Raw genomic sequence first — 72,089 nt, 5'->3', positions numbered from 1 at the left:
TGTCTGACAGGGACAGGGGTCCGAGCTGCCACCTGCGTAGCTGGGGTCTCAGCTGCTGCCCTGCCCACCACAGGGCTCAGGTGACTGGCCTCGCGCGAGGATCTGGGCTGCCGGCTCCGCACTCCGTGCGGCTCCTGCTGCTGGACACTGTTGACCGCCCCGGTCAACGGAGCTCCACTGAGCTCGGGCTGTAGGTCCTGCTGACTGGCGGGGCTCAGGCTGCCAGCCCCAACTTCCCACCCCCGCTCTCCCTGGGGCTCGGGCTGCCTGCCCTGCCACCGGGTCCCACCTGCTGCCTCCAATGCCCGGGGTCCTCTGGCCGCCATGAGTGAAATTTTTCTGGCGACCCCCCTGTTCGGGAACCCCAGTTTGGGAACCACTGCTCAAGAGATTGCATTTTTGATACCGTGTTCCAGCCCCTACAGTAAAAAAAAAAATAAAAATGCAGCCCGAATCATCTCTGTACTACCCCCAGTTCTCAGTCATTGCAGATTTCCTATGAGCCCCTAAAACTATTAGCAGCAGCAAGGCAGCCAGGTCTAGGGTTCACAATACTGGTGCAGCTCAAGAATGGCCCACTGCACCCCACACAGCCAGGATTGCTCCCCTTCCTGATTAGGGGTGGGGCATTTTGTATGGAAGGCTTTTGCATCTTGTCCTGGGGATTCTCGTGCTAGCACCTAGCTTTGGGCACTGTATCCCAAAATGGTGGCTCTGGAGGCCCAGTGCGGGAAGAGTTGTGAGGGCTTGTGTTCCTTGGTCCCTCTGGAAACAGGCACGGAAGACAGGTGGGTGGAAGTCAGTGGTTTGGCACAAATCAGTGTAGTCATAGGATTTTATGTTTGTATTTTATGTAATTTAGAATAAAAAATAATGTAGCATGTATGAATATAATTTAAAATACAAAATAAAGAATAATAATGTAGCATGAATTATATGTATTGGTGTACGATTTGATCATATCCTGCCAGCCGCCTTTTTTGAATAACAGAAAGGAATGGCCTAATGGGCCAGTGGGTAGAAACATCAGTCAGAATCTGTGTCTGGACTGATTTCAGAGCAGTAACAGACCTTTGAGGGTCACCGATTTGTTGTAGGTTTAGCATTTTAAAATAAGTAAAAGAATGCCATGATTGTTTTCTTTTGCATTGCAATTTGATGTTCCTGTTCAAAATGTTCTGTGTAAATTAATTCTGTTCTGTGTCTGAATTTGGAATGTATGTGTTAAGAGAAAAGCGTGAAGGCGATTGCTGAATCAGATGTATGAGGAACCGGAAACAGATGCAATGGTGCCAGGAGGCTGCAACACACCTGTAGCGAGGAGAGACTCACCTCCGTGGCACCTCCTGCTGGTCATTCAGGGAATTAGCTCACCAGCCTCCAGAGCGCCCCCTGCCCGCCGATGTCTCGCCTGTCGCTGGCCCCCGTGTCCCTTCCGGACCCAGGTGCCCCTTTATCTGGAGGTTCTGCCCCATCAGTATCCCCCCCAGTCTCTGGGACTCCCCTCCACGGGGAACCCCCAAACCTCCTAATCCCACCTTGCCTCAGCCTATGGGCTACTGACAGAATATGGACCCTGGACTTCAGAAAAGCAGACTTTGACTCCCTCAGGGAACTGATGGGCAGGATCCCGTGGGAGAATAACATGAGGGGAAAAGGAGTCCAGGAGAGCTGGCCGTATTTTAAAGAATCCTTATTGAGGTTACCGCGACAAACCATCCCGATGTGTAGAAATAATAGTAAATATGGCAGGCGACCAGCTTGGCTTAACAGTGAAATCCTTGCTGATCTTAAACACAAAAAAGAAGCTTACAAGAAGTGGAAGATTGGACAAATGATCAGGGAAGAGTATAAAAATATTGCTCAGGCATGCAGGAGTGAAATCAGGAAGGCCAAATCACACCTGGAGTTGCAGCTAGCCAGAGATGTTAAGAGTAACAAGAAGGGTTTCTTCAGGTATGTTATCAACAAGAAGAAAGTCAAGGAAAGTGTGAGCCCCTTACTGAATGAGGGAGGCAGCCTAGTGACAGAGGATGTGGAAAAAGCTAATGTACTCAGTGCTTTTTTTGCCTCTGTCTTCACGAACAAGGTCAGCTCCCAGACTACTGCACTGGGCAGCACAGCATGGGGAGGAGGTGACCAGCCCTCTGTGGAGAAAGAAGTGGTTCAGAACTATTTAGAAAAGCTGGACGAGCACAAGTTCATGGGGCTGGATGCACTGCCTCCGAGAGTGCTAAAGGAGTTGGCAGATGTGATTGCAGAGCCATTGGCCATTATCTTTGAAAACTCATGGCGATCGGGGGAAGTCCTGGACGACTGGAAAAAGGCTAATGTAGTGCCCATCTTTTAAAAAGGGAAGAAGGAGGATCCGGGGAACCACAGGCCAGTCAGCCTGACCTCAGTCCCTGGAAAACTCATGGAGCAGGTCCTCAAGGAATCCATTCTGAAGCGCTTAGAGGAGAGGAAAGTGATCAGGAAGAGTCAGCATGGATTCACCAAGGGCAAGTCATGCCTGACTAATCTAATTGCCTTCTATGACAAGATAACTGGCTCTGTGGATGAGGGGAAAGCAGTGGACTTGTTATTCCTTGACTTTAGCAAAGCTTTTGACATGGTCTCCCACAGTATTCTTGTCAGCAAGTTAAAGAAGTATGGGCTGGATGAATGGACTATAAGGTGGATAGAAAGCTGGCTAGATTGTCGTGCTCAACGGCTCCAAGTCTAGTTGGCAGCAGGTATCAAGTGGAGTGCCCCAAGGGTCAGTCCTGGGGCCAGTTTTGTTCAATATCTTCATTAATGATCTGGAGGATGGTGTGGATTGCACCCTCAGCAAGTTTGCAGATGACACTAAACTGGGAGGAGAGGTAGATACGCTAGAGAGTAGGGATAGGATACAGAGGGACCTAGACAAATTAGAGGATTGGACCAAAAGAAATCTGATGAGGTTCAACAAGGACAAGTGCAGAGTCCTGCACTTAGGACAGAAGAATCCCATGCACTGCTACAGAGGAGGGCAGCAGTTCTGCAGAAAAAGACCTAGGGGTTACAGTGGAAGAGAAGCTGGATATGAGTCAGCAGTGTGCCCTTGTTGCCAAGAAAGCTAACAGCATTTTGGGCTGTATAAGTAAGGGCATTGCCAGCAGATCAAGGGACGTGATCATTCCCCTCTATTCAACATTGGTGAGGCCTCATCTGGAGTACTGTGTCCAGTTTTGGGCCCCACGCTACAAGAACGATGTGGAAAAATTGGAAAACGTCCAGCGGAGGGCAACAAAAATGATTAAGGGACTGGAACACACAACTTATGAGGAGAGGCTGAGGGAACTGGGATTGTTTAGTCTGCAGAAGAGAAGAATGAGGGGGGATTTGATAGCTGCTTTCAACTACCTGAAAGGGGGTTCCAAAGAGGATGGATCTAGACTGTTCTCAGTGGTAGCAGATGACAGAACAAGGAGTAATGGTCTCAAGTTGCAGTGGGGGGGGGGGGGGGGCGCTCAGGTTGGATATTAGGAAAAACTTTTTCACTAGGAGGGTGGTGAAGCACTGGAATGTGTTACCTAGGGAGGTGGTGGAATCTCCTTCCTTTGAGGTTTTTAAGGTCAGACTTGACAAAGCCCTGGCTGGGATGATTTAGTTGGGGATTGGTCCTGCTTTGAGCAGGGGGTTGGACTAGATGATCTCCAGAGGTCCCTTCCAATCCTGATATTCTATGATTCAGTCACCATCTAGCCCCCTTTCACTGCAGCCGACTGCAGTCTGTCTAAGCCAGTCATCATAGGCAAGGGGAGGTAGGACCTACTGCCTCTTCCCAGCCTCGGGCTGTCCTTTTGCAGCCCCAGAACAAAGCCCTGCAGCCTGGGAGGTTTCCAGGCGGGAACTCCCCAGCTCCTCTCGCCTTCCCCCAGTGCTGCTCCACCTCAGGTTCCTGTTTCGCTCCCAGGCAGCCAAGTCCTTTCCTCTCTGCAGTCAGAGAGAGACTGCCTACTCCTGGCCCACTGCCTTCTTATAAGGGCCAGCTGAGCCCTGATTGAGCTGGCCACAGCTGCGGCTGCTCTCTTAATCAGCTTGGGCTTTTCTCCCAGCCCCTAGCCCTCTCCCAGGGCTGGCTTTAACCCTGTCAGGGCTTGAGCGGGTGACCACCCCGCTACAATGCCCCTGTTGAAATGTCAGAGGAGGGCAGATTGAGGACTCTAAAAAGAGACAGGAACCTATCAATGGGGACAAAATAGCTGTGATCAAAACCAGCATGGGCTAATTCCCTGAGGAACTTAATAAAAGAACAAGATAAAAGATGAGAAGTACAATTTAAGAAAACAAGCACTCATCAAACAACAATTAATTACAGCACAACAGTGCAAAACTCATTGGTCCCAATGAAGAAAAATCACTATATAAACAGTGTGCCTTGCCATGAAACTTTGGGTTCGTCCTGCCAAGACCCCAGGAGCATCATGTCGCAACAGATGGAACCCGGCTCCTCCCTACCTGTGATCAACCTAGCTGGTCACTAGATTGATCCGGACTCTGAACTGGTAACTATAACATTGACTGGCGGGACAGTGTGTGTGTGTGTGTGTGTGTGTGTGTGTGGTGTAAGTGAATGGATATGCTAATTGTTGTATCTTCAATAAATGCAGCATATTGCTTTTTACCCTGAAAAAGACCCCATGTGCTTCTTATAAGCATAACATCAGAACTGACCTGCATAATCTCACAACCACTTGTTTTGGCCTGTAAACTCAAGAGTTTGGGTGTTACCTGAGAAGATCCCAGTTTTGGGCTCATACTATTAAATGTAATATCATTGGTAAATAATGTTCCAGTTGCCCATGATTTATTTAAGGGCAAGGCCCTGGACCTTGCATATAAAACCTGATGGGATGATTTCACCGGGTCAGTTTTGGCACAGTTGATACCGACAGGGTATTCAGTGCAACATGACCCCCAGAGAGCGTGGTGGGGTAGAGGGGAGGTAATGTGGCTGTTTCCATCTAACCTGAAATGTGGGAGGTTGTCCCCACCCCAGCTAGACTGAACACAGTGCATCCATTTACTGTCACAGTTATAAATGAAAAGGAGTACTTGTGGCACCTTAGAGACTAACCAATTTATTTGAGCATGAGCTTTCGTGAGCTACAGCTCAAGTGAGCTGTAGCTCACGAAAGCTCATGCTCAAATAAATTGGTTAGTCTCTAAGGTGCCACAAGTACTCCTTTTCTTTTTGCGAATACAGACTAACACGGCTGTTCCTCTGAAACCAGTTATAAATGAGTGGAGGTAACGTCAGTGATCAGGATGTGGACAGTCTTTCTTAGTGGTCAGAGCAGAAGTTAGCAGCCAGGAACTGGAACGCACAGTCAGAGGCTGGCTGCCAGAGCCAGGCTACCTAGAGTGAGGTAAAGCAGGAGCAGGGCTGGGAACACACAGACAGGAGTTATCACAGCCATGGGCATGTGTTTTGAGCAGCCACTGAACTGCTGCTGGGCCTAAGAGCCCGTCTGCTGATTCTTCCAACCAACCAGGCAGCCTATTACAGGCCAAGTGTTCTCATTAGGGTACCTGGAGACTGGCTCTGCTGCCAGCCCTGCTTTCTGACAAGCTGGAGATCCTTTGATTAAACAGGTTTCAGAGGAACAGCCGTGTTAGTCTGTATTCGCAAAAAGAAAAGGAGTACTTGTGGCAGCTTAGAGACTAACCAATTTATTTGAGCATGAGCTTTCGTGAGCTACAGCTCACTTCATCAGCAGCAGGAGAGTGAGTTTGTGTGTGTATGGGGGTGGGGGGGATGTGAGAAAACCTGGATCTATGCAGGAAATAGCCCGACTTGATTATGTAAAGAGTTGTCACTTTGGATGGGCTAGCACCAGCAGGAGAGTGAATTTGTGTGGGGGGGGGGGGCGTGGAGGGTGAGAAAACCTGGATTTGTGCTGGAAATGGCCCACCTGTTGATCACTTTAGATAAGCTATTACCAGCAGGACAGTGGGGTGGGAGGAGGTATTGTTTCATATTCTCTGTGTGTGTATATAAAGTCTGCTGCAGTTTCCACGGTATACATCTGATGAAGTGAGCTGTAGCTCACGAAAGCTCATGCTCAAATAAATTGGTTAGTCTCTAAGGTGCCACAAGTACTCCTTTTCTTTTTGATTAAACAGAGAGTCATCTCTCAGCAGGCCATTCTTTGTGAGGCGCTTTGGAATCTCCTCCTTTCCCCCCAGGTCCAAGATAACCCTAATGTATTTCCCCTTGAGATGCACTGCAATGCCTCTCTGTCTACCAGGACTGCTGAGGAGGGAGGGCCCTGACGAGTGTTCTTTGTGAGGGGAGGTGGGGTTCAGGGTCTCTCATGCCTGGTTATATTTCGGGAGGGGTATGTGGAAGCTGCTGGGCTTTACTTTTGTTCTGATTATACTGTTAACTTTTGGCAAAGACTACAAGAGTCCTGGAGAGGCACTTTTTATTCATACTGGATTGATTTTTTTATTTATTTTTAAATACAATAAGCATGTTCTAGTTGACCAATCCATTATGGACAAACGCACTCCAGGTAATTTCTTCTGTTAGCCTCTGTACAGTGATAGAAACGGAGAAGAAGCCTGTGTTCAAAACAAGGGCGGCCCCAGTACCAGAAGATGGACATTGAAACCTCCTGGGCAGCCTCACTTTATTTGTACCCTAAGTCAAGAATTGTGTCATTTCCTGGTGCCTGCATCAGCCACCAGACGGCAGCAGAGCACAATTTTATTGGATAACCGGGACTGATTTTATGCTCAGCGTGGAACTGCAATTCCCCCCCCCCCCCCCCCCCCCCGACTAGAAAGATTTGATTAGGTTTGGGAAGCAGTAGTCTAATGGTTAAAGCCTGGCACTGGGAGTCATGGCTGCTGCTGCTATTTTAGTGTTACCAACTGACTGTGAAAGAGCATCATGCTAGGTAGAACCTGCCTCCAGATCAGGCCCGGATGACAATAATAAAAGGACATAGAGGATAAGTCCCCAACCAAGCACCCCATAAAGCCTATCCTGGGCAGATTGTATCTATCGTTGACATACACCTAAGCATTCCCCCTGTCTTTTCACGTTTGCTTACCATGCCAATAACATAGTCCAAGCTCACAATTCAGTACAAGTCACCACATCCTGGAGCCTCAGCTGAGGGATAATATAACTTCTCTGTCTCACAGGGGTGTTGTGAGGCTTCATTCATTACTGTTTGTAAAGCACTTGGAGATCCTTAGAGCAAAAGCACTTATGTAAGTGCAAGGTATTATTAAAGATTGTTGTTCTAGTCCAGAGAATGGTGTACCAGCTCTGGCTGTAGCCTGTAAGAAGAAACCAGCCACCCACCCCCGGCCTTCCCCACAGCAGTCACTGAAGGAAGTGGGCTGTGCACTGTGGTGGGGTGGAGGGCAGAGGTCATTGCTGTCTATCCTCCTGCAGCAGGAGCCTCTGTGGAGAATGATGAAGGAACACTCGCTCTCCAGTCTTTCCATACTAATCACATCAGAAGTCAGTCTTCTGAGGTGTAGGAGCAATAGCAGTCCCAGCAGTCCCAGACAGTCATCTAGCCAGGCTGGCTATGGGAGCTTCTCAGCTATTGGACTCTGATAGACCTTAACTAAGGCACACTATTTATTTTTCCCACCCCAGCCATGACAGCAGCTTACAATGTGTATCCATAAAGAATCACAAGGCATTGTTTCCTTGCATTCAGCTTTTTGCAGACACCACAACTTCCCCCAGTGTCAGATGACAGCCTGGGGGAAGCAGCAGGGCTAGCCAAAGAGTAAATGGATCCTAAAGAAGTAGGTCTCCAGTAGTGGAGTCACTAGCCTGGAGATAGGAATAAGAGTGCTGACGTGTGGAAGGACAATGTAATGAGTAAGGGGAGCGGTCCCCAGTGATCAGCATACAAGTGTAACCCTTCTGCCCGTCAGAGTTGGCAGCAACAAGGGCCGGGTTCAATATCTAGGGGATCCATTCCAATAACACAATGCAAACCGGCTCGAGCCCCCACCCAGTGACCTGGGACAAATATATACCACCCCCGCTGGGCGCCTCCAAGAGGCAATACTTCCCCTCTCGCAAGCACATAGTCTGAGTGTAGCAAAAGCCTTTTAATAACAGAGAGAAACAATGTGGCATTATGTTGGGGAAACACCACCAACAGGATTCATAACACAACCCATGAGCAAAAAAAAACCAACCCCAAGCAAATTGGGGCATGCCCTTTTCCCTTTGGTTCTTGAGTCCAGCAACCCCAAATCACCCAAAGTCCCAAAAGTCCAATGCCCCAAAAGCCTCTGTCCCTGGTCAGGGCAGCCCCAGAGTTCGAAAGTTTATCTGCGGAGCTTTACCTCCCAACCTGGGTGGAAATGGGACGGGGGTAAGAGGCACCTTACATGATCTGAAGCTGACCGCCCCATAGCTCCATAGCGGCGCTCCGCTCCGCCAGCCACCCCATGAACTCCTTCGCTCAGCTGCACTCCGCTCCGCCAGCCGCCCCACGAACTCCTTCGCTCAGCTGCGCTCCGCTCCGCCAGCCGCCCCACGAACTCCTTCGCTCAGCTGCGCTCCGCTCCGCCAGCCGCCCCACGAACTCCTTCGCTCAGCTCCACGGCCCACAAGCAGCTCCTGCCATTCACAAACTTCTCCGCGTCGAACTGCTTCACCAGCCAGTCCACAAGGCACTCCAGCTGTCCTGCAAAATGCTCCACAATATATCTTCAGGCTCCCCCACTACTTAACACAACGCTCAGTGATTTCAGCTCTTAGGTGAATTCAGCTTGTAGTAGGGGAGCCCCAATGCTGGTGCACTGTCAGCCCAAAGTGAGCTCAGCAGCCTATAACTAGACTTCTAATGAAATCAAAATTAGCTCTGATATTCCACAGTGGAGAGAGGAGAAAGTGCAATTAGCACATAAGGCCCTCACCAAGGGGCCCATGCCACCAAGTATTAATACTTGTCCCCAGCCTCTCTCCATTCACACAGTTTTGGAACCCATGACCCTTGCCTAGCGAGTGCTACTTAGTTGATGGTGAATCCCTCCATCATAACAAAAGGCCACGTACAGTTCCAAGCACAGTTCCCATAATCAGGGTAATAACAATTTATTCTTCCTGCCCCAATAACAGAGACACTGGGGATCCCACAGCAGCCAAAGTGACCATTTGGGCAACTATGGTCTCATTCTAGGCGTGGTGGGTGTGCCTATGCAAATGAGATTGGCCCCTGAAGTTCTTTTCCACAACTTGCCACACCTCACCACCAGATGTCAGGGTGGAGCTCATCCTGACACTGCTTACACAAGAATGAGCCAGCTATCACATGATTATCTGCCTTATCACTAACTCACATAGCTTGGAGTTAGAGATGGATCAAAACGCCATTGTTTGTGCCAAAATGTTATTGCTGGCATTTTTTACTTCTGGGAGGCACCCAGATACTGTAACAGGCATCTGGATGGATGGAAGCCAACAAGAGTCACTACCCACCTCACTCCCCAAGCTTTTTGGGGGTCCAGATAAAATGAAACTTGTATCTGGCACCCTTGTGGGTTTTGCAAACACAAAACTCTAATTTTGCAAAAGCTCATCACTTGAGTCACCTGTTGTGACTTGTCATCTCTGCTTGGAGTATCTGACTTGTGTTTATCCCTCACATCATCCCCCACACTTGTGCAGTTACATACCCACAGGGCAAATAAAAACCTGTATATTTTGTATGAGTGGCTCATATTTACAGTGTTACATCGCTGGCTAATTTCAATGTAGCCAAAATAAATGTTAAAATCAAACAGAGTAAATATATTTCAAGAGACATGTTTCAAGTGTCTTGCTACACATCTTACTTTTGGAACAAATCCTGCTCACAATACTCAAGCAAATGGTCCCACTGATCTAAGTGCAATTATTATTCCTTGGGTGAAATTCGCCCCATGCAGAGTCCAGCACCAGGCCCAAGCACCATTTGAGTCCCCAAAATCATATGTGAGACATAGGTGGTACATAGGACTTATACTGGACCCTGAAGCACAGGGGTGAATTCCCCCTCCCCTACAGATAAAGGCAAGCAAGTTTTGGCCATTTAATCTGACAATGGCCAGTTTGGCAACGTTGCAGTGGGGGAAGTGGTTGTGACTATTTCCATTCTTATCCCATATTCCAGTCAGTCCTAACATCTGATATGTTTCTCCTTTGGAGTGGATATTTTCCATGCTTGGTCTCTGCATGAGAGTGAGTTGATTTAGAAACATTAGTTGAACTGGCAATAACTGCCGCTCTGCAGAGAGGCTATGGACTAACGGACCACTCAACTCTTCTTTGATCAACAGGTGGTCCCTCTTGCACAGAGTTAAGGCACACTGAGAGCACTGTATAAGGAAGCCTGCACTGCTGTAGCACGTATTGTGCTTGATTTGTGGACTAGCTGTTTACTCTGGGGCCACCAGCAAGGCACTTTCAAAAGCACTAAATTAGTTTATAGTTTTAAGGGAACGTTCTCCAGGTGCATTTCATACCATTGATCGTAAAGTCAAATGGTAGCTTTTGGAATCTCTTGGTGTGACAGGAGCTGCACTTGCTTGATTTCAGTCTTATCCGTCCGATTAGGCACAGCCTGTCACTGCAATTTCAGTCTTGCACCCAGCCTAGTTTCTTTTGTTGTCTGTTTTAATCCTTTACTATTCAGCCTTTCTATGCTGCTTTGGATGAAGTGGTCTATAGGTGAGAGGCCACATCTCATCCCCAATACAGCCCCGTGTGCTATTTTGCCTGTGCAATGTGGCCATGAAGCTCCCTTAACCAAGCAGCTGAGAACTCCCCTACTGTGGTGTAAAAGCCAGCATAGCCAACTCTGTCACCCTGACACAGTGTGGCCACTTACAGAGCACCCCCTCATGGTCAGGGATCATTTTATAGGCACCCTACCCCTGTTAGCCCTCTCTTCCGCACTGGTATAATAACCCCTTGAGGCATATTATCAGCTGGCAGAATTTAGAGCAACCCTGAGGCTTTTATAAATTGCACAAGAAGGCATGAAAAACTGGTCCCTAGAAACTGTAGGGATCAAGTGAGCACAGAGATGGCAACCAGCCATCTTTGTCTGGTTCCCCACCATCATTGCCACCAGTTGTGCCAAGTATAATTCTGTTGGTCCCCAGGACTAAAATTCTACTGAGATATTCTGGACAAATATATGGCCTTTTATGCCATATATTTATACACTTTTGATGTTCTTAAATATTTGCTATTCATAGAGAATTCTTGATGTTCTTAGAGACAGAAAAGCTCAAGAATGGCATAGGGGGTGTGACGAGTTGGATCACAGAAAACCCCTTGGGAACTGCCAACTGATGTGCTGAGACTACCCCTGCGCCCGTTTCCCCTGGCAGCTTGGGACTTCAGTGCCCTGCCTGGTTTGAGCCAGACACACTTGCCTGCTGCAAACCCAGACCCAGGTCTGAACCACGTCCCCAAACAGCTGCAGACTTAACTGAAAATGGCTTAAGAAGTGTTCCTGTCTCCAACACTCAGATGCCCAGCTCCCAATGGGGTCCAAACCCCAAATAAATCCATTTTACCCTGTTTATCCCCCCCCCCACACACAGATATGAATATGTACTCTGGGTTAATTAAGCAGTAAAAAATGATTTTATTAAATACAAAAAGTAGGATTTAAGTGGTTCCAAGTAGTAACAGACAGAATAAAAGTGAATTACCAAGCAAAATAAAATAAAACATGCAAGCCTATGCCTAATACAATAAGAAAGTGATTACAGATGAAACCTCACCCTTAGAGATGTTCCAGTAAGCTTCTTTTTACAGACTAGTCTCCTTCTAGTCTGGGTCCAGCAATCACTCACTCCCCTGTGGTTACTGTCCTTTGTTCCAGTTTCTTTCAGGTATCCTTTGGGGGTGGAGAGGCTATCTCTTGAGCCAGCTGAAGACAAAATGGAGGGGTCTCCCAGGAGTTTAAATAGACTTTCTCTTGTGGGTGGATACCCCTCCCTCCCCCTGTGTAGAATCCCAGCTCCAAGATGGAGTTTTGGAGTTACATGGGCAAGTCACATGTCCATGCATGACTCAGAACTTACAGGTAGCAGCCATTGTTCACATGCTACCTTGAACGAACTCAGGTAGACTTCTTATGTAGATTGGAGCCTTCCAAGATCCATTGTCCGTTAAGTGTTTTTTGACTGGACACTTAACTTGAAAATTCCTTTCTAAAGAAGCTGTGCAAATGCCTTACTAAGGCTACTTAAAATCAAACAAGTACACAGCCAATATTCATAACTTTGAATACAAAAATGATACATGCATACAAATAGGATGAATATATTCAGTAGATCATAGCCTTTGCAGAGATATGTTACGTCATATGTAGCATAAAACATATTCCAGTTATGTCATATTTACATTCATAAGCATATTTCCATAAAGCATTATGGGGTACAACGTTGCAGGAGTTATAGCAGCTTCAAAATTGGTTCTAATTTTGCCACACTGTTGGCATCTTATTGTTAGAGATGAGAAGAATGAGCAGGGGGACCCAGAGATGGATTGAATAAACGGGCTTCTTTATTGTGGTACTTGTTCCCCTAGACCCAATTGTCAAGTAAGCACTGAGTTAATCACATCACGCTCTTTTATCTAAGTTAATATGTAAATACCCACATTTACTACAACACCCCCAAAACTCTTATTTAGTAATATAAACACCCATATAATGAATATTAATAGCTATATACTGAATATAATTATACCCGCCCCTGTTTACTGTTTACAGCATTACGCATATTATACAGACATTTTTACCTTGAAGATACATTTCTTTGCAGTAATTGTAGCTACAAGTTCCCTTAATCAGTAGTTCACAGGGGAGTGAGGAAGGGGCCATGACCCTGAGCTCGTTTATGTAGCTGGGAAAGGAAGGGAGGGAGGAGATAACACTTCTTCACTTAAGGTGTATCCCTCAGACAACCACATTCCTTATGCAGCTGCAATGCTCATCTATCCTTAACAAGCGGGCGGGGGGGTTGGGGGAGAATGGTAGCAACTTTGTGAAGTGAAGACAGTGCCTGCCTGTGCCTTCCTCCCTATAGCAGTTCCCCAGGTTTTTACTTAACCCTTACATACCCCAACACTATATATATATATATATATATAGCTATACCTATGACTATAATAGATACACACATTAAATATTTGAAAATACATACATTTAAAGTGTGTATTTAAGAATATGTATGAAAAGTGTATTTTCATATGCTGAATATAAATGTCGGGGCAAAGTATACGATATACTTCCATAGCAAGTATTAGGATTTAGTAGCGATTTAAAAATAAATGTATATTATTAGTAGTATAATAGCAGCTAGAGTCCCAGCTGAGATCAAAACCCCATTGTGCTAGGCACAGTACACACATACTGCAAGAAACAGCTCTGCCTCAAGGGTCTTCAAAACTAAATGGACAAGACAGACAAAGGAGGATTAACACCATTTTGCCAATGTAAAACTGAGCAAGATTAAGTGACTTGCCTGAGGTCATTCAGAAATTTTGGCATAGTTAGGAACCAAACCCAGATTTCTCAAGTCTCCAGTCCAGGGCCTTAAACATATGACTATCGTTCCTCTTAATTTAGCTTGAAAATATATACTTAGCCATACACACGAGACAGGCCTTCTAATATACCAATATATATTAAACTAAGTAAAAATAACAACTGATCTGTTAGACTTTTTAAATGCAAAACTGCTGTGACTTCAATGGAAACTGTACACATAAGGACTAAATGGATGATATTAACTTTCTTTAGAAAAAAAGCAAAGAAACTGAATCTAATAACAATACCTTCTTGTCTATAATGCATTTCATCTCAAAGATTTCCAAAGTGTTTTACAAACTATGGCAAACATTTTCAGAGGCCGAGGCCTAAGCTTTGGTACCTAAATCTATAGGGAAGTACCTAAGTGTGAGGCCTGATTTTCAGGGCTTGGGCATTCACAGATCCAGCTGAAACCTAAGTTTAGGAACTCGGGTCTGAAATATTGGGCTGTGAACATCCAGAACCACTGAAATGCAGACATCTCTGGTATGGAAGGTATTAGACAATAGTATAATGCACAACAGTGAAGAAAGACAATTTAGGCAAAAACACCTGGGCAAACTTCTACTCTTACAAAAAGTGCTGTGGGATCTTTAATATCGACACACAGCAGACAGGACCTGAGTCTTAAGAATCTCATCCCGAAGAACCTCTCACAGTAAACTGGGTGGCACTCATTTTGTCTACACTGAAAGGATAGGTTCCAGAGAGCTCACCCTGCTAGACTATCTGTGAAACAGAGATCCCTTGGCAAAGGGTCCCCTGTTCCTTGCACACAGCTCTCATCTAAGACCTGATATACTCACTACACCAAACACACGTCTTACAAGATACTTATCCATAAAGAGTAACACATAAGATATCTACAGAAAGCTCAGAATTATTCAAGACTCATAATCATTGTGAGATATATGTATGGATAATATTTAAGGAATAATGTATTTATATTAAAAGCATGCTTTATGGACTTGCAGTAGAAATTAGTTACTAGGAGATGATGTGCCTCTGTGATGACCAATTCTAGCAAAAGTCCATTGTCACCCCTCCCAAATCAGCTGGAGAGGTAATGCAAGATTCTACTGTCTACTCTTGCCACAGCTAAGGGAAAACCATCAGAGAAAATGTGGAACAATCCCAACCACTTAAAGGTAGGAAAGAAACTCTACAACAAGGCAGGTGTTCTCCCTGTCTGTGAATAGAAATAAAAACCTGTTTTCAGTATAACAGAGCATAGGGAAAGGCACTCTGGGTGCATTCACTGAGAAAAGCCCTGGTTGAATGGGGTGCTTTCCTGAACATTTGGCTCCTTGTTCTCGAGAAACCAGCCAGCTCGGCCACAGATTGAACTTTGGGGAAAAAATCTATTTATTAGTCAGGAAAGATAACTCTTGATAAGTGTAGATCCAGGTTCCTGTTTTATGTTTTTGATTTGTATTGTAACTACTTGTTTCCACTGCTCTCTCGTTACTTTTTATTCTTTCTTAAATAAACCTTCTTTTTTTTTATTTTAAGTGCTCACAAGTGCTGTGTGGTTTACAGGAATGGGGATTTAAGGTAAAACTGGTGACCTGGGGTATGCTGCACCTTTGGGTGTAGAGGTTCTGTAAGCAGCCAATGTCAGGGGCTGCACATCACAGGGGAGCTATTCAAAGGGATTCAAGGATTGGCATGCACCTACTGTTAACCTCCCTGACAAAGAAAGGGCTGGCATAAGCCCAGAGGAGGGTGCTTGAGTGGCCAAAGCACTGGCAGTGTCAGGGAGCTGACACCCAAATACCACAGGAAAGACTCACTCTCATTGGAGATAGGGGGTAACATTGTGACTGGGTGCCCCAACAACTGATACACTACCCTTCCTGTGGTGTGTGAACAATCCTCAAATTACACACATGACTTTACTCTAAAAAGCATCTGAATGAAAATGGTACCTCTTTACTCACTGAATCTGATCCTTGTGTGTCAATTCAGAGTCATATCTGCTGATTCTAGTGTCAAACGTACATTTTTAGTACCTTTAGTTAGCCCTGCAGAGCCAACATAGCTAAGAAGGAGTGATCTGGATTCTGTTCCATCTATGCATCATCAACAAAACTGGCTGCTAAATTCCAGTTATAGATATAAACAGTTATCCCGGTGCAGCTCCAAAGAAGGCAAACAGAGATTGCACAGTTCTCTGTAAAGGTATAATCTAAAGATAATGGGGTTGCATAGATATCAGTTGGCCTCCAAAACCTTTATTACTGGTAATGATATATAAGAATAAAAGAAGCTGCTTGGCTCTCAGATCCCAAGGTGAGTTTGTAGGGTTGGCAATTATAAAAGGAAATGTATTTTATTGTAAACTGAGAACATTTGATATGGAAATTATTGAAAGACAGTAAACCTGGAACCCCATGATGGTACTTTTAATGAGTCGCTTTTCAGAGCAGAACTGCACTTTAAACTTCAACTTCAACACGTTAAGTTCTTCTTTTCCCTCATTCTGACCAGAATTGAAATTGGATGTCTATCATTTCCCTATCCATATGCTTCTACACATACACACAAAAAAACAAGTCTTCATCATATTACTGAGAACTGATCAGCATTCAAAGATAGCTATCATGGGCTGTGCACAACCATGTACTTGTCTAGTTTATTCCTGCCATTATCACAGTTATGCACACAAATGGTGAATTAGGTTATCTAATTGGTCATTTGCACATGGATTTGTGGTAATCAGCTCTTTGCTGCTGAACTTATGAAATCCAGTATGGCTGATGTGTCCTGGTTAAGCCACTAATGAATTTCAGTTTTCAGTGCATATTATGAAAGGCTATAAATCAGAAGAAAATTGACATATTTGTACCATTTGGTCCCAGTTATTTTTTCCATCACCAATTTGTCCTAAACTCTGACACACCACTCTGCGATGTTTGCTGCAGACACCTGTGTCCATGACGAGGAACATTGCACTGTTTCATCCGAACTGTGTATGCATCTACCTTTGGTTGGTGTGGTAGCCATCCTTCTGAACTGCTGTGAGCCTTTGATGTGTGAGTCTCATACTTTCTTCTGTGTGAATGCCACAAATTCCGTTGTGTGTGTGGAATGCAAGCAAACCTTGCTCACAAAATTAAGTTTCAGAAACACAGGGTTAATGTTACTTTTACTCACCTAAATCATCAGGTTGTTTTCAACCATGTAATTTTGAGCCTAGCTGAGTTTTTCCCCACAGACTGACTCACAGCCATGGTGGGTTTGCTTCTGTGTCACATGGCCTTCCAGTGTTCCTGATGAGCTGTTAAACTGTCAACCACTGATGCAAACTAGGGGAGCGGATATGGAGTAAAAAATTCAATGAATTTTCAGTGAATATATTGAAAACATTAAGTACCCAACTGGCAGCTCTGAAATCCTCTATTTATCCACCAAAATGTACAGTACAGGGAGCAACCATGGAGCATGATCCTACACTTCAAGTCTTCAAACCTGCTTCAGCCCTGATCTGGACAGAACTCCCCTAAGGACAAGACAATAGTTCCCTCCTGTCTTCATTCACTTTTTGACCTCTTTACTGAAACTGCCAATAAGGCAGCCAGCTGTGATGTGGACACCTCTCGAGCAGGAGAAGAACGAAGACCACCAACTAATTTTAAACAGGCCACTGAGCAGCCATGAAATGCTAAATGATTTGCTGCCACTACTAATTTGGGCTGAGTTTGGACTAGTGACAGGTCCTATAGCTCATTACCAAATCCCAGCTATCTGGCCTGACTTCCTCCAAGTGGCTGTCTCCACATCTAGACTACCATCCACCATAAATATAAAAGCCAGAAGTGACCACGTGCTCAGGACAACCATAAACTTCAGTGACAGAAGCCAGGAGGGAAGCTGGGTGGATTACTCCAACTGCCCTGTTCTGTACACTACCCTGAAGTTCTGGCATTGGCCACTGTCGGAGACAGGATACTGGGCTAGATGGACCATTGGTCTGACCCAGTGTGGCCATTCTTATGTTCTTATGACTTTAAAGTGAATGAAAAAGTGGGAAAAAAAACAAATTTAATCTATACTGCATTTTTATGTATACATTATTTACAAATGCAATATATTAACCCTTGTCAAGTTTCTTTCCCCACTCTGAACTCTAGGGTACAGATGTGGGGACCTGCATGCAAGACCCCCCTAAGCTTATTCTTACCAGCTTAGGTTAAAAACTTCCCCAAGGTACAAACTTTGCCTTGTCCTTAAACCGTATGCTGCCACCACCAAGCGTGTTAAACGAAGAACAGGGAAAGAGCCCACTTGGAGATGTCTTCCCCCAAAATATCCCCCCAAGCCCTACACCCCCTTTCCTGGGGAAGGCTTGATAAAAATCCTCACCAATTTGTACAGGTGAACACAGACCCAAACCCTTGGATCTTAAGAACAATGAAAAATCAATCAGGTTCTTAAAAGAAGAATTTTAATTAAAGAAAAGATAAAAGAATCACCTCTGTAAAATCAGGATGGTAAATACCTTACAGGGTAATCAGATTCAAAACATAGAGAATCCCTCTAGGCAAAACCTTAAGTTACAAAAAGACACAAAAACAGGAATATGCATTCCATTCAGCACAGCTTATTTTACCAGCCATTAAACGAAAGGAAATCTAACACATTTCTAACTGGATTACTTACTAACTTAACAGAGTTTCTGAGACTGCATTCCTGATCTGTTTCTGGCAAAAGCATCACACAGACAGACAGACCCTTTGGCCCCCTCCCCCCCCACCTTTGAAAGTATCTTGTCTCCACATTGGTCATTTTGGTCAGGTGCCAGCGAGGTTATCTTAGCTTCTTCACCCTTTACAGGTGAAAGGGTTTTGTCTCTGGCCAGGAGGGATTTTATAGCGCTGTATACAGAAAGGTGGTTACCCTTCCCTTTAGTTTTATGACAACCCTGTACTATCATGTGACACCATAACGTCTTTTAAGGAAAGTACAGAGTGAAGACTATTTGGATGTTTATAATCTATTGTGCTATCCTATGCAATCGGTAGGGAATACAGGTTCTTGTATCTGGACAAATTCGTGCAGTAGCTTTGATAGGATTAAATACCAATTGGGTAAGGGTTAATTTAAGAATGGCCAGCACTTTTTAAAATAAAACTGAGTGATCTTGCAGACACATCATCAGCTTGGACTAAGTGCAGGTATCCAGAGCTCCAGCTACATAATTGGAATCAGATGGGGTCCCTCCCCCAACAAGACCCAAGCATTCTGGTTGCTGTAACAACTTGTTCCCCATGCCTCTCTTCTGATGTCATTCTTGGAGGGCATTGCTTTGGAATGTAGTAGGGACAGTAGCTGGGATAAGGAGGTGTGATGCCTGGAAATACAGACCATAAACCTGCTCTCTGGGCTTTGGGGAGATATTATGTTTGAATCCAGACTCCAAGAAAGCAATTCCTGCAGAACTCAAAGGTGATCACTTTCTCAGGGACACCAAACGCTTGTCCAGCGGAGTGGAGAGCTGTTGTTGTCATCTGGAGGCTGAGTAGTTTAGGAAAGGAGTATGACGTAGTGGCTAGAATAGGACAGTAGAAAGCCAAACTCCTGGGCTCTTTTCCCAGCACTAGTCTTAATCTACTTTTTGGAAAAACCACTTCAGCCTCCTGGGCTTCAGTTTACTCATCAGTAAAATGGGTGAAATTATCCTTATGTCACAGGGGGGATTGTTAGACTTAATACACGTTTGTAAAGTATTATGAGATCCTCAGAAGGAGGGTTCTATAAATGGGAAGATAATTGTTGTTATTTTTGTGACTGAAAATATATTGAGAAGAAGCTTGCTCTCGGTATTTCCATGTTAAGTGAGTTGAAATCTGGCGAGGCTCATGCAGATTTAAAAGTGAAATAAAGCAAGGGCACACATTCTGACTTTACAGAACCTGAGCGCCAAAAGATTCTGGCTCTCCTTCAACTCCCCAGGTATATTACTACTCCGGTTGATGGTGCACTAAAAGCCTACACAGGTCATCCCTCTCAGATAACACGCGTAGCCAGTTACAGACCCTCTTCCTTCTGCATTCATTTCAACATTATAATAATTTTAAAGTACCGGTATATAATTTGATTAGAATCTTCTTTAACCACAACATATACGACACAGCCCCTTGTTACAATGGACACAATAAGTGAGAAGTTCAAAAATCCTGCAAGCTTAACTATGTCTAGAAATCACATATAAATCCCAATGGTGCGCAATCAATCCAGATAACCATCATTTTTCACATATGTCTAATCTCATTATCTACATAGACCCAATCCTGCAAGCCTTCTGCATAACTCCCACTTGCTTCAATGGGAACACTATATATAAAAGGCTTACAGGATCAGGCAACAAATGTCTTTCATTCTTTAAATATAAACCCATAGAGATATAGTCCGTCGCTCTTACCCTCCCCACCAGCATTCTATATAAGACTCTCCTGACTGCATAGTGTCCAGCCACACCATTACAGTACCAGAATTTTATCTGGGCTACCATATCTAACTGCAATGTCATTCAATACCAACATTTTGGCTCCTTGGTATGAACTGAAGATGAAGGAAGCCAAACAATACAACCAGGAGTAGGTTCGCTGCTCCAGCAAGGTGGGTGTGACATGCATGAAGAGGCAGGGTCTAATAAAACAGCACTGGCTGTAATGTAGACAGGAAGGGTAAACAAGCCAAGCTAAGGAGCACCCGGTGGTTGTTGGAGGATGTGGAAATATCTTGATGCTTTCCACCTAATACGACAAGCTCTTTTCCTAACACGCACCCTGTTACCTGAATCCACTAAACAGCCTTCTTTTGTGGAAGACAAGGGTAGTGAGCTGCTAATAACCAACCAGCACTGATAGGTGGAGGCTGTAACCTGACACACAGTATGCTGAGGCTATCATATACACACACTCACATTCATGTGTATGCACTCACCAACCCTTTATACAGACACCCATGTACACCTCCATGTACAAACAAACACATACCTAAAGACAAACCTTCATATGCAAGGACTCCTCATTGTTTTGCTGATACAGACTAACATGGCTACCACTCTGAAAACTGTTCCTAAAGGCACACATGCTTACATTAAACAAACACACATATATAGATTTTATATAAAAGAATTTATCAGCCTGAGTTTGGGATGGGTGATTTACCCAGGAGTAGCACAGCCACTAGTAAATTATGCTGGTCATCCCAAATGAATGCCAGTAAAACCCAATGTGTGTTACAGAAAAAAATATTTAGGAATGTTAAAGAATGCTTAAACTTTTTATTGGGACTATTTGTTGTATCCCTCTCTCTATAAAGCCAGATGCCTTAGTTACCATGAGTCCAACCATACAGGGCTCAGAGGGAGCTCGTTAAACAAGATCTAAAATACCTTTTTTATATAGAGAAACATTGCAGCTTTAAAGTATGATACTTTGTGGCTCTGCAAGACTAGAAATGAGTGCTGTGCCCTGCATTAGTACGCTGGGAATCTCCCTTTCACAGAGATAAATAGCTCACATTTCAAGCCCTGTGGGGCTGCAACATTTTTATGTACAGAAAAGCTGTCACTGGCTCAGGCCTTAATCTAGCCTGTCCTAGGCCTCAGGCTGGAGTACTTTGGGTGGAGGAAGCAGAGAACATTCTTGTGGCACATGGATTTTTTTAAAAAAGAAGTTGTTGGCAACTGTTCAAGGGGTTGGATGTTAGAATAAATCCTGGGGAGACACATAGCAGGTAATGCAGCCCTACGTGAATGATAACTACATTTATCACATCTATGCTGTTTATCACATGGAGGGCATCTTCACATTTATGGTAGATATTGTACCAAAAACACACATTCACAATCCTTGCAACAAAGCCCGTTGCCAATTGTGTCCACATATCTATTCAGAGGACACCATCACAGGGCTTAATCACATCAGCCACACTATCAGAGGCTCGTTCACCTGCGCATCTACCAATGTGATATATGCCATCATGTGCCAGCAATGCCCCTCTGCCATGTACATTGGTCAAACTGGACAGTCTCTACGTAAAAGAATCAATGGACACAAATCAGACATCAAGAATTATAACATTCAAAAACCAGTTGGAGAACACTTCAATCTCTTTGGTCACTCGATTACAGACGTAAAAGTGGCAATTCTTCAACAAAAAAAACTTCCAAAACAGACTCCAACAAGAGACTGCTGAATTGGAATTAATTTACAAACTGGATACAATTAATTTAGGCTTGAATAAAGACTGGGAGTGGATGTGTCATTACACAAAGTAAAACTATTTTCCCTTGTTTATTTCCCCTCCTACTGTTCTTGTCAACTGCTGGAAATGGCCCACCTTGATTATCACTACAAAAGGTTCCCCCCACCTCCACCACCACCACCACCACTCTCCTGCTGGTAATAGCTCACCTTTCCTGATCACTCTTGTTACAGTCTGTATGGTAACACCCATTGTTTCATGTTCTCTGTGTATATAAAATCTCCCCACTATATTTTCCACTGTATGCATCCGATGAAGTGAGCTGTAGCTCACGAAAGCTTATGCTCTAATAAATTTGTTAGTCTCTAAGGTTCCACAAGTACTCCTTTTCTTTTTACGAATACACACACTTGCATACTCATGCACACATACATATGTGGTTACAAACTCGCTTATGTACACACACACGCACCCCATAACACAAACATATGCTCACACATACATTCACACACATTCCATGTGCATAACTGTGAACATATACAAAGTGGTGTACACGTATAAAGCTGCACATGCATTAATGCCCACACAAATCCTCACACAATTTCATTTATAGTGAGAAACTGATACAGCAATTTTAGAAAAAACATTACCATTACAATGTTTCAGCAGCTTGCTTAGCTTCTGCATTTGGAGTCAGAAGCCAATTTAAATAGGAGCTTTAGGGAGATAAATTGAATTTCCTGACCTCTTGGTGGAGCAGTTTTCCACATGGTTTATTTATTATTTATTTGAGGATCTCACCTCATTGTGGGCTTGCAGACTCAGGTTTACAGTGAAAGGAGGGGAGAGTGAGAGCAAGTTTACAAGCTCTGAAGGGTTTTTACAAAAAAATACAAGGATCTGAGGCTCATGTGTTTGCTGAACCTTTGGTATACACCCAGCTGTTCCAAAATAACCGACTTGCTGCTCTGTCACACAAATAAATTCCATCTCACAGGTTCTGGTGATCTGAATGCTGCTTTGTGGTTTATAATGTAATCTGAATGCTCAAGTGGAATTAAAGCTGTGTATACATGGTTATATACCTATTACCGTTATCCCCCAAAGTCTGTTAATAAATGGGGTGCATATACACCTTATAGTGCTAGAAGTATAATGTGACAATGCAGGATATTTTTAATAACTGCAGGTTTTGGGTCACCGCATCAGTAACAACTAAAAATGGCCCCAAATCTAACCCTGTCTCTAAATATCCATAAACTCTGGGATGTTTGAAATTCAGATCTGCATCCTGCATCTGCTCCATCCAGGTATTACACTAAAACCACAACACCTGAGTGCAAGGAAGTGTCCTCTCCCAAGAGCAGCTGCTGATCTGAGATCAACACCCTCCACTGGAAAAAAGCTTTCACAGTACTGTGTCAGATCCCCTCACTCTGGAATGGAAACACAGTGGAAGCATTATTACCACGAATTGCCAAAAGCTGAGCAAGAAGGGCTACAAATTTAGTTCATCATCTATAATCAAAAGAGCCCTGGAGCAACAGAAAATACACAATAATGAAAATATGAAATACAACCCAGCCACACTAATATGGAAACTGTTTAGTCACAAAGGCACTTTCCTTAAAAAAGAGATATGATATGCACACTTCCCCGCTTTTACTTCTGTGTAACCTCTTCCCCTCTGTGCATACTACAGCGAGGAGAAGGGCCTCAAAATTACCATTGATACAATTGTAATAAATGGAGTCGACAACGGCCTTGGAATATTCCGATTGAAAAGGAGCTTGAAATCCCTCCTACTAAAGTGGGAAGTCACGATCCGAGTGACTTCAGAGCTTTGGCTCTCACAGACGTGCGATTCCCTCCTAAGTTATTTCCTCGCTTGCAGAGGGGAGGGATAATGCAATCAGAAGTGCGGAGATAACACAGATGAAGTGTGTCCCGTCCTTTCGCTCCATCCCCCACCCCCCCGCACACACACACCTTGTCTCACGCCACCCCACCCCCCCCGGCCAAGTTTCTTTTCCTGCAGCCACTGCACCCCCCCTGCACGTCTGGCCAGATGCGCACTCGGCCACCTCCGCCAGCGGCTTTGCGCCTCGAGAGGCGGCCAGCGGCGGAGACGCGAAGGGCGGCGTGGCGCGGAGTGTCTCGAACAAAGCCAACAGAAGGGTCCTTGTTAGCGGGCTGCTCCCAGGAGGGGGCGAGCGGCGAGGCGAGGGGAGGGGCGGGGCAGGCGGCTCTCCCTTCGCCTGTCTCCTCCTCTAGCCCGGGGCCCGCCGCCCGCCGCAGGGGGACCCGCTGGTGACTTTGGCTCACTTGAGAACTCTCCTGCGCCGCCCGTCGCGGGCTCGCCCGCTGCCTCCGGCCCAGCAGCGAGTTTCCGAGGGGCCGGGAGCCGCTCCGGGCTCCAGGCGGCGGCGTGAGGCTCGTGTGCCTGCGCCTGGGGGAGGCCAGCTCGCTCCTCCGCCCCCGGGGGCTGCTCTGAAACCGACCCGACCCTCTCGTCCATTGCAACCCCCCCTCCCCCCAGGCCAGGCATCCAGCCCGGGGCGAGAGCCCGGCCGCCGGCTGCGGGAGGGAGCGAGCCCCAGCCTGGCACGGGGAAGCCGCGGCGCTTTCCCAGGAGCAGGGCGCTGCACCGCTGGAGGAGCGAGCGCGGATGGTCCCCCGGCCGCAGCCCGTCCCGCCGGGCAGAGCTCTCCGTGGCCGTCCCCGGGAGGAGCGAGGCGGGTCGCGGGCCGGGTAAGGCAGTCGGTCGCGTGCACGGTCCCGGCGCCTCGCCGCCGCCGCTGCTTTTGTTCCTTGGTGGGGCTGGGGGGACCCTTCGTGCGCGGATGCCCGCGGCGCGCTCAGCCTGAGCGGGGACCGTGCGCGGGGGAGGCGCCGTCCAGCTGCTCCCTGAGGAGGGCAGGGAACGTGCCCCGAGGACCCCTGCCCCCCCGGACACGCCCGAGGGTTGTGAGAAGAGCTAGCACAGGCCGGGCGCGGTGGGGCGGGGAGAGCCGGGCTGCGCCGGCTGGGGGCAATCCGGGGGGGCGCGCAGCCCCCGGTCGGTCTGTCTGTCTGTCTGTCTGCCCGCAGCACTCAGCGTGCTCCTAGCGCTCCCCCAGGGACGAACCAGGACGGCCAGAAGGCAGGGAGAGAACAGAGCCCAAGAGCAAGCTAGACCTGGTGGGTTCCTGGGAGCAACTAGCCGGATTTTGGCTTTGCGAAGGCCACGCTGCAAAAAGGAATAAGCGGCATGAAACAGAAAGAGGAGGAGATAAAAAGCCGTTCAGCCCAAAGCCAGGCTGCGAGGTGGAGGGTCAGGTTCTCCTGCAAAGCCGGGAGCAGCGCTTGCAACCCTCCCCGGGCAGGAATCATTGCACTGATTGTCCTTCCAACTTTGGGATACAATTCGGGAAAACTTGTGTGTGTGTGCTGTGCAACGCGGCCTGTTCAGATGGAAGTTTTAGGGAATGATTCATGGAACCTCCTTCCAGAATGTAAATTGCCAGCAGATTTAAAATGAAGCAGCATTGCTGGGAGTGAAAGTCAGTTCAATGCACAGGCTAAAATGCTTGCCTTGAATACGCTGGGCCAGCACAGAGTTATGCTAGTTACACCAGCTGAGGATCTGGCCAGTTAACTATATTTAACCTACTGAATAAAAATATATTCAGTGGAATTAAGGAAGACTCTCACATCCAGGTAGGTGGAAACAAAGGGACCAGTGCTAGGTATGGTTTCTTTTTCCATGACGTGAAGAATAGGGAAGTGCAACTATATCAGAAACCTGGCTGTCCCTTTATGTACAGTAGTACAATATCCTGTTTTTGACAATGGTCATATGCTTTAGAGGAAGGTGTAAAACCTCCTTAATGCACCGCATAGTGCTATACATGGAGAGGAAGGAGGGATTTCTTCCTGATCCCAGCTGATGATCAGTATCAACTCTGAAGCAGAAAGGTTGATGATCTTTGTAACTGTATCCTAGCTAGGGTAGCTGCAGATGCTATTCCTGTTTAATATCGATAGCTAAAATGTTCCATGTTCCCCCTTAGCTCTTTACTTTCTTCAGTTTCTATCATGGGCTCACCCACCCACCTCTGCCAATTGACTTCAGTCTTTAGTTGCAGCATCTTTCCTGGCATTGGCTACTATAGACAGCTTTGAGAATCCACCTCTGACAATCCACCTCAGGCAGGCCTGGCATGCAGCACCCTCTGATAATTCCTGGGCTTCTCATGGGCAGAGAATGTCAACTACGCTAAACCACGTCTTGGTTTTGGGGACAAATGCCCATTGAGGACTTCATTTCACTACTGGAGTTAGCTAGATCTGAATGCAGTTCTTCAGGAGAGAAGATCTTGTTAGCAATGGAACCTCCCACACCATGTAGTTCTTTTAGTTACTTTGTTAAAAATTAAGGACAGACAGTCCAGCTCTAACTGTGAGCTTCTGTCCAAAAAGAGCAATGTGTCTGGCTCTAGAAAAGGGCACTTATTCATAAGTGTCTTGGAATTGCATCATCTTTCTTGTCAACCCTGTTTTCTTGCTCAGAGGTGTGGAAAATTCTCCTCACTTCTCTTTCTCCCTGGTGCAGACTGGGGCTAAGCACCAGTCCATGTCTGAAAGTTCCATCCGGAGAGTTCTGATGCAGAGTGGGCATTGGCAGGTCCACCGCAAATCTTGCTAATTCCTCCATTTTAGACTTCAGCCACAGTTATCAGAAGCACTGACTCCTGTTGACTTAGCTGATTGCTGTAGCCAAACTCTGAGATGGAGAAACAGACACATGGGTGTATTCTTCTGTCAGACCATGTGAGGCTTTCTGTGAATAATTCCTGTTAATATTCAGAGAACTTATTCACATAAATCCCTCATTCATCAGTGGGAGAATAGATCCCTATATGTATAAACCACAGGATTTCATCTTGACTTACCTCTTTTCCCCAAGGGATCTAAGTCCCTTTTTGGATTTTTTGTCCTTTTCCACTACTAAGTGGGGTGATTTATGGGTCCAGAGCAGGGTGATGAAGAGATAATGATGTTAGTCAGTAACACACACACCTGACTTGTTGCTTTTGGGGGGACACTATGTTTCCTGGAAATGTGCTATATGCACACAGATGCATTCTGGGATATTCATTCCAATTCCCCAGGAGCGCAACAACAGATTTATTTACTAGCTGGAATGCTCTATTTCTTAATACTACTTCTTGCTTCCTGTCCTATCTGCAGGAGCTTGGATAGTGGGATCAGGCTAACATACTGCTTTGTTTACACAATAAAACTGGAGCAATGCAGGTCTCAGACTAGCCTATTGAACAGGCACAGTGCTCAGCAGTTTCTCTGTTCTCTTAGTGCAGGAATGGGTCAGGGGGATTATGAGAAACAGAAAAGGACATTCCATTCCCATAGAAGCTGGGCGACTGTTCCAAATGTGCTCTGGGGACGGAGCGGGAAGAGCGTGCACGCACCAGTCAGCATTGTATCTTGTGCTACAGAAAAACAGCAGCAGCAGCCAGGCGCAACTCATTCCCTCTTTACCTGCACCTATGCGGGGTGTAAACCAGTAGTTCTCTGGCCCGCCTACTCATGGCTCAGCAGTGCCCCTCTTAGCCCTTCTTGGCGGTCTGCAGAGTGAACCACTTTGGGAACCAAGGAGGCAGTGATTGGGCATTGGGCTGGGAGGGGAGATGGGTCCAGGAGATGATCTCTCTTACTAAGTAGTCTGCAGAATAACTAGTAAATTATATGCTGTATCGCTCTTTCCCCTTCCCAAACCATTTCCTGTATCACGCCTTTTTAGAGAAATCACATACCTGCATAATTTCTTCAAGGGCATATGGCCCAAGAGGTGATCAGGAGAAGCAACCTCCTGCTACCCTTGCTTTCTAATAGAAGAGTAGAAATTGAAACGTTCATCAAGACTCCCAACAACTTGCCATCTCATTCCCAGTCCGCCCCTACTGTTCCATCTGCCCCACAAATACCTCACAGTTGTAGGGAGTTACATTTTTTGTTACTTGTGTGGTTTTCATTTCTCCTGCTTAAAAGCTGTCTGATGGCAGAACCCTTAGCTTGAATGTGTCCAGGGCACTGAAGAGGTGAGGTAGGGTCTAGCCTTTCATATTTGTAAAACAAGCGGAACCCGAAGCCCCTAACTCTGTCTCCCTCATCACTTTTTCTCCTATTAAAATTGTTTCCCAGCCCTCCTTACTCCTCTTTTGAGTAAAGGGTTTCTGAGGGCATTATTACATTGCCTGGACTTGTAATGTTATAACATGAAATTACATGGCCAATGCATATAATGAGCTGGTATGGCACACTGTGTTTTAGTGTTTCGTTTGTTCTGGAGTGGATTTGAGACATTGCAAGCTCTTCCACAATTGCAGTTCTTTGTCAGAGCTTCCTGAACCTGAGGCACTTGGCCATTACATTTTTAGTTCCCCTTTATACCAGGGTTATAACTTAACAACACAGTGTATGTCTACACCAGAGGATTTTTAACTCCAACTGGTTGATTATATCAGTTAGCTTAAGTTAGCTACCAGTCTGGACACGCCCCAAACCTTTGTTCCAGGACACAAACATTTGTTCTAGGATAAACCATAAATATTTGTGGTGTCCAGGCTGACATGCACAAATGTGTTGGCTAACTTGAGTTAATTAGTAATGCTGATGAAGACAAAATTAGAGCACAATCTGCTAAGGGCTTCTGCCTTTACAAGACGCCAGCTGGACGGTATTTACGGAGCCATGAGCGGGATGGAGGATTGGAGAGCAGCTATCTAAATGCTACCTGGAACAAGCCCTCTGTCCAGTGATTGAGTCAATGGAGTATTTTTGGAGGCAGCAAAAATATCCAGTGAGGCACTTTTCACTTATAGTCAGATCCAGCAAACAATGACAGGGTTCTGCTTCATTTTAACAGACTTCCCTGGCCAAAAGCCCAGTGGAGGCAACCAGAAAGAGGGGTGGGGGTGGGGGGGGCAGATGACAAGTCAAACAAAATTGCTAGAGAAAGGCAAAACTGCTAGAGAAAGAAAGGAGAGACAATTCTCCTTCTCAGGTGTGCACTATGGGTATGTCAACGCAGCATTTTGGAGCAAGCCTGCCAGCCCGGGTTAACAGACTTAGTGGGGCTCGTACTAGTGTTTAGAGCTGTATAGACAGCGCTTTGAACTTGTGGCTTGGGCTGGAGGCAGGGCTTGGAAGCCCACCCCTTTTGTTAGTCTTCAGAGCCTGAGCTCCAGCCCCAGCCGCAACTTCACAGTGCTGTCTACGCAGCTTTTTTTAGAATGTTAGTGGGAGCCCTGCTAGCCCAGGTCTGTTATTCGTGGAGAAAGGGCCACGGCTGTGCCATCCTGCCATGGCACAGCACCTTATCAGGCTGGTGTGCTTCTGCTGTAGAGAAAAGAGAACAACACTGATCCATCTGAACTACAGAGTCATGGCAGCACTACCATTATTAATAAAGCCCCTCATGCCCAAGTCATTGCTTAGTAAAGCCCTTGGGGATTCCATGAGTATAAAAGGCGCGACAGAAAAGCAAATCCCATTCTGGTTATCAACGATCAGTTCCTATTTCAAGGCAGACACACTAATAAATAATGGGCCTAGAAAGTCCATCTGTATCCAGAATTTTGAAGTAAATACATAAAAAGATTTTTATAAAAATACCAGTACAGATCTGCTGGCTTTTACCAGCACTTTTTCCCGTTTCCCCAGCCTGGGCTGGGTTGGGAGCCAGAATGCAGCTTCTTTTCTTACAAATGTTCATCTCACTAGCTTTTCTTTTCCGAGTGGATGCTACTGTACACAGCACACTCAGGTTTCAGAGGAACAGCCGTGTTAGTCTGTATTCGCAAAAAGAAAAGGAGTACTTGTGGCACCTTAGAGACTAACCAATTTATTTGAGCATGAGCTTTCGTGAGCTACAGCTCACTTCATCAGATGTATACCGTGGATGTATACTGCAGTTTCCACGGTATACATCTGATGAAGTGAGCTGTAGCTCACGAAAGCTCATGCTCAAATAAATTGGTTAGTCTCTAAGGTGCCACAAGTACTCCTTTTCTTCTTACAGCATACTCAGTCACTTTAACAGGGCAGTGACCTATCCAGAGCAGTCTGGAGGAGGAGTGTGAGGCAAAGTGAGGAAAATAAATAAGCAAGTCCCCAGCTTGACCTCCCATGAACCCCAGTGAGTAAACAGGCTGAGAAGAAAACTACTGACATCTATTTTAAACTTAAGTATACCCCTTTTATGTTCTCTCTCTCTTTACACACATACACACACATGAGACACAGAAATTCTGGAGTCCTTACTTAGGCACTGAAGTCAATAGGAGTTTTACCTGCAGGTTTTGATTCTTTATGTAACCCACAACAAATAATAAATAATAATAATAATAATAATAATAACTAGCTCTTAAATTGCAGTTTTCATCAGTAGGTCTCAAAGGGCTTTACAAAGAAGGTCAATACCATTATCCCTGAGTTTTACAGATGGAGAAACTAAGCCACAAAGAGGGAGGAATTGACTTGCCCCAGTTACCCAGCAGGCCAGTGGCAGAGCTGGAAATAGAACGTAGGCCTCCTGAGTCCCAGTCCAGTGCTCTATCCTGAAATTTTGGTATGTGAGTCAGAAACAAGTCCTTCCTTTTCTCTTTCTAAACTCGCCAGGGCCAGACGTGTTAGAATTGAGGGAGGGAGGCAGTGGGATGAGGAATGAGCCACAGAATGCCCATGCAGTTTTCTGGGAAAACTGCAAAGAGTCAGACGTTGTTATAGCATATGGTTGGTTCATGGTTTTATTTGTGAGCTTCATTTCTTGCGGTATGAAAGGTACAATTGGATTATTTTAGTTCTGAGGAACCTTGGAATGTGTGCTCCCTCTCTCTCTCTCTCTCTCTGCAGAGTAATATCAACTTTCTCTTCAAACAGCAGTTGATAGGGGTTGGGAGCTTAACAAGGACAGGAAAGTATTTCATTTTTCTTTCCTGACATGTCTCTAAGCCCTTCTCCAGTCCTGTTGGGAGGGGATTTCCACTGCAAACGTAAAGCTGCTGAGAGTGGGACTTGTGATGTTCTTTTGTCTGTATTTTCCATAGGCTTTTAAGAAGTCTGCAGTCTCTGTAAGGGCAAGGGAGGTGCTGGGCTGGCTCATGTACTGTAATAGGGGAGAGGAGTGGACAGTTTCTCCTGGTAGTACTGCTAGCATAGCTGCTGAAGAAAAGAGCAGCTATCAGAGAGGAGTGGGTGGGTAATGAAGACTCTGATGGTGCCTGTCGCCTTTGGCCTGGCGTGGGGTGCACCTGAAAGGAGAAGATGTCAGTAGCAAATGAGTGAGTGAAGAGCCTGGGCAAGACCATAGCTAACAAGGGGGAGTGGGCCAGAATTTTTCTGTTCTTTTACCGTCATAGAGTTTAAGGCCTGAATGGACCATCAGATCCTCTAGTCTGACCTCCTGTATAGCACAGGCCACCAACCCCACTCAGCAGCCACACACTAACCCAGCAACTGAGCTGTAGCTCACGAAAGCTCATGCTCAAATAAATTGGTTAGTCTCTAAGGTGCCACAAGTACTCCTTTTCTTTTTGCGAATACAGACTAACACGGCTGTTACTCTGAAACCTGACATTAGACCAAAGTTTTATTGCTGCCAGGAGAATAGACAATTATATCCCATCGGCAGAGAATAGGGTAGACCAAGGTGCATCAGGGCCTGAGGCTCCCACAATGGCAGGGAAACAATTAAGCAAGATACACCCAGATAATCCTGGCAAATGACCAGCATGCTGCAGAGGCTGGTGAAAAGACCCCAAGGTCTCTGCCAATCTGACTTGGGGGGAAATTTCTTTTTGACCCCACATAAGGCGATCAAGTTAGACTCTGAGCACATGACCAAGAACCAGCCAGCCAAGCACCCGAGAGAGAGCGAAAGCTCAGTGCCTCCTCAAAGCCTTGGCCCACCCCACCCAGTGTCCCATCTCCTGCCATTGCCATCTCTGGTGTTTCAGAAGAATCCATTACAGAACTCATGAGCAAAGAGTTTTCACTTGGAAGGCTCTCTCCACAAGCAGAAGTGTTAGAAACGTACTGAAAACTAACAAAGAAAGTTTAAGTCTGCACCAGTCAACTGATAGCCCTTTACATTCTGCTGGAGCCTGACACCTCATGCTGATGGTCCTTATTTTGCCAGTGAATATCTTACAAATATGCCTTTCCCTGTGTCAGATTTGGTCACGCCCACTAGACCTTGCCCAAAGCTTCTCAGTAAACTTCATCTGAAGTTTCTAGAAAAAGCTGTTTCTGAGATAAGATGTGGGGGAGGGGGAGGGAGGGGAGTTAGACAAATTTTTAAAAGCAGGATTAAAAATTGATTGTCTGAGTTCTGTATCTCAAAAACTAATTGCTTAAATCATCTCAAATTTGAACAGAAATTGTCTGCTGGCCACAGACCATGTACCAAGATATAGGATGTAAAAACCACTACCATGGAGTTTTAAAGCAACTAATTACTATAAATTGATAGAAGAAAAAGAAGAATAGACATGAATATTGGACTGGTCTGGGCCTCAGGAGATCAGGGTTCAATCCCCAGCTCTGCCACAGACTTCCTGCCTGACCTTGGGCAAATCCCAATCTCTCTGGGCCTCAGCAACCACCTGTGAAACAAAAGCCAGAACACGCCCCTTCTCTCACTTGCATTTTTCTTCTAACAATGGCTGCTGCAGTGTCCAGCACATTTAGTTTAACAGGGCTGTGGAAAACCTATTCAAAGTAGTCTTTGTGTAAGGTCTGTGGGGCATGGACTGTCTTTTCATGTGTGTACATATGGGTTCTAGCACAGCGGGGCTCTGATCTCAACAGGGGCCTCTAGCTGTTACCATAATACAAATAATAATATTTGATATATTTACCCTAGCAAAATAATGAAACAAATATTAAAAGAGAGAGAAACAGCTGTTAGCCTGTTAGTGGATGATGGGAAAATGAGCAAATGAGAAGAACAGGGCAAGCAATATCAAGGAATTAGTAGCTTTTAAAAAAATCTAATTACAAAACGTATGAATAAATAGACTGCAACATGAGTGACCTGTAGAGCAGTCAATGTTCTGTCTCCATAGTTTGCTTCTGTCTTCCAGAGTGCTACAGAGAACAAAGAGGACGCAATGGTCCGTTCTTCTCTTTATGGCCTTGCATGGACTACTTTTATTTGAAAACAAAATCAAAAACAATGAAAGAAAGAAAAAACCTGAACTGCCCCAGATGACAGAGATACCTAGAACTCAGGAGAATTGTTAAGCTTTAAGAAAATTAGCCGCATAGACAGAGGAAGGCAGACTGGTATAGGAAACATAGGGAGGGAAGAAGGAGTTTTAAAGGTTCAGTTTCTTTTTCTGAACTTGCTAATAACAATTCAGAAGTGACAAAAGTCTGCCCATATCAGACATCTGCTGTGCTCTCAACACTGGGTGCACATATGCTGTCACTTATATATTTCTACTAACAAGACTGACTGCCTTTGATCATCCTTTATGCAAGGCCACTGCCATGTGGCAGCATCCACACAACTTGAACATTTCCACTCAAACCCATCCCATCCACATATATACTCACCTATGTACTCCTTCCCTATATTCCTCTCCTACACATACACGTTGCCATCCAACCCTCTAGATGGCTGGCAGCTAGGGAGATCCAAGTTTAACTCATGCCAAAGCTGTGTCAAAACAGAGGAGTCACTGAGAGTCGAGGACCTACTCAGATTGGATTCCCTGACTCTTTGCTTCCTGGAATCAATGCTGTAAATAATGTGTGGAAGAGGTTTGGGGGAGTCTTGTTTGCTTGCACTGGCCGAAACAGAGATACACCAGAATTCTTTTTTGCTCAGAGGAGAGATGGTATAAATCCATCCAGTTTCTCTTCCTTGCATCAAGAGACTGCATCAGAACCACATAGGAGAGAGAGTAAAAATGCTCTTAACCTAAAGTTACAGAGTTCTGGGAGTTTTCTAGGGATGCCACCTTGAAAATCACTGAAAGTCAGTCCCCTATATCCATGCTGAAGAGTCATAGGTAGGGTGGTGCAGCAGTTACTTGTACACTCACTAACTCCAACCTTTCTGCTCTGACTGAGGCTTTCCAGATGGCTGCTTAATTTGGATGGGAGTTGGTCCTATTTCAGGAAGCTTTAAAAATGTACAGTGCTACAATTTTTTTACTCACATAGATACTCTTTGATTTTAATTTTTAAATAAAATTCTGCTTGGCCATCATCTTAAACAAAACAAAACGGCTTTGTCAGTCAAACCCAGCCCAAGGCTTTCACCCTGTGATCAAGCAACACTGGTCCCATGTTCATGCTGCTTCATGTTATGCATTTCCTAATGGGACTCCTTCTTACATGGCTGCTCCCAGCTTAACTGGCAAGATGATGGCTACAGAGTAGTAGATTGTCTGCCTAACAGTGAGAATGGCCTAGTGAATATAAATTCACACACACCACCCTCTTTATCTAGTGTTTCTATTTTGGGGGCATGTAGCCACATTTACATGCTTAGAATCCCTGAGTCAAGCTGATATTTCTGAGGATATGTTTTGAAAACAAGCTGTGCAATCCACCCAGACCTTATTTTATTTTTACATTAGTAACATCATAACTTGAGAAAGTCCAGAGGCAGCATGAAAGTTTCATTTAGAGAAAGGGAGCAGGAAGAATTTGTCATACATTTCCGAAGGAGGCGTAAGAGTTTGAACAACCACTATAGTGGTTAATACAATGTAGTCTGAAGAGGCAGTCAGGTTAGAAGCAACTTGTAGGCTACAAGGTTTTCTTCAGACTGTGAACAAAAATAGCATCAGAAACCACAACTAAGACTACACTTCTTATCCCACTGCTATTTTCACAGTGTTTTTTCCTTATTAGCTCTCAGTTATTTTTTTAAGCTGATCAAGTAAAAAGATTAAATATATATATTATAAGCAACTGAGAACAGAGTATTATAGTGGAAGGAGTTGGTCAGCCTTAACTATTGCAATGCTACCTGCAGCACTTATAATGTACAGCCAGGAATTAGAAACAAAGCAACTCCCACTTGGCAGGAATATCCTAGTCTATGTATTCTGTTCCATACGATTCTTTGAAGTGGGAATAAGTAGCACAGTGCATTAGTGTGTAAGACTTTCCTGTTGGTGTGCAAGGTTTGAATCCTGTTGAGGCTTACGAATTAAATGTTTGCTGATTTCAGTGAATGTTTGCTCACATCACAAAACTACCATCCAGTTAAGCACTGTACATCAGGTCTGGTGGTCTGTTTGGTGGAGGCCCAGGCATGAAATAGCAGGAATGCTGGAAAAAGGATTGAGCTACATGGGAATTACTTGCATTCTGCCTGGCTCTGGCTGCCACTAAGTCCTGTAGTAGCCCCCTCAAAAACTACATGCTGAAGGGAAGACCTTTGGGTTGGGGCATCAGTTCCCTTTGTGATTGGGTATGTGTCCTAGTAAGCCCTCCAGTATACTCCTATTCAAGGATATTCTTGCTTCAGGTCTTTGTTCTAGGCAATGAATCACATGCAGTCCACACAATTATAAATAGCCCACAGCCAATCCATCCATTAAGAGGACTGCTTTTTTGCCATTTATGGCATTAGGAGAGCCTCTCAAGCAAACTATGCTCTTGCAGTCACTCCAGATTGTCTGTGAACTTATATAGACTGTAAATATTTCCAGGAGCTGTAGTCGCAGTTCCAGTTTGACTGATGGGATGAAATTCAGAGTTGGTTAAAGCAGGCTGCAGTTTCTCTGGAGTTACACCCTCTTACATGGGTCTGAATTTGGCCAATGTAGTCTGTAGTCAGCCAGTTCAGATGTGGTTTGAAGAAACATCTCTACCCTGCACTAATCAGCTATAAAACATCATTGACTATTTAGCCATTGAGTGCTGCTTATCCCTGGAGAGTGAGTGTGAGAGGAGTGCTGGGGATGGAGAATAGAAGGTTGGCGATGTGCACAGCAGAGGAGATACAAAGTCTATGCAAAATGAACACATAGAAACCCGTTCAAGATTTCTTATGCTAGATGAATTTCCATACTAAGGTGATCCTCGTCCCAACTGACACCAAAGCAGACTCCATTACTCCGAGACAAGGGGAGCCTTCACCCTGTCTGACACTGGAGTACTCTGATTCTAGAACATTAATACTCTACGGCAGCATTAACCAGCTGGTACCCCAATCAAGTTCAAAGAAGTAGCACCAGGGCATTGGAGAGGAGTAATTAGTGCTACAAGTTCATTTCCACCGAGATTTTTGTCTCCGAGTACAGTCATAAAAGCAGGGGTTGGAGGTGAAAGAAAGGATGGATGAATGAAGGAATCCCAGAAAGAAGGGGATGGGACCTAGAACTAGATGCTCACAGTTCACGCGCCAGGAGCTCTTTTGCTGACCATTGAGTCAGTTGGGGAAAATGTCACTCCATTTATTCACACCTTGAACTGGTTTGCCCTAGTAATCTGAACTGTTAAATTTATTTCCTTTCCTGTATGATGTCTCCCATTTATTGCTGCCCATAGTCTGCAACATGGAGGAATGGATGGACATGAGCAAACTCCCTTTGACTGACTTTGGCAGGTGGCTGGCCCACCTAGTCTCTCGTTCCATACTTTTCTCCTTGACACCTTCATTTCCCTCCCTTTCCCTATATAAGACAGCAATTCCATCTGTGCATTTTGTGCTTACAGAGAATTGCAAGTGATGCTAGTATATAATTACGCTTAGTTAGGTGAGATGGTGCCAGCAGACAGCTTCAGAAAGAAGAAATGAATTCCTCAGGGCTGTAATTGTACTATTGATGCAACCATTTGCAGTTCTGGCTGTAGGAAAGTGCTGCTTTGAACCATCAAAAGAGCAGGGAGAACTCACCAAACTGTTCTGACTACTTGGTTTGGGGACTTTTTATTTACTGTTTTACTTCGCCTCCCACCCACCCACCCCCTGAGATACTCAGAACAGGGGAAGTTACGAGTGAGCTGACGCTGATGGTTGCACAGACAGGGTCTGTAGTGCTGCTGGCTTGTTTCCCCAGCCCAGGAAGGACTAACCACACCAGTCTTTTTCAGGCACAGTTTATTAATTCACACACAAAACTAGTAAAATAACCCAAACAAAAGCTATTCCCCTGACCGACACAGATTACAGGGGCCTTTCATTCTGTTCCCCTTTTTCACAGGTGCCAACCTTCCTCCTCAGCTCTCTTAGCCATTTACAGGCATCACCTGACCCCTTCAAAGTGGGGTCTGACGCTCCAGCAGGGCTTGTTGGCCCCAGGCCCCTCAAGGGGCAAACCATGCTGTTCCAGGGTCCATCAGCTGGGGTAGATGGAGTATGTGACTGTGAGTGTGCAGCTGCAGAGTAGTAAGTGAGATGTGTGAATGTGTACACAACTGGGAGAGAGAAGGCAGAGAATCCTCTCCTGGAGCCCTGCTGCAATTCCCATCCAGGGCAGCCCACACACCTCAGTCCTTTGTTCGTTGCATGCCACTGTTCCAGTTCTGGCCTCTGCTGCTCAACTGTACCAGTGCACCTCAGTCCTGACTTGCAGCATGCCCTGCAGTCCGGTGTCCCTCCTCAGTTGTACAAAATCATTTGCCACCTTCTGTGATGGGACAGCCGTGCACTGGGGACTCATTTTCACTTCTGACCAAAACGTGGTGCATCCCAGGTGATGCCAATACCTTCAGTATCCTCTGTCACTGTCTTCTGCCAGTTCTTCCTCGGCCTTCCTCGCTTTCTCTTTCCTCCTTTGATTATCCAGTCAGTGCTTGCTTAGCAAGTCTCCCAACTTCAATAGGGTGTACATGTCCCAGCCACCTGAGCCTGCTTTCTTTGATGATCTTTTCTAACATGTCCTGCTCTTGTCAGCTCCTTTACTCTCACATTTGCTATTGTCTTTCCATTAAATGTCTAGTGTCTTCCTCAGCCACTGTCACAGGCAGCCTCCAATCTCTTTTTATTAGCCACTGTCATTGGCCAAGTCTCTGCTCTATACAATAGCCTGCTCAGTATAATCACATGGTATAGTCTGACCTTTAGTTTGATGTGGAAATCTCTGTTTGTTCATCCTTCCAAATGTGGTGTTTGCTTTCCTTAATCTTGTATGAATATCTATATCACAGCCACCTTCAAATGTCATCACGCTCCCAAGAGAGCAGCACTCTTCTACCTGTTTCCTTTGTTTTCCATCCATGTAGACCTTTGCATCGGTTGTCCAGTTTCCTACCTTATCTTGGGTTTCTTTGCATTTACTTTCAATCCAGTTTTTGCTGCTTCCTGTTCTCCTGTGTAAGAGCAGTGATTCTGTTTCAGGTCATACTTAGTAAAGCAGTTTCATCAGCAAAGTCAACCTTGTGTAACTTGTCTCCACTAACCCATTTTACAGTGTCCATTATACCTTTTGTTGCCTGCTTCATCACCCTGTCCATTGCTAATCCAAAGAGGATTGGTGGTAACACAACACGTGTCTAACTCCAGTCCCAATATTGAACCACTCACCCAGGCCTGTATCTGATCTTAGTGTGCATCTGTTTCCATCATATACTCCTTATTTTGTTGATCAGCTTGTTTGGCGTCCCATAGTGTCTAGCAATATTCCACAGTATGCGTCTGTGGATATTATCGAACGCTTTCATAAAGTCAATAAAGTTAATTAAGATAGGATTTTGCCAAGCAGTAGCTATTTCAATGATCTGTTAAAGAGTGAATATCTGTCCACAATGTGATCTACCTGGACAGAACCCAGCCTGTTCTTGTAATATTCCATCCACTGCCTTCTTCATTCTATTCAGTATAATGGTAGCCAATACTTTGCCTGGGATTGATAGCAGTACAGTGTCTCTCTAGTTCATGCACTGATGATGTCACCCTTTTTTGGCAATGCCATGATGATACCATCTTTCCAGTCTTGTGACACTTGTTCTTTCACTTTTTTTTTTTAACAGAGTTTTATTAGCTACTCAATTAGAATTTTGCGTCCTGCATTTAGTACCTGTGTTTGAATTCTGTCAACCCAAGGAACTTTTCCCCTGTTTAAGGCCGCTAATGGCTGCTTTAATTTCATTGGTGTTATTGGTGCCTTTTCTGTTTCTACCTTAGTGTTGTAATTTCTCTCAAACCAGTACATAAGCATCAGCTCTAGACAATTTAATGTGGAATGGAAATGTTCTTTTCATTGTCTGGCTTGTTCTTCATGCGTTTTCAACATCTGTTTGTGAGAGTCCCTGATGGGGATCACCTGTGACAGTCAGGTTCTTCCTGAGAGGTCTTTCATTATTCTGTAGGATTGCTTGTAATCTCCTCTCTGTTCTGCTGCTTCTGCCTCTGCAGCCTTCTCCTGAACTCAGGCATTTCTATCTGGCCTGCATCCCTTCTTTATTTCTTTGTCCTTTTCTCTGTATCTTGCATCCACCTCTAATTATTCTGCCTTCATCATGCACTGTTCCTTTTTTGCCTTCAGAGCTTTCCGCTCATCAGTCACTGCTTATGTTCCACATATAATCCATGTCCAAGCATCTTTCTTCTGCCCTCAGTGGTGGCTGTCTCAACTACTGTCTTCTTCTAGTTTGACCTGCTGTCCTCTAGACTTTCATCAACCTGGCCCTGTAAATCACTGGAATGGTTGCTAAGTGCAATCTGGGATCTGATCTGCATTTCTTTGTCCTTGAACATCTCTATTGCTATAAACACTCATTTTGTCGGTCTTTGTGATCTTTTTAAGTTTAAACTGTAACATGGCCACTAAAAGAAAATGATCGGAGGCAACATCTACTCTTCTGCTGACTCTGATGTCTCTCAAAGAAGATGCCCATCTCTTAGTCTGTGTGTATACCTATCTTGTTGAGAGTTGCATTGTCTGGTGATGAGCTTGTGAGTCCTTTTGTGCTGGAAGAGCCTTTCTCCTATCTCTGGGGTGCTTGTGTCACAGAGATTCAAGAACCGTTTGCCATTATCAGTTGGATGCCTTCCACTACTGTGCCCATGATTCCTTCCCAGCTAGTAGAGTTGTTGACGATTTGTGCATTGAAGACTCCTGGTTAGGCATGTCATCCAGTACTTGCTGCACCTGCTCATAGAATGTATCCTTTTCACTGTCACCAACTGCACTTGTTGGTGCATATACTTGAATTATTGTACACTTGTCATGTCTTGTTTACAGCATGACTTATGATTCTGTTGTTCATTGGCTCCTAAGCCAGCAGGGTCTTGATTGTGAAGTTATCCAGTATAATACCTTCACTTCTTTCATGCATTGTTCCACTGAGTGTAAGATTGTAGCACCATCAGACATCAGCATGCCACTCCCTGCCCATTTTGTATCACCAACACCAAGTATATTAAGATGGTATTTTTTCATTTCTTGTGTTACCTGTGCTGGCTTTCGTGTACTATTCAAAGTGTGTACATTCCCTGTGCCTACTCTTGTTACAAATTTGGTTGCCAGGATACTTGGTTTTGTGCTCCATCTGCACTTACCATCCTCAAGTTTGGGTTGCAATATGGTTTTACCCGAGCAGGTTGCAGATACAACTGCAGAATCCTTCTCTTTTATCCAGGCTTGGGACTGGCACAGCGTAACTATTTTAAAAGAATAAAAAGTAGACAAAAAAAGAATCTCTACATATCATTACTCTGTGTAGGCTGCTCAGAACAGTTCTGTAGGCCTGTCTGCAAAACTAAACTCTTCTCAGCCGTGTTGATTCAGTGGAGTGGGGACCAGTGTAGACATTGCAGTTAGGGCTGGAGCTCGGGTTGTGAACCCCCCCAGGCTACAGAACCCAAGCTCCAGCCCAAGCTTGAATGTATACACAGTTTTAGCACCGTAGCGTGAGCCCCACAAACCCAACTCTGTAGAACTGCACTTGTGAGACTTGCTGCCATGGGTTTTAAAACGCAGTGTAGGCATACCCTTAGATGCCCTATCATGCAGATGCCATTCTCTCTGGAGGAAGTTTCCCCTAATATGGTGGCAGGAATTCTCAGCTGGTACCATTTTGGCTTTTGGCTTCATGTTCCCATATCAGGAATTCAGCTTACTCCTAGTGTAAACACTGCAATGAAGTATAAGGCTGGGGTCTGGACAAGCGGGGTGTGGACAAGTTGGAGGTTTGGTCGTTCAGATCAAATGTTTGGCAAACCTTTTCTCAAGACATTGGCTCTAGCTGCTGTGCAGGTGGAAGTTGAAGAATTGCCAGCACTTTTCAGAAAGTAGAGGCATAATCTTTGTGGGCAGCCTGGCCAAAATTCTCTCTTGTTAAGGTCCTGCATAGCTAAGCATCTCTGGGCACCTCTCAGGATCAGTCCCTTAAACTAGTTTTCATATTCAAGGCAGCACGTGAGCTATTGCTGAGCACATAATAATGGGCACTGGTTTGCCTGTACAGTCACTGCATGCCCAGTATCTTTGTAAGATATTTGGAGATATAAGAGGTGATCTAGGGGGGAAAAAGGGTTTCATTCCAACATTCCCCCCCCCCCCCCTCGATGTGGCTAAAACCAGTTACATCTGTTTCTTACTATCATCAGTGTTATGTTCAATGTCAGCTCTGGCCGACAGCTTTCTAAACCCCAGAGACCTATGAAAGATTGTATGTTCTGGTGCCTGATGTAACCCTTCTCTCGCCAACTCCTAGTAACCCATTTCATGGGCTTTTGTGATGATTTTGTTACATCTTTAGTTGCAAGGGTCAGTAATTTTCCACAATGCCTCTGTATCAGCCTGTCCTTTTTGCCTGGAGATATATAGCTGTCTATGTCCCTATCCGCAGGTTTGCTTTTAAGAACTGCATTTCTTTGACTAGTATTTATTAACCCTTTTTTATCTGGAAGTTTAAGTCTTGACTTTCTTGTCAGTGTCAGTTGTAACAACCTGGGCCATAACTGAAAAACATTTCCAGCTCTAGTTGTGGAGAGAGCAGTAGTCAGTAGATGGGTCAACTACAGGACCATCACAAGCACGGGGAAAGCTCACCAAACCACCTGTACTTATTGTTAGGGGTTTTCTTTCTATTTCTAATGTTCTATGTTCCTTTTGTTTGCTCTGAGACACCTCGAACAACATAGTATGCGGCTGAGGAAAGCTAATAATTGCTGGATATTTGAGCTATTGAAATAAAAACTGTCCAGGGGTGTAGATGATGTGGCAGAAGCATTTAATAGGGCTAGACAATGCTAGTTATTTCTCAAAAAGAAAAGGAGTACTTGTGGCACCTTAGAGACTAACCAATTTATTTGAGCATGAGCTTTCGTGAGCTACAGCTCACTTCATCAGATGCATTGAGCTCACGAAAGCTCATGCTCAAATAAATTGGTTAGTCTCTAAGGTGCCACAAGTACTCCTTTTCTTTTTGCGAATACAGACTAACATGGCTGTTCCTCTGAAACTAGTTATTTCTGTTAGCTTCCAGGAGCGTGAATACACATTTACTTCTGTTTTCAAAACATGAAAAATTTCTGTCATATGCTTGTACAGAATACAGAGTCCATGTATAGTTTGTTGCCTAGGGCTTTTGAAATCTCTCTGCTCTCAGCGGCAACAGGACCAAATACAAGGTGAAGAAATAAGTTTGTTTGCTGAAATCAGTTCATCTTGCCATCTGCCAGGATATTCAGTGAGCCCAAGATAGTATTAAAAATGGCCTCTCTTTTCCGTGTAAGCAGATGATAGCAATTTTTCATGTATTTTTAATATAGCAACAAACAGAAGTACATTCATGCCTCTTGGAAGATGATGAAAATAGTTTAGAAAGTGGCTACACTGAGATCAGTTTGTACCTTGAAAAAGAAGAAAAGCACAATTTATCCCATTTACTTTCCCCTTTTGGGTGCAGTTTGATATCTCTCAGACAGATTTGGGTTAACAACAGAAGCATTTAATCAGGTTAGATACAGCCATGCTGGTGCCCATCATTTTCCTTTTCCTGTGATCCCAGGCTAGTCAGCACTGGGTTTTTAGAGATTCACAGGTCTGTTGCATCGGACCTCCAATCTGATTGAGCTACCAAGCCTGCCGCCCCCACTCCTGAAGTACCAAATCCAAAACCTTCATCAGCAACACGAACTGAGTTTGATTTGCAAGAAAATACAATCCTCCTCCGCCCAGAAAACTTAAGTCTCATGGATAAAACTAACTGAGTTAGGAGGTTGAATGTCAGCTGGAGTAATTTATCCAAGAGGGAAGTGTTAAATGTGCACAGAGACCCTCTCTGTTTCAGCTAACAATGGGCCATTTATGACTTTTCATTCTGTTTCGTCACCCAGCCGGCAGGCAGGCACACATGCTCAGGATTTACTTCCAGTACTGAAGAAGAGGAAATAAAAGTGGGAGGGACAGAGTTGGGCCTTGAATTCTCTACTGAGGATGACTGTTTGGGAGACCATCTGTCCCTTTTACCTAGAATTTCCTCTTGTCCCCAGGTCCTCTGCTCTGTAATGAGGTCCCGGTATGCCAGCAATGAGCACATATTTCTTTTCACCAGTTTTTCCCCCCTGACTACATACTCATGTGTTGCCCAGTCAGAATTTCACTCTCCTTTGCCTGCCCTTTGCATACTATCTACATAGGTATTTTTGCTATGCTGATTAGGGGAGAAGAGCAGGAGAGCAAATTGTTACTCTTCTGCCTCTCCCCTGCAATCACCAGAACAGCAAGGCTCAGTTTCTGAATGATCATCACTGTGGTGATAGAGGGCTGACCTCTCTGTGCCTTGTGGCTGTGGCTGTCAGTAGAGACTTGTGGTGCATTAGGGCTCAAATCTCACATACTTTGACATACAATTTTCAGTTTCCTAGAAATAGGTGATGATGTAGACATATTATACGATACCACTCTTTCCATTCCACTAGTGTCTCAGAATGATATTAAACAGTGGCTATTACCATTAGATATTTTAAAAATCAGTAGGCCCAGATAACTTGCATCCAAGAGTTTTAAAAGAGGTGGCCATGGAGCTCTCTGGACTGTTAATGTTGATTTTCAATAAGTCTTGGAACATTGGGGAATTTCCAGAAGACTGGAAAAAAGCTAATGTTGTATTAATATTTTTGAAAGGGTAAATGGGATGACTTGGGTCATTACAGACCTGTCAGTCTGACATCAGTCCTGGTCAAGATAATGGAAAAACTGATACGGGACTCAATTAATAACAAATTAAAAGAAGGTAATATAATTAATGCCAGTCAATGTGGATTAATGGAAATAGATCTTGTCAAACTAACTTGAGATTTTTTTTTAATGAAGTTACAAATTTGATTGATAACAGGTAATAATGTCAACATAGTAGACTTATGTACGGTGTATGACTTGGTGCTGTAGGACATTTTGATTTAAAAACTGAAAAGATAAAATTAACATGTCAGACATACAGTTTATTAAAAGCTGGCTAACTGCTAGGCCTCAAAATGTCATTGCAAATGGGGAATTATCATCTAATGGGTATGTTTCTAGTGAGGTGCCACAGCATCAGTTCTTGACCTTTTGCTGTTTAACTTTGGTATTTATGATCTGGAAGAAAACATAAGACCATCACTGATAAAGTTTGCAGAGGATGCAAAAATTGAGGGAGCGGTAAATAATGAAGAGGACAGATCAACGATACAGAGCAATCTAGATCACTCGGTATGCTGGGCTCAAGCAAAAAATATGCTTTTAATATGACTAAATGTAAATGTGTACATCTAGAAACAAAGACTGTAAGTCATACTTACATGATGGGGCACTCTATCCTGGGAAGCAGTGATTCTGAAGAAGATTTGGGGATTGTGGTGGACAATCAGCTGAACATGAGCTCCCAATGTGATGCTATGGCCAGAAGGGCTAATGTGACATGCTGGATCAGAAAGAACACAGCCTGTTTATGCTAAAAGCTCTTTGTCTGTTGGTCTCTGGACAGTCCAGTTTGAACCAGTATATGAAACCTAAGAGTGATTCGCGTTAATCACTGCTCCCCCAACCCCATACAGTTCTTTAGTTCCTTTAGGAACTGTGGTAGCCCTCCCCCATAGAGTAGAACACAATCATACATAAACCATTCATAAGCTATACACAGTATGGTCCCCAAAGATATATTGCATGCAGTTTCAATATCTGTCACAATCCCTACTCCTGGCAGAAGTGACATGGGAGCTAAATGAATACAAGAAGTCACGACTTTCACTTTACATCTCATCTGGAAGAAGGTGGCTCAACTGTCACTTAATATTTTGCACACAAAGTATAAAATGGTCTCATCCATCAAAATTACACACCCCACCCACCAGAATGCTACCAGTCACTATATACTCTACTTTACTAGATCATTGGCCCATCCAAGCTTGTAGCCTGTCTCCAGAAGTGGTGGACATCTGATGTTTCAGGGTCAGGCATAAACCATAATGCACTTGGACGGCTGTGTAACTGAGGGATTGAGAATGGGGATTTCTTCCTGAAAACAAGCTCTGTGTGTGTCTGGAATGGCCTGAGCTTCAAAAACTTCTTTTGCTGCATATACAGAAAATGAGAGGGTCAACAGTCCCATTCTATAGTGAAGTGAGGTTGGTCCGGAGGCATAGCACTGCTTCCTGTTCTGTCTAATCATCAACTATCTCACATTTCTCTGTACAGTTAAAGTGAGAGGGCAATAGTCTACATAACTTTTCTCCCCCACAATAGCTGAAGACTCATTCCTTTTCTGGGGTATCAGCATAATCTTCCTGCTGATGGATAGAACAGGGTGCATATTTTGTAACAAATAATTTAATTACTGTTGCCTCTTTTTCAGTTTGTGACTTGTCTGTGAATAGATCAGTTTTCTCACACATAGTCATTATTTGAAATAATTCACTGAATAATTCCTGTGAATAATTTCTGGCAGTGCCTTATTTGCAGGGAGATTGCTGTGAGTATCAGAAGTTGAAGCATCATTAATTAGTTTTGACCAGTCACCCAGGATTTATAGTAATGTTCAGTTCCCTGACTGGATGAGTTTGACCCTTAGAATCAAGTTTCTGGTGCAGATATCTGTGATTATGGGTTTGAAATTCATTTTCTTTCAATACTCTCCCATATACACTTAGAATGCCCACAAAAACAGTGAATTCTCTGCCAAAAAATGCATTTGCAGCAATATCCTCCACAAGCAAACAAAAAAGTACCATAAACACAGTCACAGCAAATTTGATTATTTATTTGAGCAACTATTTGCAAAAAATGCTTTTGTATTTGCTCAGCTCAACTAATGTGATGCTCCCCACTCTGCCCTTTGGCCTGCCCACCCAACCCTACATGAGAAAGACAGAAGGAATAAAGCACAGTGCACTTTTGCCCTGTCTTCTTGACTGCATTGAGCTCCTTAACTCCACAATGAGCTATTTTTATTTTTAATAACGTAATGGAAGGGAAAACAGCATTTCTCTCACGACAAAAAAATCAGAGGCTCAGAAGAGATTTTTAAGCCTTACTACATTTAGGAGCAAAAATGGAGTTGAGGGGATATTTAGAGGGGTTTTATATATTTTATTTCTTTTTTAGTTGCTCAGATATTCTGACAAGCTCTGTCATCACTCCACACTGAGCAGAACATGGAAAGTTTTACTGTCTGGCTGAAACTGACTGGTGGCAACCCTAGGGTCTAGTAAGCCAAAAGGCAGCTGTCCCAAACACACATTCCCTCTGAACGGTTTGCTGACAAATTAAACTAACAAAAGCTTTAAATATATAAACTGATGCATGATTCTTTCACTACTGATCACTACAAAGGTAAAGCAACCAAAATTTCAGAAACTAAGTGGCAGACATGCACTGAGCTTCTCAATAGGCTGCTTTATACACATGGAGCCAGGAAGTGGAAGCACTCGAACAACCTTTGGATCCAGTTGTGTTCAATTGACTAGTATGACCCAAAGTGAAATAACTGTGTATAGTTGTTTCTACTGCTGCTCTTAAATGAAGTGTTTCTTGAAAGGGCCATGTATCATTCTTGGCCAAGATTTGTGGATTTATTATTGGGTAGTTGTGCTGTAGTCTTACATTTGAAAACTATAATGTGATTTCCATAAATCATGTGGGTGTATGGCGATCCTGTGCCTATATCGGGTGCCTATATACTAAGAATTAGAGCCACAAGGGCAGATTTGCACTTCAAACAAAAGTAATGGAATTAATGGGCTTTTACCACCAATGGAAATAGTTCCTTTGTCCGTGATAGTATAAAACTTTGCACACATATACACATCTTTGTCAAATCTGCAAAGCTCCCAGAATATCTCCAAAACATGTGTGTATAAAGCTAAATATATTTGTGCCAAGCTCATTCCATTAACTGAAATACACTGAACCCAGTTATAGCTCTGATGCACAGCAAAAATCCTGAATTGTTTTCCCATGCATTGCAATGTGTAAAACTACAGTTGCGGTACACGGATCCTCCACTTATAGCAGTTTTGTTTTTACACTAATCTGAGCATAATATAAGCAAGCAACTCCCTCTGAGCCAACTGATATTCAAAAGTCTGTATGTAAATGTAAACTTTAAACCCAGTAGCAACCATCTGGGCAGTTCAGGTAGTTACAGAATACCCATCAGTCCATTTTCCCAAAGGTTACAAAATACATTGTTTCAGAGGAACAGCCGTGTTAGTCTGTATTCGCAAAAAGAAAAGGAGTTCTTGTGGCACCTTAGAGACTAACCAATTTATCTGAGCATGAGCTTTCGTGAGCTACAGCTCACTTCATCATTGTGTGCACCACTCCTTTCTTTAGAACAGCCAGACTTTCCATGGCATTAGAGCATCAGTTCACGATGACGCTGATTCATTGATTGATTTTGCGCCTTTCAGTCACGAGTGACAGCTATTGAAAGAGAAACAGAAAGCAAGGAATGGGCTGGGAATCCAAGGGGTCAATTCTCCTTTCACCTGCACCAGTGACTTCAGTGGAGTTATGCCTGTTTTACACTGGCACAAGAAGAGAATGGTTTTGGAACTGGGTAGAAAGACAGTTACTTGGCTCTGCTTCCACAGGATATTATGCCTTGTGCATAGAACTGGACAGTGATGGGAAAAGGATGGGGCGAAACTTGTTGGACCAGGTGGGAAAAAATGTCCACAAAAATAGTTATTTGCCTTTCCCTAAGTTATTTAATAGACAATCCTTTTGCACAATGGAAAACAAATGCTTTACCAGGCATCACACATCTGGTTTGAGAAAAGTTGCCTCTCAGAAGGGGTAACTTCTTATCTCACTTGCCATGCAAATCTTTTTCTTTTGACTAAAAGGCAGACTGACTATTATGATGTGAATTTTCTTATGTTACAAAGGGCTTTTCCACCACTGACTTTATTTTGAGAGGAAAGCAGCTATGTGTTTTTGTTTTGTTCTGCTTACCATCCTCAGGTTTCTGTTTACTTCTTCATTACTGAGTGGGGGCCTGCTCCTGCTTTCTATTCAGTCCAGTGGGAAATCTCCCATTGACTTCACTCATGCTGAACTGAGGCTCTGACACAGTAAATCCTCATGTCTGTCTTTGAAGGTTCTTCTGCAGAGAACAAGGAACCTCCACTGTTCTGGAGAATTGCAATTGGTGAATGAACCTTTGTTCTTTCTCCAGCAGCTCAAAACATATCTGTCTTTCTGTTGCCTTTTTTGTGACCTTAAAAAACTATTGCTGTCTTCTAGGAATAACTCTTTTGCACCAGTCCCTAACCTAAGGGCATGTCTTCACTACCAACGTTAAAGTGCTGCTGTGGCAGTCGCGGCACCAGACTGTCAGTCGCGGCGGTAAAAAAACGACCCCCATGAGGGTAGTAGCTCACCAGTGCTGGGAGCTGCGCTGGTGAGCTTTACAGTGCTGAAACTTGTAGCACTCGGGGAGGGGGGGGGTGTTTTTTCACACCCCAGAGCGAGACAGTTTCAGCGCTGTAAAGTGGCAGTGTGGACAAGGCCTGAGTCAGTTTTCGCTCTCGTCTTACATCCCTCTCCATCTGACCCTTTGCTCTTCGTTCTCTGCATTGTTTTCTTTCTCTGTTGTTTCTCCTTCACAGCAGGAAGGGTGTATAGCGAGCGACAGCTGATATACAACACCAGAAATGTATTTTTTGGCTTTAAGACCAAGTACAAGAATTTTCTGGCCTGATGCAATGTCTAGTAGAGTTTTTTAGTTCACATTCTGCTGCAGGACACAGTCAAACAATAACTACCAGACAGGCTTGTTCCTTCCCCTACTAGACAAAGGGAATAACTTCTCTCCAACTGCACTGTTTCATCAGTGGTGACCATATAAACCACAGGGTAAAGCTCAAATCATCGGAACCTTGAGATGAAATTGAAGCCACGTGTTATATTCAGTTTGTGTATGTAACCTTGTTTATGATATTTTGGGGAAAACAAAAAACAGACACAAAGTAAAATGTAATTTGTTTTTTATTTAGAGAAGTTAAGGGAAGATTTTCAAACATGTAACGGGAGCGCAAGTCCAATTACAAATCATTGGGACTTAAGCACCTAAGGGAGTTAGGAGCACTAGAAAATCCCACCATTTATATAATATGGTATCTTAGCGTATTTATACTTATTTGCTCATCTACACATCTTTCCCCTCTCCTCCCCCCAATCTGTCCTCCCCCTCTTGAGAAAAAGTGCTAAATCTGGAGATATTCAAAGATGTTTTATAAAAACTAACACTGCACCCATATATAGCACTTTTAATATCAGCAATCCCAAAGCACTTTACAAACCAGAAACAAAGCATCAGTGAACTCCACCTGCCTCTGGGGTGGGAGGGGATATTTTACTGCTGCAGAGTGATTGAAATGAGTAACTATTAATATCCTTAGGAAAGACCTGTTGCTTGGGACATTTGAAACTAGACTGAACAGAGCACTACAAGTACAGTAGGGAGAAATCCTGCCTTAGAAAAGGATGAAATAGATGGTCTTTCCCATTTCTAGAATTTCTGATTCTCATGTAGAATACTGTTCAGAACTACATGATGTGCTAATTATGACATCCTTTTCTGTAACAATTTGTTGCTCTGTTGCAGTTTGTGACATCAAGCTGCAAGAGTGTCACTTAAATCTACTTAGATATAGATACTAATAGATATAGATTTCATGGGGTTTTGTAGTAATAGAAACTGGACTCTGTAAATAACTTCTTGGATATGTGTTAGATTGTCACAGTGAATGATTTTACTGTGTATTGCTGAAGTCCTGCCTGATAAATCAGTTCCTCATTATTTTGCAACAATTGCTATTTTGCTTCACATGTCGTCTTGATTGTTAGCTGAGACTTAGCTTTGTCCCACCTGGCAGCAGCTGCTGTATCCTGGCATTTCATCTGCATCTCTTCAAAACAGTCAGATTGTGATACAGAGAAGCATGGTTAATCAGGGGAGTACAGAGATACAGTATCTCCTTCTGGGCATGTTGGGGGAGATACATTGGTGGAGTGGTGAAAAGGAACTGGAAAATCTGTGTGCAGACTCCTCCCAGAAAGGGAAAGTTATAGTTCAGGGTTATTGGAGGAGCAATGTGAACAGAGCTGAATGAACATGGAAAATGAATCTCCTCTGACCATAGCAGAGGATAGCTATTGAAGTGAGCCGTAGCTCACAAAAGCTCATGCTCAAATAAATTTGTTAGTCTCTAAGGTGCCACAAGTCCTCCTGTTCTTTTTGCGAATACAGACTAACACGGCTGCTACTTTGAAACCTATTGAATTGTGGGGTCCCTGGCTAGGACAATGAAAAGACACTTGGGATTCTCAGAGTCAACGCTGGAATTTGCTTATTTGGGGAGCACAGGAATTCTGGACAAATAACTGCTGACAGAACTGGGAATTTTTTCAGCTGCCACTCCTCTCTGACTCCAGATATTTTAAGATACAGTCAGAGGAACAAGGGCCTATGGAAGGTTCTGTTTGGTCACTCGCCCTTGACTTTCTCTTTTTCCTGGGAGAAAAGCTGTTGGGAGGCACATCCTCAAGCAGAGCATCAAATTGAACTGCAGATCATATTGCTTTGTGAGCCACTGCAGACATTTAACGATCCATAGTAAAGCTCATAAACAGAAATAGGACTTTTAAAAGGAGGCCTGTGGTGAGACAGAGGTCAGGGAGGCTGCTTGTCTGTGAAACCCTGCCCTGGAACAACAGACCAGGCCAGAAGGATGTGGGGGTAGAGAGGCTAGTCCAATTTAAAAGCTTTGGCAAGGTGAGGGGTAGCTGATTTCCTCACGATGTATTCTCTGCTCTCTGGAGCTCAGTACTTCACTTCCAACTTGCAAACGTTGCAGCTAATCACAGCTATTGCTTTCCCAAACTGAGTAAGATATTTGTTATCTCTCTGATTGTGAAGGAGACCTGAGTTTGGAATTAATCTTCTAGCCATGGCACTTTTTATATGTTACCTGGGTTAGACTTTTTATAGGCTACCCACGTTAGACATGTTCCGGCAAGATTGTGAATGGAAAGAAGCAAAACACTCTTGCTGGTTTGTTTTTTGTTCCATCCTTAGAGCTGTTCCTCTGAAGCAAAGCAGAAGGCCAGAGTTAATTAAAATCAAACTCACCATGAACAATCTGTCTCACCTTAAATTTGTCCTCATTTCAACCCTGGCACATGGGCACTAGCCCCTCTACCTGCATTAGAGGGAAATTGAGTCTCCATGTTCATTCAGTCCTGGTGTTCTCCCCAGCCCTCACTGGTGGGGATTTGATCTTTACCCTAACATATCCCTGAACTTCTCATACTACAACCAAGCCACTGTCCTCTGAGCCTTTCCCCACCTCTCCCTGTCACAAAACACTTCTCTCTGAAACTCAGCACAGTCAAGGCAAACAGGGACTGTCACACTTTTCTAGTCTTTTTGGTTGATCTCTTGCAATAAGCTGTTTACCAGGTCAGTGTTAGGATAAAGGAAGGACAATATTTTTATTGATTCATTAGATATTTTGAGTGAACCTGGAGAGTATTGAAAAAGGGGATGCGTTCATGAGAGAGAGAGAGATGGGGCACTAGGGAAACTTGCTCTCTATTTTTCTGTGATAAATGGCGGAACACAGGGCAACACAGAGCATGTTGTACGAGTGAAGATCTGAAATAAGAAACGTAACAATTGAGTCTCTCTCTTTTGCTTTTTAAATGACTTTGTATTCATGGCTGTTGTGTGTAACATTGTCTCTGAGACACAAGACAGTGCAAAGCGAAGCAAGTCGCCAAAAGAGACTGCTGAATTTGATGTCTCTGTGCTACTTCCTAGATGTTTGTTCTAGGGCCAGGCTGTGTCATGTTACCAAAAGCAAAAGCTCAGCCCAGGAGAGGGAGTACCAGCACAATGTACAGGACATGTGTGAGCATAATTAGTAAGGAGGGACTATGCACTGTATGGGTGAAGATTGCAAATGTGATGTTCATTGTCAGCGTGAAAAAGATAATGAAGGGATTAAAAGACAAAGACCTCTTTCTAGACAGTTCAGGACGTTTGACACATCCTCTTAAGAGTTTTACTCTCCTGTAAAAGTTCCTATTTTAGAGATGGAATTATACCCATTATGCTTGTGATTCCAAATAGTGGGTTTTGACTTCATTGTGGATTTCATCTGGGTTTGTTTTGCCTTTTCCTCAGGAACACCTGGAATTCATTTAAAATTCATGCACAAAACTGTTACCGCAACATTAAGGTTGAGATCTTAGTAGCACAATAGCCAGCGTAGTCAGAGCCATGGTTTTCACAGCAAGTGGCACTGTGCATCCTTGCTTATGTTCTATACAACAGGCTCTTTCACTACTGAAGTTGGTTATGTCATCAGTCACAGGCCGGGTGACTAGTTGGAAAGCTAAAAGTTGGTTCTCATTGAAAGTCATGCTTAGCAGAATACAGAGGAGCCTCTAGGCTAACACCCCGTTCTTTTTTTGGTTTTGTTTTTTAAATAAATACCTTTATTTTAGATTGAAAATGAATTTCCCAGCCCTGTCTCAGCTTGATGGTTGAGGCAGAGGCTGGAATAATACAGTTCTGATTATACCTGGGGCAGGAGATCAGAGTAGCATCCAGGAGGGGAAAGGCAGCGTCCGGCCTCTGATGACAACCAGTGTCCGGTGTGGGAAGAGGCAGACAAGGCTGCTTTAAACATTAGCAATTTCAGCCTAAAGATAAGTTTCTGAGAAAGTTGTCGGTGACTGGAAAGATGGGATTTAGAATGGAAGTGCCATTGCACTCATAACTATAGCACAGCTCCTGAGATGCTGTAATAGCAAGTGTAGCATTCACTTACTAGCTGTAGCAGAAATAACTATGCATTAGTAATCAGGTGTCTTGCTCCAGAATTTCAGTCACTTACAAGCAGACCCTTCAGCTTTTAAGTAAACCAGCCTTGGCACTATCTCAGCCCACGTTCAGCCCTTACTGAAAAGGGCTATAGAATGTAATAGGCATAAAAATCAATAATGCAATATAGACGTTAATAGAGAACAATATTCTTCCCATAGGTTTTTAAACCATCTTGTATAACATTTTATAGCAGGGATGTAATTCTCTGTTAAATTCTATCAGATTAATAGAGAGTGATAAACTTTCTGTAGGTTTGGGAATAAATTCCTGATGAGTGTTACCAAAAACAGTGTGCAGCAGTTTACAGAATCCAAGCTGACGGAAAAATGTCTTCATTATAGAGAAGGTGCTACCAGCCTCCTTGCCATTTTAATTCATATATAGTTCATTTGAAAAAATAATTGAAATGAAATTATTTAAACCTCACAGAATCATAGCTGAAATGGTTAGAAGGAATTTCTTTTATTATCTACTGCAACCCCCTGCCTCAGAACATATATAAGGGTTTTTTTTCCTTCCTCTGCAGCATAGGGTGTAGGCCACTTGCAGGTTTAATCAAGTGTAAATGGTGGATTTGCTATAACTTGAAGTCTTTAAACCATGATTTGAGGACTTCAGTAACTCAGTCAGAGGTTGTGGGTCTATTACAGGAGTGGATGGGTGAGGTTCTGTGGCCAGTGATGTGCAGGTCAGATCATGAATAGTCCCTTCTGACCTTAAAGTCTATGAATATGTGTCATTTTCTCCAACAAACATATCTAACTTATTTAAAGATAGCTAGTGATTGACTCTCTTAGGCAAACTGTTCCACTCTCTGGCCCTGACATACTGACTCCTTTTCTTTTGGTTTTAAATACTGAGTGTGTGATTCTCAGTTGCTCTGTGCAGGCATTTACAGCAGTGCAAAGGTGGGTGCAAAATACCGACCATTCCAATATGACAACATTTTATATCCACTTTTCATTTATGTGGCACTGGTGTGAACAACTGCACAAGATGCAGGGCAATGGAGAATCAAGCCAAAAAAAGAAAAGAAAAAAAAATCTAGGTGAAGTTTGCCCCCAGTACATACAGAGGGGCAAATGGTTTTTCCATGTACTGTCCATAATTATTTTATTAATTATTTATGGAGTAGAAAAGGGGAATAAAAATACTATGTGAAAAACGGTACCAAATAAAATGTACTGTGAGATTTTGAATCCATCTATACCCCTCCTCCACCGTAACCAAAGCTGCTGCAGAAAACTAAGTGCCTTTGCTCTTAGACATTACTCAAATAGAAACATTTCCTGTGACTGAGGTTTCTCATTACAGCCACACAATCTGAGAAACTGACAGAAATCTTTCAGAGTAGCAGCCGTGTTAGTCTGTATTCGCAAAAAGAAAAGGAGTACTTGTGGCACCTTAGAGACTAACAAATTTATTTGAGCATAAGCTTTCGTGCGCTACAGCTCACTTCATCCGATGCAACATGCTGTAACCAGAGTGATCACTTAAGGTGAGCTATTACCAGCAGGAGAGTGGGGGCGGGGGAACCTTTTGTAGTGATAATCAAGGTGGGCCATTTCCAGCAGTTGACAAGAACGTCTGAGGAACAGTGGGGGGTGGGATAAACATGGGGAAATAGTTTTACTTTGTGTAATGACCCATACACTCCCAGTCTCTATTCAAGCCTAAGTTAATTGTATCCCGTTTGCAAATTAATTCCAATTCAGCAGTCTCTCGTTGGAGTCTGTTTTTGACGTTTTTTTTGTTGAAGAATTGCCATTTTTAGGTCTGTAATCGAGTGACCAGAGAGATTGAAGTGTTCTCCAACTGGTTTTTGAATGTTCTAATTCTTGACGTCTGATTTGTGTCCATTTATTCTTTTACGTAGAGACTGTCCAGTTTGACCAATGTACATGGCAGAGGGGCATTGCTGGCACATGATTTCATATATCACATTGGTAGATGTGCAGGTGAACGAGCCTCTGATAGTGTGGCTGATGTGATTAGGCCCTATGATGGTGTCCCCTGAATAGATATGTGGACACAGTTGGCAACGGGCTTTGTTGCAAGGATAGGTTCCTGGGTTAGTGGTTCTGTTGTGTGGTGTGTGGTTGCTGGTGAGTATTTGCTTCAGGTTGGGGGGGCTGTCTATAAGCAAGGACTGGCCTGTCTCCCAAGATCTGTGAGAGTGATGGGTCATCCTTCAGGATAGGTTGTAGATCCTTGATGATGCGTTGGAGAGGTTTTAGTTGGGGGCTGAAGATGACAGCTAGTGGCGTTCTGTTATTTTCTTTGTCGGGCCTGTCCTGTAGTAGGTAACTTCTGGGCACTCTTTTGGCTCTGTCAATCTGTTTCTTCACTTCCGCAGGTGGGTATTGTAAGAATGCTTGATAGAGATCTTGTAGGTGTTTGTCTCTGTCTGAGGGGTTGGAGCAAATGCGGTTGTATCGTAGAGCTTGGCTGTAGACAATGGATCGTGTGGTGTGGTCTGGATGAAAACTGGAGTCATGTAGGTAGGAATAGCAGTCAGTAGGTTTCTGGTATAGGGTGGTGTTTATATGACCATCGCTTATTAGCACCGTAGTGTCCAGGAAGTGGATCCAGGTGTGGACTGGTCCAGGCTGAGGTTGATGGTGGGATGGAAATTGTTGAAATCATGGTGGAATTCCTCAAGGGCTTCTTTTCCATGGGTCCAGATAATGAAGATGTCATCAATGTAGCGCAAGTAGAGTAGGGGCATTAGAGGACGAGAGCTGAGGAAACGTTGTTCTAAGTCAGCCATAAAAATGTTGGCATACTGTGGGGCCATGCGGGTACCCATAGCAGTGCCGCTGATTTGAAGGTATACATAAATCTATAGCACTCTGTGTGTGGGAGGGGGAGGGGGGCGCAGTGCTCTAACTAGTGGGGAATTGAAAGAGTGTTGCTGGCAGACAGTTTGTACTGTGGAAACAGGCACCCATATATAAATAAAAAGAAACAAAATGATTTTCAAAGACCAACAGCAAAACAAAAGTTTTTGTGACACTAATTGCAGGGGCCTCCCTGTTCTTGTGCAGTTGTGTAGCAGGACAAAGCAGAGTCTCTACAAAGCAGCGTGTGTGATCTTCCCAGGTATCAGTTTCGTAATCTCCTCTGTAGGGACAGTGACACAAATGCACATTTCTGGGCTGTGCTTTTCACAAGTCTCTCCTGCTCTCACCTAATGGAGAGAGACTGAGTGCAAATAACAAATCAGACACCCCCAAACAAAAGCCAAGGAGAAAATGCCCCAGGCTGCTCTACGTTGGTTTGGTGACTGAGATTCTCACTTTAACTGTCCTGTGTTCACACTGACAGGCACTGTACAAGCAAAGACAAAAGGAGGGTGGATTAAATCTGCAAGCACACATCAGGGAACTGCAAAGTTCCACAGTATGCATCCGATCAAGTGAGCTGTAGCTCACGAAAGCTTATGCTCAAATAAATTGGTTAGTCTCTAAGGTGCCACAAGTCCTCCTTTTCTTTTTGCAAAGAAACTGTAATTTAGGTGTCAGAGTAGCAGCCGTGTTAGTCTGTATTCGCAAAAAGAAAAGGAGTACTTGTGGCACCTTAGAGACTAACAAATCTATTTGAGCATAAGCTTTCGTGAGCTACAGCTCACTTCATCGGATGCGATGAAGTGAGCTGTAGCTCATGAAAGCTTATGCTCAAATAGATTTGTTAGTCTCTAAGGTGCCACAAGTACTCCTTTCTGTAATTTAGGTGCCAGCTTTAAAGAGCGCAGCAGTGTGTTTTATTGATGTAGGAGAATCATGTCTATAAATTGTAATTGCCCTTAACTATCCATATAGGAATTTACATGCCCTCATCCCTGTAATATTTGAGCACCTCACAGACATCAACGAATGTAACCTCCCAATGCCATTGTAACACAGGGAGGTATTATCCCCATTTATTGTTAAACTGAGGCATAGAGTGATTATGTTACTTACTCAGGTCATGTAGGAAGTCTGTGGGAAAGCAAGGAACTGAATTTTGATCTCCTGCATTCCAGTCCCATGCCTTAATCACAAGACTATCTTTACTCCTTCTTCCTCTCCTTCTTCTAATAAGGATACTTTGCACCTACATCATGTAGTGCCTTTTATCTTCAAAGTGGTTTACAGATATAGTGTAATCTAAAATCTCCTTTGTGGTAGCTAAGAATTATTATCCCCATTTTATAGTGGAGAAAACGGAGGCAGCAAGGTTAAGTGACTTGCCCATGGTAACAAATGGAATCATTGTTAGAGCCAAGATTAACATGCAGAAGTTCCTGGTTCCCTGTCAAATGGCCTAGCACAGGACAACACTGCACTGCAAAGATTTAACTGCTATTCATGTCAGTGGCAAGACTCCCTTTCATTTAAATGCGGGGTTGACTAAGGCATATGAGAGACTGGACAGTTCACAGCTTGCCTGGATATTTGCCTTTTGTAAATGTGACAATACCATTAGGAACATTTGGGGAACAGCATAATCTCTGGGCATAAGAAAATATTAGATGGCTTCCACATAATTAAAATGGAAAAACACTGTATAACTATTGTTATATTCATATCACCAAAACAAGAAGCTGCCGTTAGTTAAGAAAAAGTCCCCTTTAAATCTGCTAAGCACATAGCTGTGACTTGCAAGATAAACAAGTGTGTTGGGCCTACCCTACAATATGCCTTGTCCCCAGGGGATGAACATGCTGCGTCCGCAGCCTGTGTGTGTGTAACTTTTCAAGAAGTACTTTTAATCCAAAGCAGGAACCATGTACTGTGTAACTTCATACTTGTGATCATATGGATCTGTAGCTTGGAATCACAACTGGAGCTGCGCACACATTTGTACTGAAACCCGTTAAACCCAAGCCAAATCTGCCAAGCATGGGGGTTTCATTACTAAACCAGTACTTGGTCCAGCGTTCACTGAAAAGATTGCTGCGTCTCACAGACCTCTTGGTGAGCCTAGGCAGAGTGAAGCCATAGAAAAGGTCTCTGAAGTCTTGGCAACAGAGAAAAGTCATACGCAGCTCTTCAAAACAGTATGCATTTGAACACGTGTATGAATTACAGCCCCTGTGCAGGTTTCAGAGTAACAGCCGTGTTTGGTCTGTAGCAACAAAGCATTTTTAAATGATCACTTAAAAACCCAACCCTGTCTATACAACAGGCAAAGAACTGGTGAAATTTCTTGGGAAATGAGATTGCTGTTTGTGTTCTAGGAAATCAAGTGGGAAGGATAGGAGAACAGAAAACTTTGATTCTCCACACTGTTTCCTTTTAATAGCTGAAAATCTGTAAAACTCCCTCCCAAAAATATCTTGCCCCCAGGCTGGGGCTTGAGCATAAAACAACGGCATCAGGCTGGAATGGTGACTAATGTAACAGGAATTCCATTTGCACCAAGCACTTTCAGGTGCTCCCTCTTTCCCAGGGCTAGTCCTGACAGGCAAGTGTGAAAGGAACAGGGCCTTTACTCAAACACACAATTTGTTGGATCTGGAACTGTTCCAACAAATCAGAATGAGTAAAGGCTGTTGTCCATTGGCAGAATGAAGGAGAACAGGGCTGCCTTCTTTGCCTGTTCCATTCTGGAATTCCCCTTTTGTGTCATCCTGCCCCCCTTCTCCAGCCCCTCATTGGTGGTTCACAAGGAAGCCTATAGGGCACAGCAAATGAACAGCTGGAGAGGTGGAAAGCTGTGCTCCTAAAATGTAGGTGGTTGTATTCAGTTCTGGGAACTGAGACTCTGATGGGGGCAGGGGAGGGATGCTGCCAGAGGGGAAGTGCAGCAAGGGGTCTCTTCCAGAAGATTTATTTTGGGAACGGAGATATGAGGGGCAGAGGTTGGTGGAGGCTCTCAACAGCTGTTCCTCCCAAGCAGGATGGAGGCTATAAAGAGAAGGAGGCCCCTCGCATTTTTATTGCTCTCATTGTTAGTTGAAATTTTGTTCATCCAGCAGAAGGGAATTGTTTACAGGCCCTTAACACCAACTCTCCAGATGTTGAGAGCAGCAGATGTTTTCATGGTTGTTGGAGCAGTTCTCTCCAGGGACTACACAGAGTAGTATGTTTCCAAAACATCAAGTCCTGACATTTTTGATTCACTTATAATTAGGGAATCCCCCTCCCCACGTTCCTCTCTTACCACAGTATGATAGACATCAGGTGACAGGAAGCATTATCGGTGCACTGCAATGCTGTCTCTGCTTCCCCATAGCTGAGGCCCAGAGATGCTTTTCCTTTCCCTGACCTCTGCTTTCTATCTGTCTATGTGAGATGTGTAGACTACTTCAACCAATCCATCCCTGCAATTCAGTGAAGGTACAGCAAGGGTTATTTGGCCCCTTGCTTTTAAGGTCTGTGCTTAGAGAAAGGCCAGTCCCTAGAGGGAAAAGATGAGGATCCCCTACAGCTGCATTTGATAAATGCCCAACTGCGAAAGTAAAGTAAATCCACTGGGAACAAGCATTACAGTTGCCCTGGAAGGACTTTATGTTTCTCAGGAAAGGTGTCATGGCTAGAGGCACTGCATAGCCCCAGTAGTAGTACAAGCTGTCACTCATGGGTTGGCCAAGGTGCCTCAAACCTGACCTGAAAGGCCTGTGTTCAGGCCTGAGAGAGTGGCCGGGGGGGTGAATTATTCAGAATCCTTGGCTTCTCATAGACTATCAGAGTTGGAAGGGACCTCAGGAGATCATCTAGTCCAAACCCCTGCTCAAAGCAGGCACAATCCCCAATTTTTTTTCCCCCAGATCCCTAAATGGCCCCCTCAAGGATTGAACTCACAACCCTGGGTTTAGCAGGCCAATGCTCAAACCACTGAGCTATCCCTGCTGAGACTGTCCGGAAGTGTGCTACTTAGTGCAAGCTGTGTTTGGGGGGGGTCTGCATCGAAAACCCACCCTCACTGATGGGATACTGCCAGTTGTTATCCAGAAAAGCTAAGCAGCTGCGCTGGTGCCGTGATTTCTGACATTACTGACCTGATCCAAATTTGCCCCCAGGCGGATCCTCAGTCACCTGGGCCAGCTAGTCCTACTTCTATTTAAAACTACTGAGAAACAGGGCAGGAGAGATGAAAGTGAGGACAAGAGCTCTAATAGCTAAAGGCTGTATCTTGGAATTGACAGCTTGATGCCAGGCAAAGCTTCTAGAGATAGTGAATATGAATCCTGTGCCCCTCTTGACTATCTAAAGTGTATTATATTTTATCATTATGCCTAAGCACTAACCATTTGCTTACCGCTCTACAAGACACAGAAGATGACATGTTGGCCTGATTCTGACCTCACCCCCGTTCACTGACGTTAGTGGAATTGCTCCTGATTTACACAAGTGTAAGATCAGAATCAAGCCCACAGTTGCTGTCCTGAGGAGCACACAGTCTACTGTAAACAGAGAGGCACAACATTAGGGATGCTTTACTGCCTTGGGGAGGGGTGTGAGACTATTTTTGACTGCAGTGGGTAGCATTTGTGGGCTTGGCAGGAGTGAGTTTTGATTTAAATTGAGAATTGCCAATTATTATCATCAGTGTTACTTGAAATCCTATTCTTACAGTGCAATGGGATCCTGACCAGGCCCGTGATATAGAGCCCTGCTCTCTCGCTCTTAAATTCCCGAGAAAGTAAAGAGATGCTTTATTGACTCTCTGAGTCAGCAGTGGGTGAGAGGGAGGAAAAGTGCTTTCTGTTTGTGTGGTGCAGTCCTATTAAAGCCTCTGAGCATATACTGGAGAAAATATCACACTGATTGGGGGAGGGGGGGTCAATCTCGATGGAGATTTCCCTGGGCCGGCATTTTGTGTAACTCTTGAAATTCAACTAAAGCATCCACCATATGAAAGGTGCTGACCCTGCAATAGAAGTTCTTAAATTGTTTTTATTCAGGCAACCCAGATTCTCATTCCCAGCACTAACTCTTCCCCTTTTCTCTCTCTGTGCAGGGCAAGGGTGTCACCTGCCTGATCAGGAAGTATTAAAACTGGATGATGCCTTCTAGATAGCTGCAGAGCACTAGGAGCTGGGGAGGTGCTCCTTTATTCTCCTTGGAGGGGGAGAGACTTTGAGGCAAAACCTTGGACTCCCCAGTCTCTCCCCATGGATAAAGGACACACTTTACCCCAGGATATCCGGGACCTGCGGCACTGCCTGAGAATGAAGAGCAAGTATGCTATTCTCCTGGTGTTTGTTGTAGCTCTTGTCATTATCGAGAAGGAAAACAACATCATATCGAGGTAGGAAAAAAGGGAGAGCAAGCTCTTGCTATACTGGGAGGGGATTTCTCTTCATCCTTGATGTAGCCTTCACCTCACCTTTCTGCAGCCAGCCTTCCAGCCATTTACAACTAGATACACTTCTCTCTCCTGGAATGTGAAGCCCATTAATGCCTATCACCTTCTTTCCATTACAATCTTAGTCAGTCACTACAACTGCCCACAGTGAAAGGCCTTCTTCCCAGCAGTGCTTCACATTGGTTCCTCCAGGTCTTTCCCCACTTTCAGTAAAGACAAATACACTGGAGATGGGCATCATAGAAGATCATAGCCAGGTAGACTATGGCAAGTGAGGAGGTGCCAAAGTGTCTAGCTGAAGCGACCAACTTGCCCATACTGAGGGAATGAGGAGGGTTTTTATTTAGGCTGTGTTTACACTTAAAATGCTACCGTGGCACACCTGCAGTGGTGCAGCTGTAGCAGCGTTTCAGTGCAGACACTCACTATAGTGACAGGAGAGTTCTCCCTTCATTCCAGTTAATCCATGTCCCTGAGAGGCAGTAGCTAGGTCAATGGAAGACTTTTTCTGGCCACAGTGCTGTCTATACTGTGTTAGGTCAGCTTAACTACATCTCTCAGAGGTGTGGATTTTTCTCATCCGGGAGAGATGTTGCTATGCCGATGTAAGTTTCCAGTGTAGACCTGCCCTAGGGCTTTTCTTTTTTAAAAGCTGATAAATGTTAGCAGTTGAGAAAACGAAGGATGAATAGAGGGGACGTATGCTGTGCAAACTTCCTTTAAGCAGTTACACCAAAAGTACCTCAGTCCTAACCTGCAGCATGTCCTGCTGTTCTACTCCTGGGTTCCCTTACAGCTCTGCCACTGCCCATTAATCCCGACCTGCAGCTCGTACTGCTACTCCAAAACTGTACCTCTCCTGAAGAGCCTGCCAGTTGTGCCAGTCTGTGTTGGCTTTGCAGTATGGACAGAGGGGCACAAGAGAGTAAATTGAAACTACTGAACACGTTAGGCCTCAGGTGAAATAAGATGAATTCAGGTGCTTAGAGGTGAAAATCTAAATGTCCCCCTTTTTAACCACTGCCTTATTGTTTGTGGTTTTGTTCTCTTTGTTGGTAGGGTATCAGACAAGCTGAAGCAAGCCCCACAATCTCTGATGGAGGTCAACAGCACAGACCCTGGCCTAGTGCTGTCAGAAAATGGGTCCCTCTTGTCCCTCAGCGAGCTGGACTCTGCCTTCTCTCAACTCAAGAGCCGGCTTCAGAATGTCACCCTGCAGCTGGGAGGGACCAGGGAGCCTGCTGTAGCTCAGGGACCCCGGAGACATGTGCTCCTGATGGCCACCACCCGCACAGGTTCCTCCTTCGTGGGAGAGTTCTTCAACCAACAGGGCAACATTTTCTATCTCTTCGAGCCACTGTGGCACATAGAGAGGACAGTGTCATTCGAGCCAGGCGGAGCAAATGCAGTGGGGTCGGCCCTCGTCTACCGAGATGTCTTGAAGCAGCTGTTCCTCTGTGACCTCTACATCCTGGAGAACTTCATCACCCCGCTCCCTGATGACCACCTGACCCCGTATATGTTCCGGCGGGGCTCAAGCCGCTCCCTGTGCGAGGACCCCGTTTGCACTCCTTTCGTCAAGAAGGTCTTTGAGAAGTACCATTGCAAAAACCGCCGCTGTGGCCCCCTCAACATGACCCTCGCTGCAGAAGCCTGCCTGCACAAGAATCATGTGGCACTCAAGACAGTGCGAATTCGGCAGCTGGAGTTCTTACGACCCCTGGTCGAAGACCCTCGTCTAGACATGAGGATCATCCAACTGGTGCGGGACCCCCGGGCGGTGCTGGCCTCTCGCATTGTGGCCTTCTCAGGCAAATATGAAACCTGGAAAAAATGGGCTTCAGAAGGAGCAGCTCCCCTCAACGAGGATGAGGTGCAGAGGCTGCGGGGGAACTGCGAGAGCATCCGCCTCTCCGCTGAACTTGGCCTGAGGCAGCCAGCTTGGCTGCGGGGCCGCTACATGCTGATCCGCTATGAGGATATTGCCAGGTCACCCCTCCAAAACGCCAAGGAGATGTACAAGTTTGCTGGCATCAGCCTCACCCAACAGGTGGAGGACTGGATCCAGAAGAACACCCAGGCACCTCAGGACAGCAGTGGCATCTACTCCACCCAGAAGAACTCCTCGGAGCAGTTCGAGAAGTGGCGCTTCAGCATCCCCTTCAAGTTGGCCCAGGTGGTGCAGAGCGTCTGCGGCCCAGCCATGCATCTGTTTGGCTACAAGCTGGCCAGCGACCAAGAGACCCTCACAAACAGATCCATCAGTTTGCTAGAGGAAAGGAGGGCCTTCTGGATCACGTAAGATCCCTCATTGCTGGGTTTCCATATGGAAACATACGGTTAGACTGAAAAAAGAAAAACCTGAGCATAAGAACAGCTGGGGAAGCAGGAAAAGGGCAAGTGGAAAGGGGCCACTATCCCTTGCTGACACGTATCACATCCTCGTTTATAAGGTTTGTGTTTGCCATGCACTCCTCATCCTAGCGAGGTGCTTTCTGATTCTCCGTGGACAGCAGGGGGAACGCAGTAATATCCAGGAGCTCTGGCTCGTCTAGATGGATTATAACGTGGCCACCCTTTGAAACTAAATGGAGCTCAGAAGCTGGCAGTGGGGAGAACCAAAGCAATAGGTACTAGCTTCCATACCTCACCTCTTAGCTTTCTTCTCTGCACAAGCGCCACCCTTCTGTCAAAGGGCATTTCTGCACTAAACATCCAAAGAGAGAATTGTATGTTTTAAAAATATTCGTACACTTTAAAATCCCTCATCTCGCCGAGCATGAGCGAGGAGGTGAGAGGAGCCGAGGGTTGCACTGATACTGCCTTGGGCAAACTTAAAGACCTCGCTAAGCTGTGTTTGGTTGGGTTGATGGAACTGTCAGAAAGGGACTTGGTTGGGGTTTGTTGCCAAGAAACCTCTTAGTAAATCCCCAGGGAGAGGGGTCGGGGGAACTCTCTTCTCCCATCCTGACTGCTGCTGCCTTACGCTGACAAACACTCATGCCTAGGACACTTTGTGCATATCTACGGACCTTTAAATATACCAACAGCCTGTTAAACCTTGAGAGATGTGACTGAGTCATACAGGAGTGAGCACACTCCCTCAGACCATGCTCTCGGAAGAGCAAAATGCCAGGACATCGGGAAAACATGTGGCAGAGCCAGCAAACAGCTACACCATGATCACTGGCACTGGTGCAGCATTTTCCACCTCAGCTGCTTGTTATCAAGTGCACCAAAACCAGCAGCTGAGAGATGGCAGGGAGACAATGAAAACATTATTTAAGAGAGAGAGAGAAAGTGAAAGCAACGCTCTCTATCCCTGGGGATTCAACTGGTCTCCTTCCAAGGTGCCATCAGCTGTTTTGTCTTCCACCACCACCACAGAGGCTGGGTTCCTCAATGATCATTTGCTGGTGTCTAGAGATCGATACTGAAAGATTTCTTGGCTGGGGGCGGCAGGGTGTTTCTGTAATTGTATTTATATTTTGTCCTTGCTATTGTTTGTATATCTTTGGAAGTGCTGGTTGGAGGCTGCCAGCAATTCTCCTGCCCAAAGCAGAGGGAAATAGTTTGTACCAATTAGCTTTTTGTGGTAGGAGAGTGGGGAGAAGAGAGACTGGGATGCAGGCAAGTAGGAACTCCTCCAAAATTAGGCAATAGGAATAGTTTCCATAACAGAAAGAGATGGTCTCAGATTGCAGCAGACGAATTCCTAGCCTGTTTCACCCCTTGTCCAATCCACAGTTAGGTTTGGTTTTTGCTTCCTGGAGTTTGATCTCTTCCTGGGGCAACCCGGAAACTACTGCAGAAGGTGCCACAAGTACTCCTTTTCTTACTGCAGAAGAGGTCTTCAGACTCCTTTTCAGCCCCATAATTATTCTGATGCCCCCATTGAGTCCCCTCATCCTTAAATACATCCTCAGGGAAGAAACATGGAACAAGATCTGAGCTGGAAGTGATTTTTTTTTTAAAAAGTAATTTTTCAAGGGGCAGCATCAGGGTTTTGTTTTAAATCACATTTAAAGGGATACTGTCAACACACAAACTTCTCTCTGAACTTATCTTTACTTCCTATTGTCACAAATTATTCAAATTTAGAGAGATTGCAAGAGACATTTCTCTGTTTTTCAGTGTGTTTACCTTGTGCATTTATCAATACTTTAGGCAGTCAGTTTCATCCGTGGTCGGATTCACTTCCTAATCTCATGCACTAGCATGAGAGAATATCAGAATTCTCATGCACAAGGGTGGGGGCGGGCACAGCTGGGCAGGGGAGCAGTCCCCCTAATCTCCCATGGATCCATGGACATGGCCTAGGAGCACTGGTAAACTGGAACTGGACAGCAGGTAGACGGAGTAAGCTGTTGCTGACATGGGTGATCAGCATAGGGGAGACGCTAATGCAGGACGGGGATCCAGGCACATCCCGTTTATGGCCATTGTTGTGCCAGAGCACACCCCTGTTTGAGCAACCGATATGAAATCAGCAAGGGAAAGAAAATCATGCAAAAATAAATGCAGGGTAATGGCTGAAATTCTCAGTCCTCAGTGTACTTTAACATAGTGTATGCCCCTAACCTTCACCCATGAAAAAATGGACAGTGTCCCTGTCACAGGGAGAGCTAGGTGGCACCTCCTCCTGGTCACTTTGGGGGAACAGCTCTGTCCAACTCCGGTGCCCCCTTCCACTGCTCACTGCATGCCCTGCTGTCTCTCACTCTCTGACTCAAGGGGCTCTGTTTTTGTGGTTTGGCCCTTCGGCCAGATCACTATAGTCCTCCCCTTCCAGGGTAACAAAATAAATCTCCAAACCAGCTGTCTAGAGCTCCTCTCCAGTGCTTCCGTGCTGCTTCCAAGTGGCTGGTAGGAGAACCCAGGCCTGCTCTCTACACTGGGTTCCAGCCCAGGAACCCTGTAACAAGCAGCCATGGTCTGCATGGTCCTACCCCTTGCTGCTGTTTTCCCTGGGCTTCTTCCCACCTAGCTCTCTCAGGCTTCCTTTCCCCACAACTCCTCTGGGGTTAACCATTGTTTTAGGGTTAGAACCCTGGTGCTTATTCTCCCTCTTGGGTTTTCATCTCCCCTCCTCTCTGCTCCCAGAGAGAAACCTCAGACAGTCTCCCTGCAGTCCCGTTGGGCAGCAAACTTCCTGGCTTTATAATTTAGCCTGCTCCAGCCCAGCTGAGTCTCTTGTTCAGTTAAGCCTGGCTTTCCCTCCAGGTACAGCCAAGTACCCTAATTGGTCCCTCAGTCCTACATTAACCCTTTCAGGGCCTGTGTGGAGTACACACCACATCACAGTTCTCTTTTTTAAAAAAGCAACAATCCACATCTCCCTCCCAGGGTTACTAACAACACCTTATATTGTTAAACTAAAATAGTTTTTTAAAGATATGAATTTATTTTACACTGGTTACGCAGTTTGTCCAAACTGTGATGCAGAAAGTAACCAGGGAAAACAGACCAGGCAGCAGGGGTGCTGGAACAATTTTTATAATGGGGCTGCTGAAAGCCATTGAACCAAACTGTAAATGATGGAAACCTCTTCAAGCCAGGAGGTGCAGCAGCACCCCAGTTCCAGCACCTATGCCAGGCAGTTTCACTTGTCAGCTCCCTTGTACTAGCACAATTCTGCAGTGTTTGGGTTGCAGATATTGCAAAGAGAATGTTGCTACAAAAAGGTGGAAACTGTTTCCAATGGAGTTTAAAAATAATCATGAAAACATTGACTAATAGCAGGTTTTGTAAAAAAATAAAAATAAAAAAATTTCTATCCCTAAATTTTGGGCCTAAACTACCGTTACATCTTTACAGTTTTTCAAGGAATTACTTATGGCTAAATGAAGCTTAGAGAAGTGAAAAGAAATTAACAAATACATGCTTCAGTGGGGGATTTTCTGTGTATGCCCTTGCAACTCACATGTGGAGTTGTTTGTGAAACCCAAATTTTGCTCTGCACCCACTGAAGAGCACATTGAAATTACTATCTATAGGTATATAAACCATAAAGGGCAAATATACAACAGCTTCCTCCTTCAAACTCACAGACCCTCTGGTGCACACAATCAGTTTTGACTTCTCTTTCTTTAATATTCACAATCTGTCCTCTAACTGCCACATCTTGTATTATAATTTGTTTATCTTTGGAGAGGTAGCAGACTTAGGCTTCAATTCAGGAAAGCACTTAAGCATGGCATAACTTTAAGCACACCTTAATAATAAGCATGTGCATAAGAGCTGGCCTGAATAGAGGTGCTTTCTAGAAAAAGGGCCTTAATGCATTCTGGAGCATTTCTTCAATATACTCAAGACAACAAGAGCTATAGGTACAGCATAAGGGGCCCTATTTGCAGTTGCCCTCTACCTTGTGTCATCATTTGCATCAGTATAAAGTGGCTGTAAAAGGTCCCCAAAACAAAATGGTTATGATTTACGCAATATGACCACCCAGTGGACCTGAGCCAAGGCCTATTTAAGTCAATGGAAAGACTCCCACTGACTTTGGCAGGTTTGGATCAGCACCAAGGTGCAGGGTAGCCATGAATCAGATCCACACCACTTCTTGATCAAACTTACTTTGCCAGCTCCAGGAGGGAGCCCCCAGTGGAAACGGTCCTCGTGCAGTCGGTAGGAGAGAGTGTGTTTACTTGGAGCTCCAACCAGCACTTTGGTTCTGATGAAATGAGGCGTTATTATTGCTATTGTTTGTTTTGTTTGTGCTTTCCAAAAGTTTATTTTTATTTTTTTTTTTTGTTTACAAGGGCGGCAATCTGGCAGGAAAGAGGCTGCCACTTCCTGCAACATGTAGAACCGTTCAGAGAATGGAGGGTTTAATATTGTAAACTGCAAAGGGAATTTATTTATTTATTATATGAAAAAGAGGGGAAATATTTTATTAGCAGGGAGTCTGAGCTACACCCAAAAACAGGCAGACAAGAAATATCCCAAGAAATGGAAAAAAGGTAAACAGTTAAACTCAGAGCAGCACAGTTACGATTTCAAACAAAATGCTGTTGTTCTGAGATGTCTGTTTTCTTAACACCCAGAAACAAACAAAAATCACACTTCTGTCTCAAAACGACTATCTGCTATTGTTACAAGTTAACACCTACACACTCTAACTGAACCGGATTAGGTTCACTGTTCCCTGTTATTGGGGGAGTCAGGGGGCTTCACACAGCAACAGGAGGGAGGAAAATAGCTCTTATTTTTTAAGGAAAGCATGGTTGAAAAAAAATCTCAAAAATTGGCGAACTCAGGCTGTGTAAGACACGAAACTATTTGTAGCACTTTTAAAATGACAGCCTTTCAAATGGCCCATTTCACAAGCTGAGAGCTTGTTGACACTGCGTTATGTCGGTATACGTTGCTCAGGGGTGTGAATAAGCCACCCCCAGCACGACGTAACTTCCACTGACCTAAGCGCCGGTGCGGACAGCACTGGGTCGACATAGGTACCACCCCTTGTGGAGAGGGTTTTATTGTGCTGACGGGAGAGCATCTTCACCAGACACGCTACAGCGACACAGCTGCATCAGTGCAGCTGTAGCGTTCTAGTGTAGACTAGCCCTGAGACACACAATGAATCCCAGACAGGACAAAGGCTTTGGATATAATTTTATGGCCTGGGAAAACACAGAAATGCACAGGAAGTGAAAGGATACATGCCTCAGTGGCATAAAAGAGTGGCTGTTGGCCTCTGGGGAGCCCATCTGGAATCAGACCTGTGCATAATGAGAAGTAAATATGGGGGTTTATCCATTCCTTCCCCCCCCCCCCCCACAGGTGGGAGCTGATACCAGGTCCTCTCATCCTAAGAGATGGGGAGGAAGGTTGCAATAGAGCTGAGGTTTGGTAGATGAATGTGGGATATATGACTAGATATGGAAGGCCAAATCCTGCCATGATTTACACCTATTGCAATCCCACTTGACTTCAGTGGTTCTTAAATCCGGGTAGGATTTGGCGTAGGGACAGGAATTCTGTCTCATTGCAGGAGCAGTCCCTCAGGGCCGGGCTGAATTCATTAGCAGCTCATGGGAATCACGCTGGATGGCTATCTTCTCTGTACATAGCCCTAGGATAGACAGAGGGAGTCAGTTCTCAGCTCAGCCAGTCACTTGACCTTCCCAAGCACAAGAGAGTCATTCACCAGTTATTTGTTTATTTAAAGGTTTTTTCTCTCTCACTCCATGAACATATCTTCAGGCTGGGGGAGAGAGACAGTTTCTGACCTTGGCACATAAAAGGACTATTCCTCTGTGTTCCACTTATTAGATATGGAAAGGGAAGTTTCTAACACCACATTCTTTCTCTGCTGTGTTCCATAGAGCTACACATTCTCTCCCTTTCTCTGTCCTATAGGACAGGGACCAGGCTCAGATGCTAGAAGAAAGCACTGCATGCAGCCAGCCTGTCGTACTCTCCTGAACCCCAGCTCCCTTGCCCTACTGCAGCATTGCAACCTCCAGCTATCAGGCTAGTTCATGGGGGGAGGGCCCTTCACTCACTAACATTTCGGGTGGGGAGAGGCATGGAGAAAGAGAAGGAGCTGGCAGCAGGGTCTGAATGGAGCCTTTGACTTGCTGCTATGCTGTGTGTCACCCCAGCAGGGCAGCGAGAGGAAGGCTCACAACTGCCATCTGTGCTCCTAAGGCTGTAAAATGGAGAGCTGCTTTGTTACTTCAGCTGTTTTCTTCCTTCCCTTCTTCCTCCTCTCATCCGTCTTGGCTTTTCAACTCAAAGGGAGGAATCTCGGGCGCCTGGCCCTCTCCAATGGCTGACATCACACAGCCCAGGAGAGCGGTTCCATGTGTTTAAATCAGAACGCCTTCCTCTGGGAAAGCAGACGTAACTTTAGCGGCAGGGGCTGTCCACATTGTGGGGAGAAATCCAAGGGGACAGGAGGCAAGGGAGGGTCAGCCAGGGCATCAGACAGGCTTCAAAGGGAAATGCACTGGGATGGGGTTCCTTGGGCAGCTGGAAGCGTACACCTAAGGGAGTCCAGCATCCCTCGTTTATTTATCTCCATGCAAAGAACTCTGTGCTGCCACCTAGGGATTTTTACCAAACTAACAGCTAAACCAATGTCCAGCTATTTTCTTACTGGCCCTGTGTCGAGGGTTTAGCTTAAAGGCCTGCCTGGCTCCATAGCAGTGATGTTACACAGGGTTTGTTACACTCCCGGAGCCACTGTGGTCTGCCAGCTGCTGGAAGCGCTGACATACACATCCTCTGAGGAGAGTACTCAGTACTCTTGTTTGAATCTTCTGTGCACAGAAATGAATGTGAACCCTGTAACCGGTTAGAAGATGGTTTACTTGACTTATTTAATTAAAAACACAATGGAGCAGAATCCAAAAAGGCATCTCCTGTGTCTGGCGTTTATTCACTTGTTATTTTTGGCAGCGGGAGAAGCGTAGACATTCACAGCAGCAGCTGGTAAGAGTCTCTGTGTAACATGGTCCCCTGGGGCAGTGACTTGCTCTCCTTATCCGTGTAGCAGTAGCAACGGTGCTCAGAGTCAACACATTGGAAGACACTTGGGAAAATAAGATCTGGGGATGAAAACAGAAACTGCTCTGCTGACAAGAATTTAAACACAAGCTAGTCGCCCTCCTCAACCCCAGTGGTACTGAGCACTCAACTGCCATTCACTCAAATGGAAGTTGCAGGTGCTCATTTCCAGTCAGGAGAGCTGTGCGGCAGCTGTTTAGCAAACCTTGGTAGCAGAGCTGTGTGCACAAGAGCTGGTGCTATCTCCAATACTGCAGAGTTGGAGAGAAAAGTTGGTTTCAAATCCATCAGAAATATAGAGAGGAATGTTACCACCCATCAAAGGGAAAAGAAAAGGCTAAAATGAATATGGGAAATATCATCTTCAGGTACCCAAGAGGACTTTACAAATCAGAGAGAATCATTGGGCTCCACCCTGTTTCTTTTCCTCACCCATAATCAAGCATCTATGGTGAGACTAGCTGCAGCTCAGAGGCAGTGGGAGGAAGGCAGCCTGGGTTATTCTGGGTAATTGATGGGATGGAGACAGCCACTCGCTCTGTCTCACTTTGCTCAGGGCCTTGCATACCTATGGCCAGCCCTGGAACCAGTGAAGGAAGATGCTGCAGTGAAGTGTTGGAACCTACCCATCCCCAGCAAGCATCTAGCTCACACCTGGTCAACTGTTGAGAATGGGCCACATCTACCGTGATTGAATTGGCCTTGTTAGCACTACAAAAAGTAATTTTCCCTCTGTTGATATTCACCCCTTCTTGTCAACTGTTGGAAATGGGGCACATCCACCCGAACTGAATTGGCCCCGTTAGCACTGATCCCCCCCACTCAGTGATGCAACTCCCATCTTTTCTCCTTTTCAGGTATTTATACCTGCCTACTGTATTTTCCACTCCATGCATCTGATGAAGTGGGTTCTAGCCCACAAAAGCTTATGCCCAAATAAATTTGTTAGTCTCTAAGGTGCCACAAGGACTCCTCGTTGTTAGGGGTCAGCAGAAAGGGTAACAAGGGCTCTTGCCTCCAGCGTACTTTGTCCTCACCTCATGAATGCAACAGCAAACACAATAGAAATGGACCTGTTTTTTGGAGAAAGGG

At 44.7% G+C, this 72,089-nt stretch overlaps 1 protein-coding gene across 2 annotated transcripts; it reads left to right on the top strand.

Moving 5' to 3' along the window:
- Nucleotides 1–23,966: 23,966 nt before the first annotated feature.
- CHST3 (carbohydrate sulfotransferase 3) lies at nt 23,967–70,848 on the top strand. 2 transcript variants are annotated; one of them, XR_007357679.2, is made up of 4 exons: nt 23,967–24,575; nt 61,131–61,421; nt 62,538–65,292; nt 65,326–70,848. XR_007357679.2 is itself a non-coding variant. In XM_048858115.2 (3 exons), the coding sequence occupies exons 2-3, from the start codon at nt 61,285–61,287 to the stop codon at nt 63,778–63,780; spliced, it is 1,380 nt and encodes a 459-aa protein (XP_048714072.1). In that variant the 5' UTR covers nt 23,967–24,575; nt 61,131–61,284; the 3' UTR covers nt 63,781–70,848. The 2 variants fall into 2 exon arrangements, 1 of the variants encoding a protein (XP_048714072.1); XM_048858115.2 differs by having other exon boundaries at nt 62,538–70,848.
- Nucleotides 70,849–72,089: the final 1,241 nt, after the last annotated feature.

The sequence above is a fragment of the Caretta caretta genome, chromosome 7 (genome assembly GCF_965140235.1).
Source record: "Caretta caretta isolate rCarCar2 chromosome 7, rCarCar1.hap1, whole genome shotgun sequence".
Classification (NCBI taxonomy): Eukaryota; Metazoa; Chordata; order Testudines; family Cheloniidae; genus Caretta; species Caretta caretta.
This window is presented reverse-complemented; position numbering and strand designations above follow the sequence as displayed.

What these genes read in the sequence shown, in the direction of transcription:
- CHST3 (XM_048858115.2), top strand. Translation starts at nt 61,285, where the DNA reads ATGGATAAAGGACACACTTTACCCCAGGATATCCGGGACCTGCGGCAC. An exon ending in GAAAACAACATCATATCGAG is followed by an intron (nt 61,422 to 62,537) that starts GTAGGAAAAAAG and finishes CTTTGTTGGTAG; the next exon opens with GGTATCAGACAAGCTGAAGC.